Source organism: Callospermophilus lateralis, chromosome 3, assembly GCF_048772815.1.
Source record: "Callospermophilus lateralis isolate mCalLat2 chromosome 3, mCalLat2.hap1, whole genome shotgun sequence".
Taxonomy (NCBI): domain Eukaryota; kingdom Metazoa; phylum Chordata; class Mammalia; order Rodentia; family Sciuridae; genus Callospermophilus; species Callospermophilus lateralis.
The window spans coordinates 32668531-32728103 of NC_135307.1; the positions used below are offsets into that span (position 1 = coordinate 32668531).

At 42.4% G+C, this 59573-nt stretch overlaps 1 protein-coding gene across 1 annotated transcript; it reads right to left on the reverse strand.

Annotated features, from left to right (window-relative positions):
• Positions 1-2383: 2383 nt before the first annotated feature.
• Ttc9 (tetratricopeptide repeat domain 9) lies at positions 2384-33263 on the reverse strand. The gene is made up of 3 exons (XM_076848123.2): positions 32676-33263; positions 5806-5988; positions 2384-3507 (listed from the first exon to the last, which is right to left on the reverse strand). Exons 1-3 carry the CDS (start codon positions 33079-33081, stop codon positions 3428-3430), a joined length of 669 nt encoding a protein of 222 aa, XP_076704238.1. The 5' UTR covers positions 33082-33263; the 3' UTR covers positions 2384-3427.
• Positions 33264-59573: the final 26310 nt, after the last annotated feature.

A 59573-nucleotide genomic window follows, 5' to 3' on the forward strand; every position in this document is an offset into this window, starting at 1 on the left:
TGAGTCCAATAAGCTACCACTGTGTGTGATAAAAGTATACATGTATGTTCAAAAATGTGTATCTCTGAAAGGATATTCAAGAAATTAGAGGCAAACTAGATGTTGGCAGACAGGGAAGGAAGAGTTACTTTCGACTATAGAGCTTTTTGTACTTTTTGAATTTTGTTTCTCTATATGTATTACCTATTCTAAAATATAAATATGCATTTTGAAAAGTAAGTTATTAAAGATTATATACAGTGTGATCCAGTATTTTTCATAAAAAACAAAACAAACAAAAAAACCTGTGCCTGTGTGTGTGCATACATTTATACCAAAAAGAACAAAAGATATAGTTCTTGGGTGGTAGAGTTATGAGTTGAATTTTGTCATTTTTTTTTCTTTTTATTGTTCCCCCTAAATTTTCTACAATACACGTGTGAGACTTTCATAATTAAACAAAAAGTATAATTTTTTTTCCTCAAAAAAGTCTATCACAAAAGTCCAGGCAGAAGATGATGATGCAGGTCAGACCCATGATTAGTGCTCTGTCTATAGAGTTCAACAGTGACATCCGAAAAGTGTGTAATTAAACCACAGTCCCTGTTTTTAAGAGGGGTGGAGAGAAGGAAACTGAAGAGTTAATAAGGTTAAATGAACCTGATTTTGATTAACAGCTCTCTGTTGGACAAATGCATCGAAAATTCAGTCCTACCACCCTAAACATCAACCAATCACCCAGGCAGCTTTTTTCGGGGGGTGGGCATGGGGGTGGGGGATTGTTCAAGTTTGGGTCACAGTGAATGGAGTTCCACTAAGCATATGTATCTAAGTCAACAGACATGCCAATGGCTTATACACTTGTGTGAGCTTCTGAGAGGTCGTCCTCACCTAGTTCTGGTTTCTAAGTGTTCTCTTTGGGATGGTAACCATCTTGTTCCTATCTGTCCAGTCCTGTCCTAATGCACACATTTAGGCAAGACTTCTTTCCTACCTCCATGTTGGAAATAGTTACTCAGAGACCTTTCAGATGCATGAAGAATAAAGAAAGACCCTGCCAATTTGAACTGGTTCTGCAGGCCACCTCTGACCTCATCTTTATCCTTCATCTTCTAACAAACAGTTAGCCAACTCATGAACTTTCCCAAGTTGAAGGCTTGGGAAAGGGGGAGCTTTGTGCGTATGCTGATGCTCAGCCTGAGGGTAGTTTTGGGTTGGGGTCATATTGAAGCCATTTTGGAGGAAAAGGGATAGAGAGAAGGATGTGATAGGGGTGGGGGAACAGGAGCAGAAAATGTGGCAGCTAGAATGGCTTTTTCTTCTCCTCTTCTCCAGAGGGTGAGCTACAGGTAAGCAATTGTGGACCCCTGGATATTTCTAGCACCTTCCACAGCTCCCTTTTGAAAGTCTTTGGGGAGCTATGTGAATATAACCTGTGTTGCTGGCTTTTGGGCCCCTGGGCAGTGATTGGATCTTGCAGTGACAGAGCCTCTGCTTAAATAAATAACCCATAATTAACTTTGCATTTCCCCTTTGTCTGTACCTATAATTGTAATCCTTTCCCAGTGCTGGGGATGGGGTGGGGATGCAGGGTGGGTTACTTAGATACGTGCTGGCTTCATCAGTAAGTAGAATGGACACTATATGAAAAAACTGTTGGATCTCAGCTGTCTTTGCTGGTCTGTCACTGCTCTGACCTCTAGGGATTCTGATCACTGATCTTTTTCTGCCTTGGGTAAAAACAAGAGGGGGCCCATGTACCACTACTGACATGGCGAAATAATTTCAACCTAATGCTTATTGTCCAGGTCTGAAACAGTTGTAACGCCCTAACATACTATGTACAGAGTCAACTAAGTATAGGATAATTATTAGCTAGAGCTCTCAGTCAGATCTGGTTCAAATCCTAGCCTTTGTCCCTTAAGGCCATGCAACCTTAGGGTAGTTAATTTTCTGTTTTTCAGTTTTCTTATCCATCACATGGGAATAGTATCTCACAGAATAACTGTATGAAAGAAATGAGATTGTCTGTGTAAGATCTGAGGATAGTGCATTTAATAAATCCTAACTATTCACATTATTGCGTCAGTATATATCTTAATTTTGTACAATAGTATCTCACTAATCACACGAAAAATACACCAAAGTGCTCTGAAAACATTGAAGCATCGTATAAATCAAAGGTGTCATTGGTAGTAATCTCATACGCATTTCTCAACTCTTCCAATCTCCTTGAAGACTGGGACCATATCCTGTGTCCCAGGGCATATTGCACTACAATGAGCAAAACAGCAAGCCCTCAGTCAATGTTTCTTGTTTGACTGAAACAACATGGCATAGCATAAAGAGCAGGGGTACCAGGAGACTAGGCTGGGATAAAGTTATTTTAAGGCAGGAGAGTCAGTCTGCAGTTATAATTTATTCATTCAACAAATATTTGCTGAGCACATTTTATGTGTTAGATATGGAGTCCAGATCATTTCATCAAAAAGAGGCCGTCCAGGTTCCCACGGAAGCCAGGCCCCAGGGCAGTCTCCATGATCCCAGCCCACTCTGTAAAGCACAAAGGCCGCAGTCAATGTGGCATAGGGCTTGGGACAGATGGCTCTGCACTTTGGGGGAAGCCCATCCGGCCCAGTTGTAAGCAGCTCTGAGGGAGGCCTGGGGGAGGAGGTGAGGGAGGGAGGGAGTGGATCCCCACAGGGTGACAGGAACCACGCCTGAAAACTTGTTTTTATTTACACTTAAGGAGTCCACAGTGGGATCCCCCAGCCTACACAATGCTCTTTCCCTTACCCATCATCTGTCCCTCCCCTGTCACCAACATGCTCTGCCCTTGTGCTGTCCCAGCTGCCGACTGGCTGGGAGTTGGGGGAATGGTATGTGTGGTCACCAGAGGGCACTGGGCGTGGGCCTCAATGGCATGTGAATCCTGGCAGAGAGAAGGAAGCACAAGCCAAGCCAAGTGACAGGGAGGGTGGCAGGGGCTAAGGTGACAGGGGGCTGGGGGGCGGGGGTCCAGTTACAAGTCCAGTCTTTAATGTTGGCTCCGCCTGTGCTTCTGGTGGTTTGCTTCAGCCCTAGATTTGTCACAGTTGCCTTAAGGTGTCCTGGTCCATCAGGAGGACATAGCAGGTTCCAGACCGTGGGCTCCATGCCTGCTGCCTTCCCTGCATTCTCAGCCTGTGAGACTCCCCCCCAGCAGACGTTAGGCCCCTCTCAGTCGCTGACCTGCCAGTGAAGAGGAGTCTGGGCAGCCCACCAGATTCCAAATGTGCATCTCACCTTCTTTTCACACTGGGCGCAGACAGAGTTGAGGAACAATGGGAGGAAGAAGGGGAGCTGGAAGAAGTGGGGGTAAAGGGACAGAATCTAGGGTGGGGCTCTCCACCAGTGGGTGCCTGGAAGTCTCCAGTCAGGCGTGGGTGTCTCTGGAGAGGCTTGGTAGTTACATGGCTTCTTTCTCCCTCTGGGAGCATCTGCTGAGCTTCATCTCTGTCAGCTGGATATACCGAATCACGTTGGTGTCTGCGAGGAGACAAACATACCTGAGGGGACAGCCAGGAGGGCACAACTGCAGCTACACCGAATAGGGCAAAGCTGGGCCTGCAATTCAGGGACAGGGCAGGTGACTCACTCAGCCAAGGTCCCTTGGCCTTCCCATGGTGGTGCCTGAGAGGGGAACCAGATGTTGGCCTTCTCTTTCACTACCTCTCCTTGCAAATGTGGACAGCTCGCTGTGACCCCAAGGGGACAGGCAGGAGGGAGAGGAGAGGAGAATTTCTCTTCCATTTCTATGCAGCAAACATCCCAGTCCCTCTCAAATCAGCGGAGATTAACCTTAGATAAATTACCAACTCCTTGGAACCTAATGTCTCACTTGCAAGAAAGAACCTTCATTTTTGAATGCCTGCTTTGTGCTGCTTTTGCTTGCTAGTTCATTTATCACTGGATTTTTATTTTTTTCCCAGGCCTGGGGATCAATGCAGGGCCTTGCACAAGCTAGGCAAGCACTCTACCACTGACCTACACCCTCAGTCCTTTTTAAAAATTGTATTTTGAGACAAGGTCTCGCTGAGTTACCCAGGCTGGCCTCAAACTCATGATCCTCCTGCCTCAGCCTCTGGAGTAGCTGGAATACAGGCATGTGCCTCTGGGCCCAGCCTGTGCCAGTTTTAAACATTCATTTTCTCATTTAATCATCACTACACTTCTGCAAAGAATTTTATCCTCATCCTCACTGGGACTGGGAAGACTGGGACCTGGAGAGATCAAGTAAGATACCTAAGGAGACGCATAATAAATGGTGTGCCTAATTCCAAAGCCTGGCTCTCCTATGGAATAGAATACTATTCTCATGCTATGTGTGGTGGTGCACATCTGTAATTCCAGCAGGTTGGGAGGCTGAGGCAGGAGGATTGCAAGTTCAAAGCCAGCCTCAGCAAAAGTGAGTTCCTAAGTAACCAAGTGAGACCTGTCTCTAAATAAAATATAAAATAGGGCTGGGGATGTGCTTAGTGGCCAAGTGGCCCTGAGTTCAATCCCTGGTACCTGCTCACCAAAAAAAAAAAAAAAAAAAGAATATTATCCTCACAAAGTTGACATGAGGACCAAGATAGATAAGTCTGAAAATGCTTAATACAATGATCAATAAATATTAGTTGAATGTGCTTTTTTTTTTTTAACTTGAAGAGTTTATAATGACTTTGTTTCACTTAGTTTTGTCTTTATAAGTCAGACAACCACCTTTCCACATCTGGGACATTTCCCCTCAATTCCAGTCCTCAAATTAGTGAGCAGGCCGTGACATGGAACAACTGCTTAGCTCTGCATACATCAGAGCAAAATAGTTACAGGGTTACCAGGATATCTATATCCAGAAATAGAAATGAATACTGTATCATGCTCGAAAGTGCCAGGCAGCATCCAGAACAATACTGGCACAGAGTAGGTGCTCAAGAAAATTCTCGAGCCCAGTTCTCAGTTCTCAGGTTGCTAACAGTATAGTTGCTAGAACACAATTTATATACAGAAGACAAACCAATATCACATAAAAATAAAGAGGTGTTCTTAGAAAAGTATTTATATGGACATTTGCAAACAGATCCTGAGGTTCTTAAAGACTTCATGGAAGGAGGATTGCATTAAAAAAATAGTACTATATGTTAATAATCAAGTCAAAGAAATCGTTTGACTATTACCTCCTCAGAGAGGCTCTTTCTGATCACCTGGCTGAAAATAGCACTTCTTTTTCCCTGCTTTAGTTTCTTCAGAGCATTTGCCACTACTAAAAACTCTATCATCTATTTGTCCATTCGCAAACTGTCCATCTTTCTCCACTCGAATGGGAATTCCTTGAGCCACGACTACCCTCCTGCTAGAATAGTTGCTGGCCCACTGTATGCTCTCTATAAATGTCTGTGAAATGAGGGAGTGAATGAATGATCGGGTGAGCTAATGTACATGATCTCCATGAATGGTAGAGGTCACACTCACTTGCCAACCAGGGGTAGGGAGCATGTCTTCTCATCTCCGTTCCCAGGACCCACCACAAATGGGGGTCTGTGGTCAGAATCTGACATTCTGAGTTGGACATGGCGAAACATTCTGCAGTCTATTTGGAGAGAGAGGTGCCCCTGCTCCCTGGAACCCAGACCCCAGGTGAATGCACAGCTGTGTGCTCTCCTCGTTCCAGATCTTACCATTCACCTGACCCCTGATTTGCATCTCTGTCCCCACCAGGCCCTGGCTAGCCTGGGTGCTGCAATGAGAAGACCCCAGGAGCTGCCAGAGGGGACTGATGGAAAGCGGTAACCGCTGCCTTACCTGTTGGTTGTCGGGTTCTTGCTTCCTTCAGGTAGTAGAGTGCTTTGTCATAGTCCCCAAGGTGGTAGAAGGCCACTCCAGACCGGTAGAGGGCCTTGAAGTTCTCCCCTTCCTTCTTCAGCACTTTGAGGCAGTACTCCTTGACTCGCTCGTAGTTGACCAGCTCAGCCTGGAGCAGGCAGGCTGTGGAGGAAGGGAGAAGAGAGGGGACGTGCCATCAACATGACAGCAGCAGTCTGTGGGTCTGTCCTCAGTTCCTTCTCTCCAGAGGAGGTTAGATGCACTGGGCTTTCCACTGGGGGTTAAGCCCTCAACAGGACTTCTAATCATCCTGGGTTGCGGGACCAGTTTCATCAGCAACAAGCTATGTGACCTTGAGCCAGTGATAGAGCCTTGCATCAGGAGCTGAGGGATGCCTCTCCTCTCCTAAAAGACATGTTGGAGTCCTGACCCTCCATACTTGACAATGTGACCTTTTTTTGGGAAATAAGGTCTTTCTAGAGATAATCAAGATAAGGGGCAATCATTAGGGTAGACCCAAATCCAATATGACTGGTGTCCTTATAAAAGCAGAAATCTGGACACTGAGACAGACACACACAGAGGAAAGACAATATTAAGAACCAAAGGTAGAAGACAGCCACCCTCAAGCCAAGGAATACCTGAGGTTACCAGAAGCTAAGAGGCATGGGACAGATTCTACCACAATCCTTTGAAAGAACCAACCCACCAACACCATGATTGTGGACTCTTAGCCCCCAGGACCGACAGTACAATATATTTTTGTTACTTTGTGCTACCTGGTTTGTGGGACTTGTTGGAGCAGCCCTAGGAATAAGCTACTGTAGGCAATAAAAATAGTAATAATAACAACCACAGCTAATATTTGGTGAATGTTTACTTTCTGCCACTTCTTACCTGATGGAATCCGCAGAACACTATGCTGTAGGTACTACCATTATTTCCATTTAAAAGGAAGCTGAGGCTCAGAAAGCTGGAGAAATTTCCCAAGGGCACACAGTGTGAAAGAGGCGAGGATGAGATTAAACCTAGGCTTTTTGGCTTCAGAGCCTAAGTTCTTCCTTATAGAGTTGTTAGGGGATTACATAAAACCAGGACCATAAAGTATATGTAGCACAGGGCTTGGCACAAAATGAGCACTCAGTTATTGGTTAATATTACTATAATTCTGCCTTGGACATCCCCCAAGGGAAGTCTTTATTTTTCCCTTTATCACTTATTTGTCTCTGCAGTGCCAGGGAGCAGGGACCATCTGCTGGACTAGCGGCTAGCTCCTGCAAGGTGAGCCACAGGGATGGGTCCAAGGTGAGGATGTCCCTGGAGGGGGACTGAACAACCTTGGAGAGTGTTTGAAATTTTGGGCCCTAGATACGTCACTCTGGCCCTGCTGAGCCACCTCCGCCTCCCTTAGATCACTCATATATTTAGTAGCACTGACTAAGGGGAAAGACGCGTGCTATACACTTTGGAGATGCCTAACTGTGCTGGGTACCAAGTGGACAAAGAGGGCACTTTCTACTTTTTCAAAATAAATTTTAAAAAGAGACATTAGGAACAAAACTGTTACTTCCCCCAAGACCTGACTGGGCAGGGAGTAGGGCGAGGGCAGATGCTGATGCCAGTTTCCTTCTCTGAACTCAATGAGAAAAAGCATCCTTAGGGTAGAGGCAAGGCTGATTTTTCTCTTATGGGGTCTAACTGCAGTTGTGGCAGTTCCTTAAATAACTTCCCAGGTGTCAGAATCACCAAGCTTATTTTTAAGAAAGTGGACCTTTCCTTGAACATTTTGTGAAAACAAAAACCACGATAAACCCTCCTTTGGCAGGAGGAGGAGGAGGAGGAGGAGGAGGGAAACCGCACCAACTCTCAAGTTACAGGTAGGAGAACCAGGAAGGGAAAGAGAATCAGCTGAGATCTAGAAACTGACCTGTCCGGTTTCACAGGCTGCAGAGCAGAAAGCCAAACCAGTCAACTCCAGAAGCAGCAGGGTGCTCAGCCCCAGGGTCTGCGGGAGCATCAGGGCTCTTTCACCCGAAGCTGATGCCACAAACTCCCCTTCGTGCTCTCCCAGCAGTGGGGGCCACCCTCCTCCCCAGCCCCATGGTGTTGGAGCTCTGCAGATAGGGAGGGGGTTCTGTAGAGAGGTTCCCGGGTGTGAACACCACGGACTGCTACCTGTGCCAGACTTGGCTCCAACATCTGCTCCCAGAGCCAAAGGATTTCCTGTGTGCAGCCTCCCCCTGCCCTGATATCCCCTCGGACCAGGCCCAGCAGCCTCTTCCGGTCCAGCCCTCTATCTCCAAACACACGCTTCTGTTTGATGACCTGGTCCATGTAGGAAACAGACCTTTGTTTCTTTTAAAAACCAGTTTGGGAATGTCTAAGAGTGGGGGAAGGAAGCAGAGAGGGCTCAAAATGGGAAAGTCTTTTCCCTCCACTGGCCCCCAAGGGCTGACGGGAACCCTAGCAATCCATTCCTGGGATTTGTTTGTTGAAAATGTTTCCGATACCCTGGGGAAACCCGTGGGAAAATCGGGATGCCTGGCTGTGGCCAGGGTTCACGCGTGGTTGGAGGCAGGGCTAGGATGGTTTTCAGGGTGTGGGGCCCTTGCTGATACCACAGGCCCGGCCCAGCAAGACCAAGAAATGGTCCAGAGAAAGGCTGGGCTGGGAGGCAGAATCCAGATAAGAGGCCATGGCGCCAGGTAAGGGCTCTTAAGAGGGTGTGGGTGTGGAGGAGGGAGAGACAGTCTAGTCTCAGCCCTACCTACAGGTGACATGGGGGGCACCTTGGCTTTGGGTGGGGAGCTGTTGGTAGATATAACGAGTCCATGGGCTAGGGAAGATGGGGGGGTGTTCCTAGGCACATTTGAGAGGTGAGGGACATAAGAAGAAGTTGGCAGACTGCCTCCAGATTCTTCCAACCTCATCCCTGAGGCCATTGACCAGTGCCTAGTTGTAGAGGGCTCTCAAAATAAGTGGCATTGTCCCTCAGCATGTCCTCCTCACAGTGATCAATCCCATACCCAGTGCTGGAGCTGGAGCTCAGTATTTCACATACTCTATGCCTTTGAATCTTCACAACTCCATGAAACGGGTTCTATTTTTGTGTTTCTTTCATAGATGATAAAATGGAGTTCCAGAGAAATTCAGCAACTTGCTGAAGGTCACCCAGCTGGAGGGTGGTGGAGTTATCATATCAGCCCATTTCTGTCAGTCTCTCCGGATTGTGCATTTGACCACTGGGGTGTCTGTGGCCTGCATTTGGGACCCCTGGAAACCCGCATAACCCCTGGGGAGAAAGAAAGGTCATCTGTGCTCTACCATCCTCAGTGTCCTCAGGCTAACAGGAAAAAAGGATGCCTAACTGTGCTGGGTACCAACTCGACAGTAGGATCAGATGATGACCAACCGCCTGCTCTGTCCTCTGGGACCGATAGACTGGTGGGGAAGGCAGACGTTACATTATCTCAAATGTTCACCTGGGAGCTAAGTGCTGTGAAGGAGAGGGACATAGTAGAAGCACACCGAGAGGGGAAGGGCCCTCGGCTTTATCTAAAGCATCAGGGGAGGTCTTCTTGGAGGAAGTGGTATTTCAACTGATTTAAAGATTGCTTCTCAATCTTTGCACTGTTTGGGGCTGGATCATCTTTTGTGATGGGAGGATGATTTGGGCATTGAAGGTGTTGGCCAGCCTCCTTGGTCTCTCACTAGATGCCAGTTATGACAACCAAGTGTCTCCAGACATTGCCAGGTATCCCCTGGGGAGGTAAAATCGCCCATTTGAGAATCACAAGCCTAGGTGAAATGGACAAAGGAGAGAAAGAGGAGAGAGCAGGAGAGACAGCACCAACATGGCCTAATAGAGGAACTCGGAGAAGCTACACCAGGCTGCAGCAGAGAGCCAGAGGGGAAGGATGAGAGAAGGCGGAGCTGGAAAAGCAAGAAACCAGGACACTCAGACACTTCCCGTCCAAGCTGGGGATCTGGGACTTTCTCCTAAGGCAAGGGTGGATGAGGATGAAGATGCCTGGGTAACCCAAATGGAGGCCAAGAGGAATGGATGGACCTAAGTGGCATTCTGGAGCAGAGCTGGCCAGTGCTAGAGAAGCCCCGACTCACTCCCCCTCTGCGGCACACATTTGCAAAGTCAGGGCCCTTTTTTTCTTGTCATTTTGGATTTTCTGACAAACAAGAAGAGTCCTTCCACGTAACATGGTTGCAACCTGGTGTCTATTTCTGAAATGAGGCCTCTATCCTCGGCTGTATAGCACGGACCAATCTTTTAGAGTCCTGGACTGGAAAGAGAGGACCTGCATTCTTTTTTGTTGTTATTCTTTTTAGTGATACACGATAGTAGAATGTATTTTGGCAAACTATACGTACAAAGAATATGATTTATTCTACTAGGATCCCACTATTTGTGTGTCTGTGTGTGTGTGTCTGTGTGTGTGTGTGTGTGTGAGTGGTGCTGGGGATTGAACCGAGGGCCTTGGGCCTGTGAGGCAAGCGCTCTACCAACTGAGCTATGTCCCCAGCCCAGGATCCCACTCTTGTGGTTGTATGTGATGCAGAGTTATCCTGGTCATATATTCAAATATAAGGCTAGGAAAGTTATGTCCAATTAATTCTACTATCTTTCCTCTTCCCCTTCCCTTCATTTCCCTTTGTCTAATCCAATGGATTTCTATTATTCCCCTCCCCAACCTCCCTTGTTTGGGGTTAGCCAAAGGACTTAAAAACAGCACACTATAGTGATGCATCCACGTCAATGATTATATGAGCTTGACTCACAATAGTCAAGAACCCAGGTGTCCTTCAACAGATGAATGGGTAAAGGAAATGTGGTACATATATACAATGGAATATTACGTATCCATAAAGAAGAAAGAGCTGGATTCTCGCTTGCACCTTTGCCACTAGCCAACATTACTCAAAACACTTTCCCTTTCTGAGCCTTAATTTCCTGTTGGCAAAACGAGGAGCCTACACTTCACTAAACAATCTCTTCCATCCCTTTAGATCCAACAGCTTATAAATACAAGCATCTTCCACTTAACCTAAGAACACAGTTGTTTCAAAAGGAATTCCACTCTCTTTGTCAGTTAAGGTGTCACATTGTCAGTTGGAGTGACATCAGAACTGGGAAGACAGTGGTCCAGAGGGCTTCTGTGAGACCATTCCCTTCCTGCTCGGTGGATTTTTTTTTTTAGCCCAGAGCTTGGATGAGGATCTGATGTGGTCCTTCAAGGGAAGGCTCTCGAGCAAAATTTTTCCGGAAGGAAATTGGTGGAATTGGTGAGGCAGCTCCTGAGTCAACCGGAGAGTGAGCTTGTTTCTGGGAACAGGAGAGCAAACTTGGTCGGAATTTTGAATTCATATCTGGATTCAAAGATGCAGTCACGTGGTGAGTTACAGGGCAGGAGATAAGCCTGCAGTGCACGTGTCACAATAACCTTGGCTCCCAGATGACCATCTCTGGAAGCACTTTTGAAAAAAAAAAAGGCTATTCATCTTCTGGTCTCTGGGTCTGAATAAATGCTGTGACCCGCAAGTCATGGAGAAGGAAGACAAAACTCCATCCACGCTTGGGAAGAAATGTGAGAAGGGACACAGCCTTCCTTGAGACTGGTGGCGATGGTGGCAACTTACAAGAGAAAGGTGAATTTGGAGGGCCAGAACTGGGGGCTGTCAATGTCTAACCACTATTCTCCCCCCAGGGAGATTCTTCCTTTACTCCCAATTTGGGTGGTTGGGGTGTGATTATGTGAAAAGAGCTTGCAGGCTTTCTTAGCCCCACAGAGGGATCTGTGGTCATAAAAAGTCAGCCACACACAGAGACAGGGAAGGGCTTTCGTTCAGAATTCTCCAAAACAAGCGCACTAAGACCTCCGGCTACAGCCTCTTAGGTTCTCCTCACCCTGGCACCTGTTTTGTTTTTGTTTTTTTCCTGGTACATGCAGGGCAGAGTGACTGCCCGGGCAGAATGCCACCCCCTGGCATGAGATGAAGGGAATCCAGATGAGAGGAAGAACAAGTTCATGGAGTCACCGGCTTTCTTCTTAGGGCTGACTCACTCACTCTAATTTGCCTTTACCTGCTCAAGAGAGGGAAGCAGGGGCTGGACGGGAAGGAAGGAGGGGCCCACCTAGGGCTGGGAGGGAGGTGGAGGAACCTACTCTTCAGGGCCGTCTTGCTACTCTGGGTCCACTTTGTGTCCTCCCCAAAGTGCATTGGAGTCCTGACCCTGAGCATCTGAGAATGTGACCTTTTGCGGGGAGATGGGGTCTCTACAGAGATAACCAAGTGAAAAGGAAGTCATCAGAGTAGGTCCTAATCCAATATGACTGGTGTCCTTTTGATAAAGAAATTTGGCCACAGAGACAGACCTGCCCAGAGGAGAGGTGACACACAGGGATGTCTGGGGCTTGATTATCAGGCACTCAGAGAGAACCATGGGACCTGTTCTTCTTCACAGCTCTCAGAAGGAACTAGTCCTGCTGACCCCCTGACTTGGGACTCTCACCTTCCAGAATTGTGAGAGAGTTCCTGTTATTTCAAGCCACTCAGTTCGTGTTTGTTGTTAGAGTCGCCTTAGGAAATGAATACACCTTGCTGGTCATTCTGGGAGGCAGGCCTAGGAAGTGGCCATTCTACTTCCCAAGTTTGTCAAGTGACTTGAGTTCTGGTCAAATTTATTTATTTCAATGAGAGCAATGGCACAGCCATAAAGGGGAAGAAGACTGGGATCGGGACAGAGAGACGTTCGGAATATTTAACACCTGGAACAGATTGCAACCAAACCAAGTAGGCACACGGTACTTTGCCAGCTCTGGGGTGCCCTGGCTGGAGATCAGGCCTGGGTTGGAATGCAAGCTCCGCCACCTACCAGCACAGGCCCTGGGGCATGTTGCTTAATCTCCCTGGGTCTCGTTCTTCCTGTGTCCCATGAAGGTAATAATACCTACGTGGTGGCAGCTCTTGTGATGATGAAATGAGATGATCAATGCATGTTATACGCCTTCCCAGTGCTAACACAAAAAACTGATTCTCATAAATACTGGTTCTTGAGGAAGACACTTATTAACTGGTTTACTCAGCCATCTGCACATGAATTAGAGGAAATTTCCATCTTGAGTTCTATACACAATGTATGATGTGAACACCAAGTCATGGCTGACTTATGGCAAATTTTCTAAAATAGGTCAGATATAGGTCAGATATGGGTCACAATTTCTCCTTTCCATGAAAATGCTGATTTTCTCTTCCGCATACACAAAACCCTTGCATTCCCAGTTCTGTGATTTCTTATTTTTGTTTCCTGGTCTAGATGTACATGAACACTTACTTGCTGTAAATGCTTCTCAAATCTAGGTTTGATGCTTGGTTTTACTTTCAGTTTTTCCTTCCAATGCTGCATTTTCCATACTGGGCTGGGTAAATGCAGAGAACATTACAAACGCAGCTTGGAAGTAAGTCAGAAAGAGGGGCTAGGGGCTGGGGGCTGGGCTTATTTTCTTCTCTTACAGATTAGCCCCTGAGTCAACCCCCACCCCTCACACCTCTAAACTGCAGACACTATTGCTGTCTGCCCTAGGCCCGTCCTTCTCCATAAATGGATTCTGCAGTCAAGTCTCACTGACAGATTTATGGGTGGGGTGGGGTGGGGAAAGGACCAAAAGTCTCTGGCTCTCCTGGAGTCCTAACAATTCAGGAGAGCTAGGAGCTCTGAAAGTCAGATGTAGCAGGAAAAAAAAAAAAATAATAATATGACTAGGCCTTTTCCTGACTCTGTAGGGCACAAGAGAGCCTATGAGGGGAAGAGGGAGGTATTTTTAGCAGAGAAGTTGACAGGCTGGTGTAGGTGCCTCAGAGCGAGTTGACTAAAGATAATGTCCCCAGCCCAGCACTTCACCTGTGTTCCTAGGTTAAAACACCTCACCTCTCAGGATCTCAGTGTGGAAAGGTTAAAAAAAAAAAAAAAAGTAATAATGGTCGCCATCTGCGTTTTCCTTCATGGCATGTTGGAAGGATGAAAAAAAAAAATTCAGTGTGTTGCATCAGCACCAGATCCTCACATCTGGAGAACCCCCAGATGAGGGAGTTTCTCCTCAGGTCACCATGGCGTGGCTGTACAACAGGGAGTTTCCAGGCTCCACCTGCAGAGGCACATATTCTGAAGGGCTCAGGTGAAGCTTAGTAATCCACACTTGGTAAGTCCTCAGGGGCTCCTGCAGGTGGGCGGCTCACCTACATCCTAGAGCTTGAGGTATGTGTTTCTTAGGAGCCACCCAGCTGGCTAGAACTGGAGAGTCCAGCCCAGTCACTGCGATGAACCCACAGGGGTCCCAAGTCACATGGCCAAGTCCTAAAACTAGAAAATCCACACATCCAGGCAAACAAACCTTCTCAGTCTCTCCGTTTGTGGACATTTTGGATATTTCTCTTCTTAGTGGTCTGAGATTTCTCACTGTGGGACAGGGGCTCAGTTCAGGGGGATGGGGTAGGGGGAGAAGGATGAGCCGTCCATGGTACGCTCAGGAGAATCTAGGCCTACACCAGTGGGCGGTGTCCGTCCTCTCTCCCAGAAAGGTAAGAGGAGTAAGAGCAGGGAATCTGTTCTAAGCTCAGATGGACAAGCCCTATTCTAAGCACCAACTCATTTAACCCTGACATGAACTTACAAGGGAGGTTCTGGTATTTTGTCCATTTTTTTTTTTTTAGATGGATGAAAGAGGCCCAAGGAATTTGGGTCACTTGCCCAAGATCACAAAACTAATAAGTGTCAACGTTAGGATTGAAGGTAAGCCACCTGACACCTAGGATTATGCTCTCAGTGCTGAGAAATTCTGCTCTCCTAGATTGCCACGGTCATTAACTCCATTCCTGCATGAGACATCCCTCAGGCACTGGTCCTGCTTGTTGGGAGACTCAAGTGTGGTCTCCTAATGGTGACACACTGTACTCACTCTACATGTAAATACTTCTCATCTGCAAGCTTCCTAACAACCCTCCAGGACCTTCTACCCCACTCCTTCTCTGTATCCCATACAGAAAAGCAACAAACCAGTAAACAAAACCAAGTGTGGAGTTTCCACCGCTACTGGATCTTTCTTTCACGTTCTAAAACCACCAGCCTCTCCAATTCCACTGAGAGGCTACCGTTATACATTAGAGCTGCGAGGACACGTTTCTGGTTTCTTCCTGAAACAACCCCTACCTTACCTGGTGGCTTGCAAAACTAACTCCCAAATGATTATTTTTTTTTTTTACTCAAAATTTTTATTGAGATAATTAAAGATTCACATACAGTTGTAAGAAATAATACAGAGATTTCCTTACACTTTATCCAGTTTCCTCAATGGTAACCTCTTGTAAAAAAAAGATAATGCAGCATCCTGATCATGATCCAATCCATAGATCTCATTCAAATTTCCCTTTGTTTTATTAGTACTTATTTGTATACATATGATCAGTTATATACAATTTTATGAGTAGTTGCCTTTCTCTACCTCCAAAGTCAAGTTACAGAAGAGTTTCATTGCTCTAAGAATCCCTCCAGTTATCTTATAACTACCTGACCCACCACCTCCTCTTTAACCCTTGATAATGGCTAACCTGCTCTTCTGCACTTCTAAATGTTTGTAATTTTAAAATAATACACATGGAACCATATAGTATGAAATCTTTGGGGATTGTCTTTATCATTCAGCATAATTTCCTTGAGATTCATCCAAGTTGTTCACTTATCAGTGGTTCTTTTTATTGCTGAGTAGTATTCCATTAGCATGGATGTGCCACAGTTTGTTTAACCATTTACTTGTTGAAGGACATCTAGGCTGTTTCAAACTTTATGAATTATGAATAAATTATAAATATTCATAATTATAAATTATCATGAATAGAGCTGATAGGAACAGTCATTTGTAGCTTTTATTTTCATAGCAAAAATGCCCAAGAATACATAAAGGAAAGGAAACAAAAACCAAGTAAACAAAAATGCAGGAACTGAGTTAATGTCCATAGTATCCTAGGAGAGCAATTATGAAGGAAAACATTCAGTCTCTCACCATAAAGTTAGTTTTAGTTTGCTTGTATATGCTCTTGATCAAGATCAGGGAATTTCCCTCTATTTCTATTTTTTTTTTAATTCATGGGAATTGTAGCACACTCTTGACAAATGGTAAGGCTTTTGTAGAACATTTTGGGGACTCTCTTTCTAATAAAGCCATATCCACAGGCGTAATCATCAAGTGGGCCCTTCCTGTTTTAAAAAAGTAATTTTTCATAGTTGCATTCTCCAATCAGGAGATGCCCATCTTTGCAGATATTTATGAAGTGTCTTCTTCACAGACACAAACCCACATAAATACAGTTATTTCCTACTAGACAAAGGCACCATAAATATACATGGGAAAGAAGTCTTTTCAACAAATGGTGCTGGAAACTGGAAATACATATGCAACAAAATGAAATTAGACCTGTATCTCTCACCCTGCACAAAATTCAATTCTTAAGTGGATCAAGGACCTAGGCATTAGACCAGAGACCCCGCGCCAACTGGAAGAAAAAGTAAGCCCAACTCTCCATCATGTCGGCTTAGGAACTGACTTCCTCAGCAAGACTCCTAAAGCACAAGAAGTAAAATCAAGAATGAATAAATAAGATGGAATCAAACTAAAAAATTTCTTCATGGCAAAGGAAACAATCAAGAATGTGGAGAGAGAGCCCAAAGAATGGGAGAAAATCTTTGCACCTCAGATAGAGCATTAATCTCCAGGATATACCAAGAACTCAAAAAACTTAACACCAAAACAACAAGAAAACCCCCCAAATAACCCAGTCAACAAATGGAATAAGGAACTGAACAGACACATCACAGAAGAAATACAATTAATCAACAAATACATGAAGGAATGTTCAATATTTATAGCAATTAAAGAAATGAAAATTAAAACTGTACTGATATTTGATCTCACTCCAGTCAGAATGGCAATTATCAAGAATACAAGTAACAGTAAATATTGGTGAGGACGTGGGGAAAAAGGCACACTCATACACTATAGTAAGACAGCAAATTGGTGCAATCACTCTGGAAAGCAGTGTGGAGATTACTCAGAAAACTTGGAATAGAACCACCATTTGACCCAGCTATCCCACTCCTTGACATATATCCAAAGACCTTAAAATTAGCATACTATAGTGACGCAGCCACATCTATGTTTACAGCAGCACAATAGCTAAGCTATGGAACCAACCTAAGTGCCCTTCAACAGATGAATGGATAAAGAAAATGTGGTATATGTACACAATGGAATATTACTCAGCCATAAAGAAGAATGAAATTATGGCATCTGCAGGTAAATCAATAGAACTGGAAACTATCATGCTAAGTGAAATAAGCCAATCCCAAAAATCTAAAGGCTGAATGTTCTCTCTGATATGAGGATGCTGACTCACAATAGGTTGGGGAAGGAGTGAGGATTCATCCGGTTAGATAGGGGAAAGTGGGGAGAAGGTAGGGGGATGGGAATGGGAATGGGAAAGACAGTAGAGTAAATAGGATATAACTTTCTTATGTTCATATAGAAATACACGACCAGTGTCACTCCACATAATGTATAATCACAAAAATGGGAAGTTATACTCCATGTATGTCTGATATGCCAAAATATATTCTACTGTTATGTATAACTAAAAAGAGCAAATAAAAATTCTTTGCTCTTCCAGACAAGCAAATCTAGGGTATCTTTAAATCCATACCCAGGACCTATTGTAGTGATCATGCTGAGTAGGTAACAATACCTGACATAGGTAGTGTTTTACAACTAACTTGACTTTCACAGAAGCTCTAAGAAGTAGGTATTATTAGTCTGTTTCCAGAAGCTGAGACTTAGGAAGCTAAGTGACTTGCATTCTCAACTTGTAGAGAGCGAGCCAGGGTTATTTAACTTCAAGTCACTCCAACAGAGGAAATGCAAAGGGCGGAAACCTTGACTTGCTGGTGTCTAACACACTGCCAAACGTTACTTTTGTTTTCTTTGCTTTAGCAACGCCGTCTTTGGGACTCACTCCTTCCACCATTACCAGGCTGTTCTTTGTTTTCCCACCTTCTGAACCCTTCACATGGATGCCGCAGCAATGAAGTCCCTACCAGAGCATGAGCTTCCCTCTCACCATCATTCCATGATTCTGGTCAATGCTGTCAGTCAACTCAGTCAATCAAGATTCACTCTCAGCCGAGCACAGTGGTGCCGGCCTGTAATCCCAGCGGCTTGGGAGGCTGAGGCAGGAGAATCGCGAGTTCAAAGCCGGCCTCAGTGACAGCGAGGCACTAAGCAACTCAGTGAGACCCTGACTCTAAATGAAACACCGAATTGGGTTGGGGATGTGGCTCAGTGGATAAGCATCCCTGGGTTCAATCCCTGCTACCGGGGGGGGGGGGGGGGGGGGGAATGATTCACTCTCCATGGCCTGTGCCCAGGATTTCACAAGGAAAATGGAAAACATTCAAACATAGTGATATCTTCAAGGAGTTTCTATTCTTATCCACTCTCGGCTGGTGAGTACAGTCAGCCCTCCATGTCTGCAGGTTCTGTACCCATGGATTCTGCCAACCCTGAATCAAACATATTCAGGGGAAAAGAACTACTTTTGTATTGAACATGTTCATACTTTTCTCTTGTCATTGTTCCTTTAATAATACAGTGTAACAACTCTTTGCTGTGTATTAGGTCTCATAAGTAGTCTACAGATGATTTAAAGTATAGAAGTGTGTGTGTAGATTTTATGCAAATATCATTTTATAAAAAGAACGTGGGCATCCACAGATTTTGGTACCTGCTGGAGAAACTGGAGCCAATTCTCTGTGGATCCTCAGAGATGACCGTAGAACTGTTAAAGTCGAGGGTGAAGAAGCAAGGGTGGAAAGACAGTCTAAATACAATCCTAGAAGCCAAAGGCACATATTGAGAGTCCTTCAAGGGCCATTAGAATCTGCTCAAGTTGCTGCAATGTCAAAGCCTGAGGTTGACTTGTGTCTTTGGTGTCAGTCATGTGACACTGTTCCAGGGGGTGCCTGGTTGCTCTGGCAGCACAATTAGAAGTTATCCCATCTTTGGCTCCTAACTTTCACTCTTGATCTTGGAGTGATGGAGGAGGAGCCATGGGGATAAGGACAGGAGTCCTGTTTTCTGGAGTCTTTATTAATATCCCTTCTGGGGTTTGGAAGTGGAACTTCCCAGAGCTCAGTTAGGCCATTTGGAATGTGATAAGGATCAAAGAACCAGAAATATTCAGAAGAAAACTGTGCCCAATATTATCTTTTTCTTGTCAACTCTGGCCAAGATCATGTCTTGCCCATTATTAGAAATGCGGAGCCAGGAATGAGGGGAATCTCAGAAGTCAAAGTGATATCCTGTTTCTTTTTTTTTGTTTGTTTTTGGACATCAAAGAATTCTTCCTCCATTTTGATCACCTCTCCTACTCATCCTCAGGGACCCTGGTGACACATCTCTTGTTCCTATTGCCTCTCCCGGCTCCTTCTATCATGTCATCAGATATGTTTTGGGGATAAGTTAGTTGTAGGTGTTCCTGTGAAGAGAAGAAAGAGCTACCCGTGCCCCTCTGCGGCAGCCCCATGTGTAGCAGAGTGTCAGAAATCACCTAAGTGTCCATCAGTGACTGCTGAGGTAAATAGTGGGACACTGATGTAACGGAACACAGAAGAACCACGACAATCACACTGCCCAAAATTAACTACACTGAAAAATGTTTTCTATGGAAAATATCGCCACAGAAAATGAAGGGTGTCAAAGTTTGTACAGTACAACCTGAATGGTGTGTGTGTGTGTGTGTGTGTGTGTGTGTGTGTGTGTGTGTGTCTTCTGTCTGTCTCAGGAAGAAGAATTTGTAATAGCTGGAATCAGAGTTCCTCCTATGGAAGAAATCATATTTTTCAAGGAGAACACTCTGCTCAGTTGCTTCAGGTGGGCACGGTGAAGCTTAGAGGTCACTAGTGGCAAATTAGGTAGATACGAAAAATAGTGAAGATTGCTCTGCATGAGGAAGGAGAGGAATTTGGGAGTGGGGAAACCTGAGAAGCAGAGAGGGGGGGCGGGAGGAGAAAAAGGGTCAATAGCCTGGCAGGTAGCAGGAACCTGACAGAAAAGGTAAGTGGCTGAAAAGAAATTCCTGGTTGTCTGATGACCTGAGGAGTTTTAGGAATAAGAATTTCCACTACCTGAACCCCTGGAGGAACTCTACAGCCTGGCGTGGGGGTGACCATGGAATGCGAAATGAGGTGACAGCGATGTCCTCGGTTGACTCTCAGGTACAGTGAGCCTGGGTGACGACCTGTCACACCTTATCCCCACTCCTGCCTTCTCCCTCTGTCTATCATGTCAAGATCAAGAGTGAGAGTTAGGAGATGTACAGGGGATAACTTCTAAGTATGCTGCCATGGCAACCAGGCAGGCGCCTTCTGTGTTGAACAGTGTCACATGACAGGAGGCAGAGACCTGAACCAACCTCAGGCTTTGGCAGTATACCTCCCTTGAACGGATCCCAACACCCTTTAAGGACTATCAATAAATGCCTTTAGTTTCTCGGATTTTAGATTAGCCTTTTTCATCCATCGTTTTGACAGTTAACCAGTCACCACTAGGATCCACATAGGATTGGCTCCAGTATCTCCAGTAGATCCCCAAATCTGTGGATGCTCAAGTTCTTTATATAAAATGGCATAGTATTTGCATAAAGCCACATATAGCCTTCTCCACATTTTAAATCCTACAAGGGTGGAGGGGTGAAAAGGAGGCCAGGAGACGGTCCCCAAAGTGTCCTCAGTCTATGGGAGACAAATCTCTTCTCTCCTGAATAAACTGGAGAAAGGTAAACCTTGAAGTGGACCGGCTGATGCTTTTCATATCAAGGTTCACACACACACACACACACACACACACACACACACATGAAAACTGGGAGCAAATAAACCAAAACAGGTAAGAGTTGTCACCTTGGGGTAGTAGACGACAAGGGAGTTTTAATTATCCTGTTTTTCTTTTTTTTGTGGTGCTGGGGATTGAACCCAGGGCCTTGCGCATGTGAGGCAGGCACTCTACTAACTGAGCTAGATCCCCAGGCCTTTCGTTTCCTACTTTCAATGACTCCTACACTTACGACATTCTGGCGTTGCGGATGTCACTCGGCATGCATGCCGCCACTGAGCTGCAGCCCCAGACCTAAATGACAATGTTTTACTTTTGTGACTGGAAATTATAAAGAACCTCACTGGGTTTAAGGGGCAGGAGAAGAGGTAGGAAAGACAATTCTGAAGAGTCTGAAGTCAGACAACACACTGCCTGAGCATGGGACACCGCTCTGGGGACATCTGGGATCATGAGAGGACTGGGGACATGTAGGTGGAGGAGTACCCGTTTGGGGGCTCAAGGGACATTAACCGCGGTCTCACTCCCAGGAGGCCTGGTGAAGCCAGGACTTTCTCAGGGAGCTGGCACCAGTGGGCAGGCAGTCCAGGCACACACGAGGTGCCAGCCTCATGACTGCCCCCCAGGCCTCTGCCTTCCTCCATTCCCCTTCCTTCCTGTCCACTTTCTTGCTTTCTGGCGAAGCTCCCCTGGGGACCCAGCTGATCCCTGACTCTCCGCTCTCAGACTCGAATCAGATCTCACTTGTGAGAGAACCTGAAGCCCCTCCCTGCTGGTTCAGTTCAAAGAAAGGGACAGGAAACATCCTGGGGCAGAGTACAGAAAAGTGACTGAAAACAGGCACAGTCACGGAGACTCGCAGGCTGGAGACAACCCCTACCTGGAGCCTGGCAGTTACTAAATGCTTCCTGGACTGACCTGAATCCTGAAAAGATGGAAGGGGACACAGGCCCCTGAGGGCAGGTTCTGTCAGAGCCTATCTGCTTCAGAGGGAGCCTCATTCCCTCAGCCTCCCTGGCCCAGAAGGAAATGACCACACCAAAGGCCTTTGGATCACACCGGGCACACCTCCCAACTCACTTAAGGAGATGCAGCTTCCCTGATCCCTCTTTCCTGCCTCATCCATTTGCTCACTTGCTTCCCATGTTCCCCACAGCCTCAACTACTGGGTCCTTTCTTCTTTCCTGGCCGTATACTGTTCTCTGTCTTCACACATATTAATAGCCAGATTTATACACAGTCATCATTTACTGAGCATCTGTTATGTGCCTGGCACTGTGCTAGCCATATGAGCCTTTATCATTTAATTTAATCACCACTACAATCCTGGGGGTGGGGGTGTATCTCATGCTCTAATGGACACAGAAGCTGATAGAGATTTGGACCTGTCCCAGATCAACGGAGAAATGGGTGGAGAAGCCAGGAGTCAAATGCAGATCCTCTCACACAAAGTAAAGACCATTTTCCATTATGACACATGGCCCCTCGGGTTTCCTGGGACATAGGTGTGCTGCTCATCTTTTCCTCTGTGTTCTGCCTCTTCCTGCCTGTCCCCATGGGGGCACATGGGGATACAGCCCTTCCTGCAGAACTGTCAGAGTCGACCCACAACCAGGAAGTGCAGGTCCATTAGAGAAAGAAGCTCAGTTCTGACTTGCTGTGTGCAACATGCCCAGGATCACAAACTTGAACACTCACATCTGGCTCAGACTCCCCAGGATTCCCAGGTCACTCTCTGAGATAGTATAATTTAGCTGGCACCTGTTCCCCAAAAGGCTTGCCCCAGCTTGTCTGTTTCTTAAAAGCTTGTTTTCCTTTCCTTGCCACCAGGACTTCCTGGCCTAATATAGCCAACATTGCCAGGTTTCTGATGCTGAATGACAACTTGTCAGAAGAAGGTCTGAATTTTTAAATAATGTGGAATTTCTAAATAGAGCAGCAATGGGTAATATTTGGGGTCATCCATTTAGATTCCAGGGCTCAGATAGCAATTTGTATCAATTTCAGCCCCTTCCCACAGAAACCTCATGCTGAATCCACATCACTGGAGGTTGTGAGGTCCCTATTTTGGTTTATGCCCCAAATTTGCAAGGGTGGGGTTGGAAATCTCAGTTGATGTCTTTTAATTGTTGTTTGTCAGCATATGAGCAAAACTGGCGTAAAAGAGAGCTTGTGTTTTCTTTCTCTCCCGAAATCTGGCTGTTTCCTAAGAGAAAGGCCAACTTGGGGAGAAAGGTTAGCAGTCTTTCAGAATCCTAGATGGTTCAATGCTTCTGAAAGGGGACTTGGAGAACATGGGATCCAGCTCCCAGTGTTGACCCATGGGGAAGATGAAGCTCAGAGAGATGGGACTTGCTGAGCTACAGGGCAGTTTGGCAACAGAACCTGGACTAAAGCTCTGGCCTCCACTCTGCATTTTGAGATGAACAGGGGGTTAGGTTTGGGCTGTGGGGAGCTGTGGCAGGTGTCCAGTGAAGATCCCTGCATCAGTGAGCTTCTTTCTGGGTGACCTGGCTATTCCTTCTGAGCCACCTGTAGGCAAATCTCCATAATACAGGGGCTGATGCAAGGGATGGACTCTCATACCATCCTTTCCCAAACACTAGAGACCCATTGTTCATGTTCAGGACCAGTTTATAGCACAGGCTCTGACTCAACTCTCTACCCTGCCCCACCAGGAGATTCAAATTGTTGCTAATATGCAATGGAGTCGAGAGGGGGCATCCCCCTATTCCACGGGGTACCATGCTCCTGGGATCTAGCTCTGAATGTGGATTGGGGTGTGGAAAAGGGCATGAGTCCTTTTATGAGTCCTGGGATTACTTTGTTTGACATCTTTGATGTTATTGACAAGGATAGTCAAGACTTAGGTAAGAGTAGCAGAATAGCAGCAAAAACTGCATTTATTAGTTAGATTTTCTTCAAATAAATAAAAATAAAGCAAAAGCACTCATAATTTCTCTACACAGATAACCCATGTCCATCACTTCTATTAAAAAGTCATATGGAATATAGCGAGAAAAGTCAAACATGACAGAAAGATTTAAAATAAAAAGATAAAGTCTCACTGCAATTCTTTGTCTAGCTTCGTTTTTCAAAGGTAACCTATTAACTGCTTCCCTAGTATGATTCAGATAATCTTCTCTAATGTAAATACTGTAATAGTATATATATATATATATATATATATATATATATATATATATTCTCTTTTTAAATTTTATATAAAGGAAGTCAGATCAAACACTGTTCTACCCTCTGCCTTTTTAAGTTCTCTTAGTTTTTGGAGACTGGTCTCTATAAGCACACATAGAACTACTCCATTCTATGTAATGTTGTAAGGGCCACAGCGTTCAGCAAAGAATAAGATGGAGAATTTATCTTTTAAGAGCTGGAAAGGACCTTGGAGATCTTGGAATCCAACCCTGCGCTTTTATAAATCAGAAATCCATGACCCAAGAGGTAAAATTCTTAGGCCAGAGATGCATAGCAAGTCAGAGACAGAATTTATCGTCCAGGTCCCTTTACACTAAGCCATACTTCTGATGTGTTCTTAAAGAATGGGATGTTTGAAGAGAATGGGAGACATTTCCACCTTCAAAGAATGCATCCCTTGCATTTCCTCAGGGGTGCCTTGGTTAATGCTGAAATGAATGCCTACTCGTCACACTTCCACTTAGATGTCTCAAGCCCTCCTAATTGGAATCCACACATTCGGGAGCAAGGGGGGATGGGAAGAGATAAAGTGCAGGGGGTGGGGTGGAGGGCTTCTGCAGTTTCTATGCCCATTAAGTGTCTGATTCATGGGCTCCTCCTTCTTCTTTATCCACACAAATTCAGGTCACCTTTTTAGTGACAGGGCAGGAGCTAGGGACATCATGACCTGTTTCCAGAATGCAGGACACTTCCACCCAGGATGGCCATAAACTGGGAATCCTAACCCACAAGGCACAAGTACAGTACAGGGATGTTTAATCTCCAGAAGAAATGATTAGAGGATGGGCAAGGAAGCTGTCCTCAAAATGTCAAGGCTTGTCCTTGTAACAGGAAGGAGATGTATTCCGTGTTACTTCCAAGGGAGAATATGGATCAAGAGAAATTTCAAGGAGGAAAATTTTAGTTCCTAAGAAAGGAGCTGTAGGGTGAGTGGCTAAAATTGCAGGTTTTAGAATTATAGACCTAGCAGGTAAGAAACCCCAGTTTGTCACAGGGTACTATGTGACCATGGGCAAATGATTTAACTGTTCCAAGATTGAGGGTTTTTTTTTTAATTAGTGATTTTTTTTTCAAATATTTATTATAGGTGGACACATATCTTTATTTTTATGTGGTGCTGAGGATCAAACCCAGGGCCTCATGCGTGCTAGGCAAGTGCTCTACCACTGAGCCACAATCCCAGCCCTAAGATTGAGTTTTCTCTTACAAAGATATAAGAGAAGAAGATGAACTGAAATTATAAATATGCAAGTTCACTGAAGGCAGGGACCTTGCCCATCATTTTCACTGGTCTCTATCCAGCCCCCAAACCTAGGACCTAGTAGGTGTTCAACAAATATTAGTGGAATGATTGATTTATTGGCTCCTGAACATGAGATAGATGCTGGAATAGGCATTTTCATTCATTGTAAACACATTGGTGAAATATCCGTTATGCGCCAGCTCATCGTGGTAGTCTTCTCTGTCGTTACTGTTACTTTTATTATGCTTAGGGTTATTGTTTTGACAATGGTGGTTGTCAAATGAACATTTATTAGGTGTTAGGTGGTGGTGAGTACCCCTATTATCAGAATTGCCTAGCTCATGATGGATGACAAGCTGGCAATGTTGACAAGGAAATTCATGCACCTGCTTAAGATTTGGGGTTATACCCAGATCTTCCATCACAATTTTGACTTTCATAACTCTTGAGATACTAATTAACACCACGTTGTACTTTTGTTCTTTCCATATAGAAAAGACATGAAAGGGAAGCAGTGGTGTCACAAGGTTCCTCTGGGTAAACCCTATATGAGTTTGGGATGCTCTTTTTAAAGTCCTGAAGGCAGACAGCAGAAGGGAAGGTCCATTTGGATCTATTCCAACCTGGGACTTTTCTAGATCAAGTCAACTCTTCTTGACTCTTAAAATCCTGCTTTCTTTAAAAAACAAAACAACAAAACAAAGCTGGGAACTGTTGGTTTTGTGTCCTACTGAAGATAGCCTCATTTTGATGCTGACATGAAACTTCACATGTAAACAGAGACGGGTAATGACCTTTACACTGCTAATGTGCGATGTCAAGGCAGTTCAATCTCACCGGGAAGGTTCAACTGCTTTAATCTTCTGTAGTATTATTTTTGGTCTTTTTATGTCTGCTCCCACCCACTGTTTGTGCTAGAGCACGTGTTTGCTGCTCAGTGGTTGGGACTGAGCCACACTAATCATTTTGGGTGAAATGGAAAACTCTGTTCCAAACTTGGACATCTGACATCCCAGATGGAATTGGGAATCCTCTAGTAGGTTGTTGGAAATCCGTTGTTTTCACCCTAGCTGTCTGTAGTAGGCACAGACGGGTGATGAAAGAGAATAGCCGGAAGGAGAGAACTTGTATCTGGAGGTCACTCTAAACCTGGGAAGCTCTAGGAGCAGCTCTATGCTTCTCCACATCTTGATCATTCTCTCTGTCTGCATTTCAGCCAAATCTTTATCTTGGATGGGTTGCTCTTGGTTATTTTGGCTGTAGGGAGTCTGATTTTGAGGTGTCCTAAAGAGTTTCTGGATAAAAGCCACTTAACTTGTTGCCATTGGAGGTGGACTAAGAAATTTCAGAAACTCAGCCAAAGTCTAAATTCAAAATATCCTTCCTAGTACCTTCCCTGAAAGCATTCTTCAAGTTTTGACTCTCACATCTTACCTTGGAGGATCGTCTTAGAAGCTACACTTACAGGGTCCTTAAGATTTATTGGCCAAGATACTATCCAAAAAACTGTCCTGGATCAACAACGTTGGGCCAAACTCTCTCTTCCAAGTGGCAGGATCCCAGCTGAGCATTTTAGCAAGAGCCCCTCTTTTTCCCCTTCCTTTGGCCAGTCCTGACCCCAAAAACTTATCTTCCAGCTACAAGGTTACTGCTTGTCTCTAGCTTTGACCTCCTTTCCATTGATTAGTTTGTGCATTTGTGTTTTGTTTTTGTTTTTTGGTACCAGGGATTGAACTTAGGGACACTAGACCACTAAGCCACATCTCCAGCCCTATTTTGAATTTAGAATCAGGGTCTCACTGAGTTGCTTAGTGCCTTGCTGTTGCTGAGGCTGGCTTTGAACTCGCGATTCTCCTGTCTCAGCCTCTGGAGCTGCTGGGATTACAGGCGTGCACCACTGCACCAGGCCTAGTTTGTACATTTGTAATTCATCTAATTCCTATGCTTGATTCTCTGGTTCTGTACCAGTTTTTGTTGAGTACCCCTTGTTTTTAGAAATCTGCCTCAGAGTCTGTATCTGATTTTTGTTTACTTTGGATGGGTACATTTATTCACGTTCTGGTACCCCACTGAGGGCTGGCTTCATTAGTGGGCCACAGATGCAGCTGTATAGGGTCTCATACTCAGAAGAGCTCTCTACTGTTTAATGTACTTCTGTTGCCTTCTTTAAGTCGTTAATAGTTTTATCACTGAACTTGTGTTTTGTATGTGAAATGTTATGGAACAGTGAAACATGGGCATGAGCAGAGGAAATAGATGTGACTATAGCCCCATCCAAGTATGCATTTACAATGCCCCATGAACACAGAATTCCGGCAGACTCATGACACATGAGTGTTCAAGACTCAGTGTAAGTACAAGATAAAGGTATTACATCTATAACAAGGAAATAAACATGCTGACAGTCCCAAGAGGCCCCAGTCTTCCATTAAATCAGAAATTACGGGCTGGGGTTGTGGCTTAGTGGTAGAGCGCTCGCCTATCTCATGAGAGATAGATCCTCAGCACCACATAAAAATAAATAAATGAAGGTATTGTGTCCAACTAAAAAATAAATATTAAAAAAAATCAGAAATTCCTTCAAATTCAGAAAGAAACTGAAGTGTCCTAAGAAACAAATGCCCAAGGAACCCCACCATATCTTTCCCAATTTATGTTACTTCTCTTACTAGTTAACCACTTATGCTAAAAATGTCAACACAAAAGGAAAGGGTAAGATGATCCCCTAGCTCCTTTTCCTTCCCTTGCTCATCAGAAAGTGTGCATATAAAATATGCCCATAGAAGAATAGACGAACTCTAGATAGGGCAGAAGGGAGTGGAAGGGAGGGGGAAGGGGTTAGCAATGATGGTGGAATGTGATAGACATTATTATCCAAAGTACATGTATGAAGACACAAATTGGTGTGAACATGCTTTTTATACAGAGTTATGAAAAATTGTGTTCTATATGTGTAATAAGAATTGTGATGCATTTCGCTATCATGTATTTTAAAAAAATAAAAAATAAAAGCAATTAAAAAAATAAAAAAATATGCCCATAAAGTAGGCACACAAAGAAGATAAATTTTAAAAAAGTTAATTGGGTGTGGCATTTCCACTGTCCTAGTAAGAATAAATTACTTATGCATGTATGAGCTATAAAATATGAATTGTGTACTTTTTATGATTCTGCATACAAGTGTTCTTATATTTTCCTTTAAAACTGGCATGCACAAAACACAAATAAATAGTAAAATTGATGCCAATAATTTAAAAATTTAATTGTCTTTACTGGTAGTGATATTAAATAGCAAATAAAAAATAGATGAGAGAGAAAAACCATGAAAGAAAGGAAAAAGTCTTATCTTTTGGGACTTTCAATGACATGGTTTCTCTGCCTATTGAACAAGGGGTCTCATGTTTTCATTTTGCCCTGCACCCTGCAAATTCTGTGATTTGCTCTGATGATAGGGCCGTGCTTCAAGATCTGTCTATGAAGCCTTTTTTCAGAAGGTACCATCCCAGGCCTTTTCATACCGTGGATTTCTTTCAAGGCCCTGTCATACCCCTGTCCTGGGGCTTCAGTTGAGACCAAGAGATATTTTCTACTCCTTTGGTAAAATAAACAAGCAAACAAAAATCTCTCAGATATAGCTCTAAATAGATTTTTTTTTTTTTTAAAAAAAAAAGGAAGGTAGAACAAAGAGGTAGGGGCTTTTCAAGGTCACAAGGCATGCCAGGGATAGAGGCCCAAGTCCCAGCCTTTAGTTTCAGTGTCATGCTCTGTTGGCATCGGTCTCCACTGCTGGCATTTGAGTCTTGAACATCACTGGAGGATACCAACAAAGTCATTATGCATTATCTCCCTTTGATCAGACCCCAGATGGGGCCACCACAGGAACAGATGTGCAGCAAAAGGCTTTGCCCTTCAAGGGGTTCCAAGGCCCCAGAGGAATCCTGTTTCTAGTTCAAGGTCAACAAGAGTCATTCAACAGGCCAATACATGCTTCCTCTGTGGCCTTGGTAAGGACAGATCCCTAAGTCTCTCCAGACAGATCAGAATATCTTTTCTAATAATCATATCAGAATCATTTGGAATTCTGAAGGAACAGAATGGTCCCCATCTCTTTCCTTGAGGTTATTCTTAAAAATAAGACATACAAAATCACATTCAGGGGCCTTGCACAACTAGCTGGATTCCTCCCAACCAAACAAAATCCAAGCTAGAGCAGACCATGACCTGGGGCATTTTGAAAACTGTCTGCAGTTTCTGACAGTCCCCTCAGGCCAACCAAAGGGGTTTCTATGCTAACATCTCTAAGCACATTCTAGCTGTCCCCTTGCTATTCCTTTGGAGGTTTCCAGGCAGTGTACAAGGGTTCACTGAATTTAAATTTCCTCCAGAAGCCTCATGCTACCTCTTGTTTGGAGGACAGATGCCCTTAGCAACATAGCCTAATTCTTTAGGTACTTCTGGGCTAGTTGGAGTTCCTTCCAAACCCTAAGCCTCTCCCTCTATCCATGGCTTTGTGTGGAAGGAGGACAGAACCTTTAGAAAATAGCTTCAGTGTGCTCCCACCTGGAGCTCATTGGGCTGTTCAGCTGGCATCATAGGCCTGATGGAAGGATCAGATTCCTTTCTGCCAAAATGAGCCTGCAGTTGCTGGTCCCCTTCCTTTTAGCAGGCACACAGGGGAAAAGATATCTCATGGGCCAGGCTGCACTGTTCCGGCTCTAACAACAGTGATCATCTTTCCTTCCTTTCTATCCAATAATAACTGTAAACACACATTTAAAATTTTTAGGTTGCCATCTAAAACTAGGAAAATATTTTAATGAGATGTGAAAATGCTTCTAACATAAGTGGGATTAAAAGCAGGATACATGATGGTACATACAGGAGAGCCTCAGCTTTGTAAACAATTTTACATTTATGTGCAGAAAAAAAAATACAGGAAGGAAATACACCACAGTGGATTTCTCTGGGTGGTAAGATCAGAAGTAATTTTGTATTCACTTCTTTAAACTTTTTGGTATTTTCTAAAAGGAAACACATGTTGTAAGTATTACTTACAAGGAAGGATACTTTGCTATTAGCTGGGACTTCTGAGATAGTGGTAATCAATTTGATGCATCACCCCAAGGAAAACAACATCAGACTTCTATCCTCCCCAAAGTCACTTTTCTGCAGAACCTTCCTCCCAATGGCTTAAATTTCTACACAGTATACAGATTTTGCTCATCTCCTAAAGATTAAAAACTCAAAAAGTGATTCTTCTGTGAAACATGACAACATTTGGAAGTGTGTAGCCCTATCAGAACCTTGAATTCAAGGCACTGCAGTTCTTTCTCCTGGGTACCAGGGCTGAGAGCTCCCAAAGAAATTTTGAAGTGTAGAGCTTAGCAGCTCACCTGAGACTGGGCTCATGGAAGACAAGGGCCCAGAGAATACTGACATTGTGACGACAAGAGAATTGCCTATGAAGTGAAAGGGCTCTGGAGTCTTAGGGTTTTCTAGGCAAACCTGATGATCATGTATTTCTTTTAGATTACAAAGATTTAAAAAGTCTATGTGTGTAGGGTACCTAATAGTGCATACAATAAATTATTAACAATAATAAGTGGTGGACACTGAAGAAGACTTATGGGCACCAGAGAAAGCAGTAAATGGGGAAATCTGCTACCGCTGCTTTCCATTCTCTCACCACTGAATTTCCCCAAAGTGTGTGGCGGTGGGGATGGAAGTGGAGGAGCTGTCCAGATCTCAGTCCAGGCCTGCTGGGCTGGCCTGACCAAGGACATATTTTTGGTTTCACCATAGAAATGTAACCACTGGCTGGTAAACAAAAATATGGGGTGAAGGGTGGTTCTACAATGTTCTGGATAACACTGAATATAAAGTTCCATTACCACTTTGAAATCACTGCATTAGTGATCCAGAGCACCTCTCCCTCTACCTGCAGCTGCTCTGCCCTTTAACTACTTATCAGGCAGCAGGAAATGTGCCAGAGACTTATGGGAAATAAAAGGAGTCAAACTGTATCTTGTAATGGATCGAAAAATTCCATCTTTGCTGTGTTATCCTTTGATGCTATTATTAGTGGTATGCTATCAGTGTCACCATTTCTACAACAGTTGCTACAGATTACTGTTGCTATTCATCCTTTAAATTTGTTAACTACTTGACACTGTGCTTCCTTGGACTGGGTTTTACCTGATTAAAGATGATACTGTGCACGGCATTATGGGAAGGCAGAGGTAAATGAGTACTAGAAACTGCAAAGGGAACACAGCAGGTCTGCACTTGGGAACCAAGCGGACTTAGCAGTTGTTTATTTTCATCTCCCTTGTGCCTGGCACATCCACCATCCCAGCCACATCCAGTCACATTACACCTATATACCTTATTCTAACAGTCCCTAGCTAGTTTAGGCAACTTTAAGGGTTAGGAACTAGGAGAAATGGGCCTTTATTTAGTCAGGGAAGCTTGACCATGTTAAAATCCTACCAAAGTGGGTAGGAGGAGAAGAGAGAGCACTTCAAATATAAGGCTGTTGCCACTTCCAACAACTCTCATCTTACAGAAGGCCTTGGGAAGATCCAGAGTCTTTGTTGTTGTTGTTGTTTTGTTTTGTTTGTTTGTTTTTGTTTTTGTTTTAGGGACTTAGAATTTTCTGTGCCTAAATTAAATTTTGTAAATGGCTGACTTTGACCTCATCCCCAAAGTGAACTCTGGATGTACATCTATTCTTAGCCCAGAAGAGAATGCAGCAAAGCTTAAGACCAAACGTGAACTGGGTTCCCTTTGAGACTTCTGTCTTCACCTGGCAACCCGGAGCTCCAGCGGAGCTCAGAAAGAAGAAAGTGGCATTTTGGAATCCATTTTGCTCAAGATTGGAAAGGCATTGTGTCAAACTCCCCCTTGCTACAGGGGTCAAAGAATTTGCAAAAGAACCTTACTCAAAGGGATGCAGTTAGTTGGGGTTGGAGGGTATGGCCAACTTTGGAGCCAATGATACCTGAGGACAGTGGACAGGTGCGTGGGCCCGTCCTTAGGACCCACCCAAAAGAAAACGCTCGGTTAGCAGCGGCTGCAGGGCCCCACCTAGGGCGCCGCTTCTGCATTTTGGACCCAAGTCCACTGGTAAGCAGTAGCAGCCGTCGCCAGGCCAGTTAAGTCGCCTTCTGTTGGTCCAGCCATTTCAATGGGAGATTTGCGATATATGCAAAGAAAAGGACGTGAGCTGTCTAAGGCCTTTGAGAGGCATCATCTTGAAAGTCACACTTTTTCCAAAGCGCCTCCCTCCCAGGTTCCTTCCTTCCCAGAGCGGCACGGTCACAGCCCCAGAGGCTGCACCGCGGGAGCGCCGCAGCGGTCCGGACGCCGGAGGGACAGGGACGGGGAACCGGGCCTCAGACCCCGAGGGCAGCAGGAGGGGCCGGGGGCGCGGCGCGGCTCACCTGCCAAGCTGTTGTAGCAGTCGATCTCGATGGCTTCCACCGTCTTGCTCTGCTCCTCGGAGAGGCGGCCAGGCTTGGGGGCCCCGGCCGGGGAGGCTGCGCGCGAGTCCCGCTCCCGTTCCCCGGGGGGCGGCAGCAGCCCCTTCAGCTCCAGCAACGCCCGGTGGTATTTGCCGATGGCTTCGCGGAATTTCTTGTCCTTGTAGCACTGCGCCCCTTGGCTCTTGAACTCGTGCGCGCGCCGGATGAGCTCGGCGGGCTCGGCCGCCGCCCCAGCCTGGCCCCGCGCGGGGGCTCCTCCGCTGCCTCCCGGGACGCACACGGGCGGCGACGGCCGCTGCCCCTCGCCGGCCGCGGGCGGGCTCGGGTTCCCCTTGGCCCCGGCCGCCGAGCCCTTCCTCTCCATTCGGCCGCCGCCCGAGCAAGCCGCGATCCGCCCGCCGCCGCCGCGCCCTCCCGGGTTTAAAAGCGGCGGGCGCCGGCCCCGCGCCTCTCAGGCTTCCCAGCGGCCGTGACACCCTGCGGCGGTCTGTCGCCCCGCACTCCCATTCTCCCCGTCAGCTGCGGGAGGCTGCTCTCTCCTCCCCCTCGGATGGCTCCCCTCCCTCCCTCCCTCCCTCCCCCACTCGCGCCGCCCTCCCGCCCTCTTCCCCGCCCTCCTCCCCTCCGCAACCTGCCGCGGGTGGCGACCCGGCCCTCGCCCGCTCCGGGGTTATCGGTTTGGGGGACCCGCGGGCTTGATTTGGGGTGGCGGTGATTGCCACTGACCCGGAAGAAGCTTGGCTTGCTCCAAGGAGGGGAGAATTAATGACAAAGACGGCCCGGCTCCTTCCCATTCAATCCAGTCCTCGGAGGCGCGCCTAGTCTGAAAGAGAGGAATGGGGGAAGGGTGGGGTGTGTGTGTGTGTGTGTGTGTGTGTGTGTGTAGGAGGGCAGCAACGAGATGCATGCATAGATTTCTTAAAAACTCAAAAGATGAAGATGCAGCGGTGAGCAAGAGAAGTAGGCACCAACATAGCTTCTTGGTTTTTTTGTTTTGTTTTGTTGGGGCTTTTTTTTTTTTTTTCTTTTTCTTTCGGCAGTAAGGCATTAATATCTTAAGGGTGCAGGGTTTCCTTTTTCGTGGATCCTGGTTGTCGCTGAGGTGTGTCTCCAGGGCGGCCCGAACACGGTGTGCACGTCTGCGTGTGGGGCGTTGTACTCCGGGAGACTGTGAGTGCGCAGCCGTGCAGACGAATCACAGACACCAGAGACGGAAACACCTGTTACTGTGGGTCCTCGGGCTTGGCGGGTTTGCGGTTCCAGTTTCCATTACTAGACAGTTCCGTGCCCTTCCTTAGGAGGCTCACTTCCTTCCTTCATTTTTTTTCAGTCGACCCCAAGTGTCAGCTGTCTGTTGGGGATTGGGACAGGCAGACGGAGATAAGCAGGTGACTCCCCTGCCCACAAGCAACCCCCAGCCAACCACCCATCACCGCTCCAGGTAGATTGGAAAGTGTCACTGGGAAGGAACAAGACAGTACTGTGCAGTCCTGAGGCGGCTTCCTGAGTAGAGAAGGATCCGGAGGCTTTAGGGACAAAATAACATTGAAGGCCTTGAAAGTCGAGTAGGAGTTGGGCAAAAGAAAATAGAAGAGAGTGACATATCAGCCAGAGGGAGGAAATCCCAGACGAATCATGAGGTCTGAAGTCTCAGGTGTATTTAGAACACAGTGGTGTTTGATTTTGTGGCTTAAGTACTGGGAAATTGTTCTGATGAATTATGGAAACTTTAATTTAATCAATTTTTAATCTAGCTCTTTTGCAGTACTGGGGATTGAACCTAGGGCCTCACTCATGCTGGGCAAAGCACTCTATCACTGAGCTACGTTCCCATCCCGACTGGAGGCTTTTGGATGAAGAATTTGGATTAGATTTTGTAGGGAGTGAAGAAGACAGGCATATTTTAAGTGCCCTTCCCTCCTTGGGGATACCAGTTCAGGGGTGGAGTGTTGATTAACCTACATGAGGCCCTGGGTTCCATCCCCAGAAACACACACACACACACACACACACACACATTTCTTAAAAATTGACATAATTTCTTATAAGGAAAAAAATTAGGACAAAATTTTGAATATAAAGAGAGTTAAGAGCATAGATTCTGGGGCCAGATTGCTTGAATAAAGTCCCAGATATGCTGCTTACTACTGGTGTGATCTTAGGCAAGTCTCTGTGACTTGGTGTTCAAAATGGAGATAATGATGGCACAATTTCACAAGGTCATTATGAGGACTAAATCAATAATTATAGATGAAGTGCTTAATACAGTGCTCGGCACAAATTAACCACTCCATATGAAGTATTTATATTTTTTATTTCAGTGTTATCTTCATTAGTAACATCTGATTAGACATAAAAAACTGGCTACATACATTATGGCACAGACATACAAGGAAATATTATACAACCATTAAAATGACACTTTAGGGGTTAGGGGGGTAGCTTAGTGGTAGAGCTACCACTTGCTTAGCATGAATGAGGCCCTGTGTGTAATCTCCAGCACCAAACAACAATAAAAACAACAACAGCTACAACTACCAAAAAATATAAATAAATAAATAAACTTTAAAAGAATATTCAATCACATATAATATATAGTTTTAAAAGTCAGGAACAAATTACATGTATTTTCTCATACCACTGATGTTTGTTAAAAGAATACTGTAGAAATACAGGCACATAATAAACAATTGGTAGAAATCATATCAAAGTATTAATAAAGAATGCATCTATGTGACAATGTACAACTTGGGGTGCAGATCTGGGAATCATCCTGTGATAACCAAGAAGGGCTTGAAACCTATTACCAATTTACTTTTTTGGAAAGGTGGAACTAACTTGTGCTTCTACTAGTAATGTACAGGTTTGCAGCATTCTTACCAATATAAAGGATGAACCTGTTAAAAATATTTTCTAATTTGATAAATAAAAACATATATCAGATTAACTGGAATTATCTTTTCAGGTGAATATTTTTCACAAGTGTAGTTGCTGTTTTTAAAAAATTGAAGGCTTTTGGTTGGATACATTCTTTTTTTTTTTTTTTTTTTTCTTTTTGGTACTAGGCTTTGAACTCAGGGGCACTCAACCACTGAGCCACATCTCCAGCCCTATTTTGTAGTTTATTTAGAGACAGGGTCTCACTGAGTTGCTTAGGGCCTTGCTAAGTTGCTAAGGCTGGCTTTGAACTTGCAATCCTCCTGCCTCAGCCTCCCAAGCTGCTGGGATTACAGGCATGTACCACCACACCCGGCTGGACACACTCTTAAGGTACTAAATTATACCTTATGTTTTCTGAGTACCTAACTTTTCTGAGTGCTTTAATGTCTTCAATCTCACTTGATCCTCACATTAGCCTCAGAGAGGGAAATGATTCTCTTCTCACTGAGCCAACCTATGGTTCAGTGTTTAAGAAGCTTTGGACTCAGGCAGGTGTGGGCTGGAATTCTATCTTTACTATTTCCTGGACAAGTAATTCAACTTTAGACAACCTCAAATTTCTGCACTTATTAAGTGGGGGGTGGTGCTTGCCTTATAGGGTGGTTGCCAAGCACCTTGTGAGTGTTCAACAGTGGTAATTTTGTTGCTGGTTAAATCCTGTCATCATTGGATCCCATATGTTGTGGCAGAACTCCAGTTAATCCATAAATATTTGCCAAGTGATCTATCAGGTTGAGCAGAGAGAAGAAATTGGGGTTGGGTGCTCTGAATCTTCATTATTACCAGTGTGCAAAGTTCCTCAGGTAGAAAGGGACACAGAGGACAATTGTTGGATGAACTCCAGGCCTAGGATTTGGTACTGTCAGAAATAAGACATGCATTGGGTTACCAGGACCGGATGGTCACCATCATTAAAGGTGAGACAATTATCGATGTGCTACAATTGCTTCCCCTTCCAGCCCCATGTCCTGGCTCAGTGGTACAGTATCCCATTCTAAGAGTTTTACTTTGAGGGCAGAGCTGCAAGAGACAGGTAACCCACGTGGTACAACACTATGTAAAAAGCAGACTCAACACAAGAGCTTAGTACTAGCTCACATAAAAGAGAATGCGAATGAAGAAGGAGGGAAATATTATGGGCGGGAGGATGGAGTGAGAGGAGAATTACTATGCCCATCTGTCCTACTCAGCAGAGCTCCGTGTGCATCTGAAAATGTTTTATTTGCTTGTTTTTAGTACACTTCTGTCTCTGTCTGAGCCACTGACTGTTAAGTGTGTTATAGCTTCTCAAAAATGATCTCTTCCCTTCAAATGGAAGTAAATATGCGTCAGTGAGAATTTCTCAAACCTTCTTTCATTATCTATTGACCATATGCAGAGCACTAATTTAGGACATGATCAAAGATCCAAATGACAGAAAACCTGAGCATGTGTTTAGGAGTCAGAAATTCGGTGCTTCTCAGACTTCAACAGATGTATGAATTGCCTTGAGATCTTATTAAAAAATGAAGTTCTCTAATTCCATTGGTGTAGGCTGGAGTCCTGTATTTCTAAGAAGCTACCAGGCAAGGCTGATCCTGTTGGTCCATGGTGCCTGTTAGGAGGAGCTAGTGTTGGAGGAAAGGAAACTCTGCATCTCCTATTCTCTCCAAGTTTTTACCTTTTCCCACAGAGCAGTACCAATCCCTGTTGAGCTTTCTCTTCTATTTCGTGTATCAGAAATAGGTAAGGTGAGTCAGGGCCTCTTCTTAGAATCTGACCTCTTGTTTTCTTTTCCCTAAACACATAGCCGGGCAGACTTTTATTGTTTTCATTTCTTTCTTTTGTATTCTTCTTATTTTCTTTCTTTTTTACCCCCTGGTACTGGGGATCGAACCCAGGGGTGCTCTACCACTGAGGTACACACCCAGCCCTTTTTATTTTTCATTTTGAGACAAGGTCTCACTGATTTGTTCAGGCTGGTCTCACTCCCTCCAGTAGCTGGGATTAGAGATGTGCACCACCATGCATGACTGAATTTCTTGTCTAATGTGGCAGTACCCAGGGTGAGATGATTTTGGTGTGTCACAGGGAGGGAAAGACCCTTGAAGACTTTGCTTCCTAGACCTCTGCACTCTCAATAAATTGAGCATTTATTCAGATGAATGCAAAAATGGTATTTGATCTCTCATCTTAGTGACCCTTGAATGTGCTGCTTCCTCATGAACCTCTTTCACAGAGGTGAAAGAGGATTGAGTCCCAGCAGGTTTCTAAGAGTCATGGTCATTGAGTCCCATGTCATCAAAACCTCTTCCTTAATTCCTAACAGGTAAGCTCTGACTCATGGCAATGCATCCTATGGACGGTCACACAACTCCTGGAATAGCTTCTCCCTGAGGAGGTATGCTGGTAGATGTTTTAGAGAAGACTGGGTGGGACTATTTTGAAGGAAAGAACTGTGTGGTAAGTAAGCAACAGAAAGCATAATGCTCCTGCTGGATTTAGGGGTTTAAAGCATTGTATCTGTCCTGACTCTTGATCTCCTTTCTGTTTCTTGGAATCTCTGACTCTTATACTGCCCACCCCTCTTAGGAGACTAAAGCCCCTTTTATTTCCAGATTCACTCAGCAGCTTGCATACCTCCTAACCAGATGGCTGATGCTGCTTTGTCTCTTCCTTTAGCTCCCTTTCTTGAGCATATGTGACACATGTATTTCAATTTCTTTTATACCATCAGAGCTTTTCAGGCTTGGTCACAGCCTAGCCAAATCAAAACTATCTTGGAGATGGTTTTCTAATGGCACTGAACTTCATGATTTACCTGAGAAAATTGAAGCATTCTCATCATCCATTTTTATTCACATTTAATCTTCAAATATCTCTCTGTGGAAAAGAGGGATACATAGATGTAGTCATTATGAGCTTCATATTTTAATCCATCCCATCTCCCTCCATCACCCCAACAACAAACTCTATAATTACAAAGCACCTCCAGCCTGGCCTTGTTTAGAAAATAAAGTCTCTGTGCTTCTCCGTACTCACTCTTACCACGCCAGCCTCCTCACTGCCAGTGTCAATTATACTCACATTTGGGGGCTAGTTATTTGGATCTGCTAGCACCCCTTCCTTGGGGCTCACTTCCTTCCCCTCTTCCACGTGATCTGGAACTGTCAGTCACGGTGTCTGCTCACTCCCTGCACCCCTGCCATCTCCCACTTGCTAGTACATATTCCAGGGTCAGACCAATTCTGTTACTCCCTCTTCCTGCATCATAATGATTGGTTTGAGGTGGGGGTAGGGTGGGGGGCAACACAAACCGACTAGAAACAGTTTTCCCTGAGATTTATACACAGACATTGAGAGAGAGTTTATTTTTCCAGCTAGGTCATTAAGTTGGGAGGCTTTGAGGTTGGGACTATCTGTGGTCATCTTGCTCAGTGCTTGGAGAAGGACTAACTGAAAAAAAAGTAAATACAATAGAGCAAAAAAAGGTGAGGGAGTGAGATGAAATCTTAGAGTAGGTTTGACTTGCATTTCTCTAATTGCTAGAGATGTTGAACATTTTTTCGTGTGTTTGTTGATTGATTGTTTATCACCTTCTTAGAAGTGTCTGTTCAGTTCCTTGGTCCATTTAATGATTGGTTTATTCATTATTTTGGTTTTTAGCTTTTTGAATTCTTTATATATGCTAAGAGATTAGTGCTCTATCTGATGTGCGTGTGGTAAAAATTTGCTCCCAAGCTGTAGGCTCTCTGTTCACCTCACTGATTGTTTCTTTTGCTGAGAAGAAGCTTTTTAGTTTGAATCCATCCCATTTATTAATTATTGATTTTAATTTTTGTGCTATAGAAGTCTTATTAAGGAAGTAGGGGCCTAATCCGATATGATGGAGATTTGGGCCTACTTTTTCTTCTATTAAATGCAGGGTCTCTGGTTTAATTTCTAGGTCCTTGATCCACTTTGAGTTGAATTTTGTGCATGGTGAGAGATTGGGGTTTAATTTGATTTTGTTGCATATGGATTTCCAGTTTTCCCAGCACCATTTGTTGAAGATGCTATCCTTTCTCCAGTGCATGTTTTTGGCGCCTTTGTCTAATATAAGATAATTGTAATTTTGTGGGTTAGTCTCTGTGTGTCCTCTATTCTGTACCCTTGGTCTACCAGTCTGTTTTGGTGCCAATACCATGCTATTTTTGTTACTACTGCTCTGTAGTATAGCTTAAGGTCTAGTATAGTCATGCCATCTGCTTCACTCCAGTCATACTGGCAATTATTAAGAATACAAACAACAATAAGTGTTGGCAAGGATGTGGGAGGAAAAGGCACACTCAAACATTGCTGGTGGGACTGCAAAATGGTGCAGCCAATATGGAAAGCAGTATGGAGATTCCTTGGAAAACTGGGAATGGAATCACCATTTGACCCAGCTATTCCTCTCCTTGGACTATATCCAAAGGACTTAAAAACAGGGTATTACAGAGATACAGCCACGTGGATGAGTATAGCAGCACAATTCACAATAGCTAAACTGTGGAACCAACCTAGATGCCTGTCAGTAGATGAATGGATAAAGAAAATGTGGTACATATACACAATGGAATATTACTCAGCAATAAAAGAGAATAAAATCATGACATCTGGAGGTAAATGGATGGAGTTGGAGAATATAATGCTAAGTATTTAAGCCAATCCCCCCAAAAAATGCCAAATATTCTCTCTGATATAAGGAGGCTGATTCATAGTGGGGTTGGGAGGGGGAAGCAACATCTTCATCTTGATTCCTCACCATAGGTTCCTGACTGTCTTCACAACATGGTACCTGGTTTCCTGCAGAGTAAGATCTCAGAGCTCCAAAATCCTACAACCCAGTATTAGAACTGACATATCATCACTTCTGATGAATCGTATTGGTCATGCAGACCAACCTGAGTAAAAGTTGGTAGGAGACTCCACAGACTGTGAGTACCAGAAGGTGGGGAATAGTGGTGGGCATCATAGGGGCTGGCTATTTTAAGAGAGCAGTAGGCATTATATTTTTCATTATACCTAGCCATATAGTAGAACTTCAGAGAGCATTTTTATAATATCAAATGAAAAATAAAAAGAGATAAATTGACCAATGATCACAATAATATATAAAATATGCATTTTTATTACAAAAGTCAGATGAAATTCGGGGCATTGAAAGGAATTTGGAACACAATACTCTTGGGGTTTCTTGTTTTTCTGTAAATTTAACTTCTCATTTTAAAAATTGAACAATATTATTAATGCATTTTTAAGATGTTAAAAAATTACTGGATCCTTGCAATTTTTTTTGAAGGCACTCTGATAATATGAAGTTTCCATAGGATTGTTCTGTCAATTACCACATATGTTTTCTTGGTTTTTAATCTTTTGAGGGAAGGAACTTCAGACTGCATTGACAATATTGTTTATGACAGAATTTGATGGTAGTGGCATATGAATAGTTTATGATTTATTTAATGAAATGATTTGGGGCATTGTTCCTGCCTATGTGGTCTCAAATCTAGTTTTTTAGCCTTCTGTGATTCTGTGACTTACCCCATACCCCTACCTTTTTTGCAGTATTTCACTTACTTACATTGGCATCCCTTTGGAAATATTTTTGTGTAATGGATTCTGAAGGTGCTACATCAGGAAAAGTGGAACAAACTTAGGATTAAAAGGAATTTATGGTTAATTTATGTAGGTTATTTTTTATTTGGTCTTAAAATACACAAAGCAAAATTTACCATCTTTTTTTTTTTTATGGGGTGTTATCGGGGATTGAACTCAAGGGCACTTTACCACTGAACCACACCCCCAGCCCTTTTTTGTATTTTTTTTTAGAGACAGGGTCTCACTGAACTGTTCAGCACCTGGCTTTTGCTGAGGCTGGCTTTGAACTCAAAATCCTTCTGCCTCATCCTTTTGAGCTGCTGGGATTACAGGTATGCACCACTGCGCCCAGCAAAATTTACCATCTTAAAACCTCTTTTAAGTGTACAATTCACTGGCATTAGGTACATTCACATCATTATGAAACCATCAACACTGCCAATCCCCAGAACTCTTTCCATCTTACAAAATTGAAACTCTGTACCCATTAAACATTAACTCCATCTTCCCCTAACACCTGAAGCCTTAAAAAAAAAGTATGGTAAAGAAAGCATAACAAGCTTATTCTCAGTAAAAGAAATAATCAGTGAGTGAAGAGAGAGCCTACAGAATGGGAGCAAATCTTTACCACAAGCACATCAGATAAAGCACTAATCTCTAGGATATATAAAGCACTCAAAAACCTTAACACCAAAACAAAACAAAACAAAACAAACAACAACAAATAACCCAATCAATAAATTGGCCAAGGAACGGAACAGTCATTTCTCAGAAGAGGATATACAATCAATCAAAAAACATATGAAAAAATGTTCAGCATCTATAGGAATTAGAAAAATGCAAATCAAAACTACTCTAAGATTTCATCTCACTCCAGTCAGAATGGCAGCTATTAAGAATACAACAGTTACTATTATGGTATTATGTAAAAATATGGATGTGTAACCGATGTGATTCTGCAATCTTTGTAATGTCTTGAATAACCAATAAAAAAATAAAATTGAAGTTAAAAAAAAAAAAAAAAAGAATACAGTCAACAATAAGAGTTGGCGAGGATGTGGGGAAAAGGCACTCTCCTACATTGCTAGTGGGACTGCAAAATGGTGCAGCCAATCTGGAAAGCAGTATGGAGATTTCTTGAAAAACTTGGAATGGCATCACCATTTGACCCAGCTATCCCTCTCCTCAGTTATACCCAAAGGACTTAAAAACAGCCTACTACAGGGACACAGCCACATCAATGTTTGTAGTAGCACAATTCACAATAACTAAATTATGGAGCCAACCTAGATACCCTTCAGTAGAAGAATGGATAGGGAAACTTTGGTATATTCAGACAACAGAACATTACTCAGCATTAAAAGAGAATAAAATCATGGCATTTTCAGGTAAATGGATGAAGTTGGAGAATAAAAAACCAAAGGCTGAATGTTTTCTTTGATATGAGGATGCTGACCCATACTGATGATGGGGCGGGGCGGAGCATGGGAGGAATGGGGGAACTTTAAATAGGGCAAAGGGGAAGGAGGGGAAAGGAAGGGACAAGGGGGTAGGAATGATGGTGGAATGAGTTAGACATCATTACCCTAAGTATGTGTAGGAAGACATGAATGGTGTGAAAATACTTTATGTATAATCAGTGACTTAAAAAATCGTGCTCTTTATGTATAATATGAAATGAATTGCACTCTGCCATCATGTATAATAAATTAGAATCAATAATTTAAGTAAAAAATTTGAAAAAAAGTATAACATGAAATTTACCTTATTAACCATTTTTAAGTGCACAGCTCACTACTATTAAGTATATTCACATTATTGTGAAACAGATCTCCAGAATTTTTTTGCAAATGTGAACTTCTATACCCATTAAAAACAACTCCCCTCTCCCCACCCCCACCATCCCCTGGAAACCACCATTTTACTTTCTGTTTTTATTCAAATTTGACTAGTCTAGATACTTCATATAATAGAATCATACAGTAACTATTTCTCTTTCTTTTTTTTTGTGATTGGCTTGTTTGATTTAATAAAATGTCCTTAAGTTTCATCCACTTTGCTAGAAGTGACAGGATTTCCTTCCTTTTAACAGCTGAATACTATTCTGTTGTATGTATATACCATATTTTGCATCTCCATTCATTTCTGCACGAACACTTGTTTTGCTTCTACCTCTTAGGTACTATGAACATGGGTGTACCAATACCTCTTTGAAACCCCGCTTTCAATTCTGTAGGGTACATACCCAGAACTGGAGGTGCTGGATCACACGGTAGTTCTATTTTTAATTTATAGAGGAAACTCCACATTGTTTTTCATTGTGCTTGCACCATTTTACAATCCCACCAATAGTGTACAAGTGCTCCAGTTTCTCCACATTCTTTCCAATATTTGTTATTTTGTTTTGATAATAGACTTCTTAATGGGTGTGAGGTTGTATCTCATTGAGGTTTTGATTGACATTTCTCTGATGATTTAGTGATGTTGAGCATCTCTTTGTGTGTGTGTGTGTGGGGGGGGGTCACTCAGGGGCACTCAACCACTGAGCCACATCCCCAGCCTTATTTTGTATTTTACTTAGTGATGGGGTCTCACTGAGTTGCTTAGCCCCTCACTTTTGCTGAAGCTGGCTTTGAACTTGTGATCCTCCTGTCTCATGCATACACCACTGCATCCAGCTTGAGCATCTCTTCATATGATTGTTGGCCATTTATACAGGACCCTTGGAAAAATATCTGTTCAAGTTCTTTGCTCATTTTTTTTGTTTGTTTTATTTGCTTCAGATTTATTCCATTGGTTTATTTGTCTATCTAATGGTATGCCAGGGCCATACCATTTTGGCTACTGTAGCTTTATAATAGCTTAAACATAACTTTGTAGTAGTTTGAAATCAGAAATAGTGAGTTCTCTGCTATTGTTATTTTAAAAGATTGCTCTGGGGCTGGGGTTGTAGCTCAGTGGTAGAGCACTTGCCTAGCATGCGTGGGGCACTGGATTTGATTCTTAGCCCCCACATAAATAAATAAAATAAAAGTCCACTGACAATTTAAAATATATATTTTTTTAAAAAAATACTATTCTGGTATTTTCAAGGTCCCTTGAGTTTCCATATGAATTCTAGGATGAATTTTTCTATTTCTGAAAAAAGAAACTATTGGGATTTTGATGGAGTTTGCACTGAATCTGTGCATTCCTTTGGATGGTATGACCATCTGAGTCTTCAGATTCATGAATAAGGAATGTGTTTCTATTTATTAATATCCTTAATTTCCCTCTGCAATGGTTTGTAATTATCAGTGTACAAGTCTTTTCTCTCCTTGGTTCACTTTATTTCTATGTACTGTTTTTGATACAATTATAAATGGCACTGTTTTCTTCACTATTTTTTATTGTACATCTATTATTAGTATACAGAAATACAACTGGTTTTTGTGTATTGATTATCAGTGTAATACACAACACCCCCCACTATCCACCACTTTATTTTAATGCAGTATCTTACATTGATTTATTTTTATATGCTAAATTACCCTTACATTTCAGAAATGAATCCCACTTATTCATGATATATCATTGTTTTAATGTGCTGTTGAATTCAATTTGACATTATTTAGTCAAGGAATTTGATAAGAATTTAGTCTCTAATTTTCTTTTCTGATAGTCTTTGTTTGACTTTGGTCTCAAGGTACTGATAGTCTCATAGAATGAGATTGGAGATGTTCTCTGATTTTCAATTTTTTTGTAAGAGTTTCAGGAGGATTTTTGTTAATTCTTCAAGTGTTTGGTAGAATTCCATAGTGAGGCTGTCTGGTCCTGGTCTTTTTTTTTTTTTTTTTTGTTAGGAGGGTTTTGATTACTGATTCGATCTCCTTTTTCATTATTGGTCTTTCATATTCTTTATTAATGCCTGACTCAGTCTTGATATATTGTGCCGCAGTCTCTGGCTGGGCACAAATCACGAGTCTCCACACAGCTTGTAGATTCAAACAGCAATTCTTTATTCCCGAACTCACACCGGTCGTCTACAAACACGCTCTGGGGGAATCCACGTTCTCTGCCCAAATCCTCTTCTCTCAAATCCACTACTCTGCCAAAATCCACTCCGCAAGGGCTTCTGTCTCCCAAAATATACTGTCTGACCCTAAGCACTCAAGAGGAACTCAGCAGCAGGATACGCCCTATTCTAAAGGGGGAACACCCTAATCTCCTATTATGCTAAACTGCCCTATTCTAAAGGGGGAACACCCTAAACACGGATCCTGCCCTGGTCCTTGAGCAAGGTCACCTTTCAGAAGTCCTTCCACTAGACAGCATGGGAGTAAGCTGGCAAGGAATTTGTCATACCTACTTGGCTGATGGCTCCCAGCAATATTGGATTTTTAGGGATTATCCATTCCTCTTGGTTATCTGATTTGTTGGCATATAATTGTTCACACATTATCTTATCATCATTTTCATCTCTGTAGCACTGCTTGAAATGTTTTCCCTTTTATTTTTTATGATAGCTATTTGAGTCTTTTATCTTTTTTTCTTAATATAGCTAAAGATTTGTCAATTTTGTTGATTAAAACAAACAAACAAACAACTTTTGCTGGGTGAATAGCTCTGGAGACTGAGGAAGGAGGATTCTGAGTGTCAAAGTCAGCTTCAGCAACTCAACAAGGCCCTAAGCAACTCAGTAAGACCCTGTCTCTAAATAAAATATAAAAAGCCTGGGATGTGGCTCAGTGGTTAAGCGCGCCCATGGGTTCAATCCCTGGTACCAAAACAAACAAACAAACAACAACCACAACAATAAAAACACCCTTTCATTGATTTTTAAAATTTTCTTTTCTCTATTTCATTTATCTCTAATCATAATTATTTTTTTCTTTGATAACTTTGAGTTTATTCTTCCTTTTGTAGTTTCTCTCTCTCTTGTTCCTTTTACTTATTTGTTTGTTTGTTTCAGTACTGGAGATCAAACTCTTTTCTGGCTTTGTGAGATGTAAAGTTAGATTGTTGATTCCAGATATTTATTCTTTTTTAATGTGTGCATTTACAGCTATTGCGGCTCCCTTAACACTGTTTTCACCACATCCCATAAGTTTTGGTATGTTCTATTTTTATTTTCACTTTTCTCAAGTTAATATCTAGTTTCCTTGATGACTCTTTGACATATTGGTTATTTAATTTCCACATATTTGTGCTTTGACCTGTTATCTTTGTGCTGTTGATTTGTAGTTTCATTCCATTATTATTGAAAAGATATTCAATGCTTTTTAATTTGTTCAAACTTTTTTCTGTGGCCTATTATGCAATTTGTCCTGGAAATATCCTATGTGTGCTGAGAAGAGCCTATATTCTGATGTGGGACACAGTGTTCTGGGTGGGGTTCAATTGATCTAAGGTCCTACTCAAGTCCTTTATTTCCTTACTGATTTTTTTTTTGGGGGGGGCCTCTGGTTGTACTATCCAGTAGGAGAGTCGAGTGCTGAAAGTTTCTGACTACCATTGTGTTGTTGTCTACTTCTCATTTTAATTCTATCAAGTTTTTCCTCTGTAAATTTAGGAGAGTTGATGTTTGGCGCATGAACTGGTGCATATAACTATTACGTTGTATTGGTGAGTTGACCAACTGAAATTATGAGCGGTTATGAATTAAAATGGAATCTTACAATTTTTTGATGTGTCTGTCCTTGCAACAGTAACACAAAGAAGATATCCACAGGACATACATAAAAGGAAATGAGAGGGAATCAGAACCAAAGAAATCAGTGAAACTCAGAGGAAGACAGTAAAGGAGGACAGAATGGACCCAAATCTACAAGACAGAGAGAAAACAATAAACTATTGTATCATTATATAGTATTCTTTTTGTCTCTTGTGACGATTTTGATTTAAAGCTTATTTTCTGTGATTTTAGTATAGCCCCATAATCCCTGAACTCTTTTGGTAATTGTTTTTATAGAATACCTTTAATGTCTTTTCTATCTTTTCACCTTCAGCACATGTATATCCTTAGATCTAACTTAAGTCTCTCATAGAGCATATGGCTGGATCCTGTTTTTTTTTTTTAAGTCTATTCAGCCAATCTGTGTCTTTTGGTAGGAGTGATTAATCCATTTATCTTAAAGTCAACATCGACAGGGAAGGACTTACAATTTCCATTTTGTTCATTGTTTCCTACATGTCTTGTATCCATTTTTGTCCCTTCTTATCCCTTTCTTATTTTTTTTAAATTTTCTTCTGTGTTTCATTCATTATTTTTGTTGGTGGTATGTTCTGATTTCTTTTTCACATCTTTTTATATATATTCCATTGCAACAAAACATCAGGAAGTTTTAGGATTCCATTTTAAATTTATAACGGCTGGGGTTGTAGCTCAGTGATAGAGTACTTGCCTCGCAGGTGTGAGGCCCTGGGTTCAATCCTCAGCACCACATAAAAATAAATAACAAATAAATAAAGACATTTTAAAAAATTTATAAGGGTTCATAACTTCAGCTGCACACAAGAAAATACTACATCTTTGCAGTTCTACCCTCCCCAGATGTTACTGATATTACAAATTACATATTTATGCATTGTATATGTATTAACATAGTTTTGTATTTGGTCTTTAATATTCTATACAGAAAATCACAATAACGTATGTTTCTGTATCTGTCTAGGTATTTACCTTTATCAGAGAACTTTATACTTTAATATGGCTTTGTGTTGCTGCCTATTGGCCTTTTCATTCAACTTGAAGGACTCCCTTTAGCTTTTCTTGTAGGCAGGTCTACTGGTAACAACTTCCCTCTGTTTTTGTTTCCCTGAAAAGTCTTAATCAATCAATCAATCAATCTCCCCCTCCCCCCGACTTTCCTCCCATCCCTTGCCTCTGGGATCAAACCCAGGTCCTCATGTATGCTAAGCAAGCACTCTACCAATGAGCTATACTCCAGCCCCTTTCCTTCATTTTGGAAAGAAAGTTGTGCTGGATACTGTATTTTTTTTTTTATTTTTTAGGAGTGAAACAGGGTTTATCTTTATAGATCTTGACATTAACAAAAAGTGTAATAATGGAAAAATATAAACAACTTTGTGCTCAGAAATTTAACAAATGAAATTAAATGGGCCATTTCTTTGAAAATTACAAATTGTAAAAGCCAAGCCAGGTGGAGCGTTAACTGAAATAAGTTTATAATCATTAAGTAAATAGAAATATTAGTTTAAAATCTACCCCCAATGAAGTATCTAGGCCAAATGATTTTCTTTTGAATTTGACCCATTGATTAGAAAACAATTAACAACTTTACACAATCTTTTCTCAATAATAAAAAAACTCCCTAACTGATTTTAAAGATTATAATTATCTGTTTGGCAAAACCCACAAAAGACAAAACAAAGATAAAAATGACATTTAAGTATTTCGCTTGAACTTACTTAAAAAAAAAAAGTTTCAACAAAACATTATCCATTGGTATATAAAGAGTATTTTTTATTGAGATTTTTTTCCTTTCAATACTTTGGACATGTTATGCTACTCCCTTTAAACCTGTAGTTTCTATTGAGAAATTTTTCACTGCTTATCATATAGAAGCTCCTTTTTGTGTGACATTGCTATTCTCTTGGTGCTTTCAAGATATCTTCTTTGTCTTTAACTTTAGATGTTTGGTTGCAATGTGTTTTGTTGTGATACTCTTTGAATTTTTCCAAGTTGGAATTCTTTCAGCTTCTTATATCTCTATATTCATTTTTTCCCTTTCAGACTTAGGAAGGTATAAGCCATTATTTCTTCAAATAAGCTTACTTTCCCTTTTGTCTTTATTCTAGGATTCCCATAATGAGAACATTAGTCTATTTGATGGTGTTCTGTAAGTCCATTAGGCTCTCTCTACTTTTCCTCATCCTTTTTGGTTTGTGCTCCTCTGACTTAATTACTTCAAATGACCCGTAATCAAGTTTGTTCATTATTTCTTCTGCCTGATAAGTCTGCTGTTAGATTTCTGTAATATTTTTTTTTCAGTTTAGTTATTACATTTTTAAGCTCCAGAATATCCGTTTGGTTCTGTTTTAAAATATAGTTTCTGTTTCTTTGTTGATATCATTTTGTCCATGCATCATTTTTCTACTTCCATTTAGCTGCCTATGTATTTTCTCTTTAAATCACTGAACATCTTTTTAACAGTTATTTTAAATCCTTTTCCAGGCAGCTCATAGATTGCATTTCTTTAGGATTGTTTTCTGGAATTTTATTTTGATCCTTTGATTGTGTTATATTTCCCTGTTTCTTTGTATATCTTGTAATCTTTTGCTGATGTTGGGGAATTTCAAAAAGCAGCCAACTTTCCTAGTCTTTGGCTTCATGAAGCAGAAGACCTTCACCAGTTATCCCTCTTGTAGGTTCAAGAATCTCTCAAATCTTTTCTGTCATCTTGTTCCTCTTGGTGTCATGTAGCAGAGCCTCCTGGTTGTTCACCTTTATTTTTAGTGGCTTACAGTCTCTTTCCTGGTCCTGTAAGCACTCCAAGTCAGATGATGCAGCAACTAGTCCTTTGGGTGGCCCCCAGGTAAGCCAGAACATTTAACGCATGGTCCACTCTTTTGTTTCCATGCTTGGGGGAGGATCCCTGATGTAAGGGGTTTCTTCCGCATTGCTTAGTGCTGTGCCACATTTAGAAAAGGTCAAGATGGATGTGCCAATTGCTGCAAAATTTCTGCTCTTTTACTGGAATCCTGTTTTGGATTCACAATGACCTGAAGTGCTGTATCTTCTCAACCAGTTGCTAGAGTTCTTGGAGGTATTCTCCTCTATACATTGTTAACTTGATATCTCTGTGGGGAAATGAAGACCTGCATCTTCTTATTCCATTTATTCATTTGCTGACATCACTGTCTCCTCCTAGAGCCTTTTAGCTAATTCTTTTGGATTTGAGTCCCTAACTTGGATAACATGGTACCTTTGGTGATATGATGATGGTATTGGGAAACCAAGGGACGGATGGGTCATTTCAGACACAGCAGGAGAGACCTTTCTTGGATAAGAAAGGTCTCTCCTGCTTATCTTATAGATATTTCTATCTGCCTCAAATCACATTCTTTTTTTTTTTCTTCTTTCTTTTTGTGGTGCTGGGGATAGAACCCAGGGCCTTGTGCATGCATGGTAAACATTCTACCAACTGACCATATCCCCAGCCCTGAAGTCACATTCTTGATGAGGACAAATGTTGGGACTGTGTGAGGTCACTTGGTTGCCCAGTGATAATAATGGAATGTGGGCTTGTACTCAGGGCATTCCTGAAGATGGCCGTATTTTCTTTCCCTTCTCTCGTATCAAGATTTCTTCAGATCAGCAAAATTATATATGCATTCCTGCAGATTCTCGTACTTCTGCAACAGTCTGTTCACCAGTCAAGTTAATCATCCATTATTTGTTTTCTTTCCTTACATTTGGCCTAAATCCTCCTACATTTAGGTTGCTGAGGCTTTGTTGATAACCTGAGACCATGGTGTGAGTCTGAAAGAGAGATATTTGAGAACAATGGTAGGTAGGACAAAAAGAAAGAATTATTATGATCACACAGCTTTGTTTTCACTTAAATCTCTTAAATGTAACAAATAATCGTATATAGGAATGTAAATTACCTGACCTGTTAAAGATCAAGAGTCCAGGGTTCTCTGAACTTTTAGAATAAAAAAAAAAAAGTTCAGGCTTCCTAATGGGGATAAAGGAGGCTACCAAAGGTATTAATATTAAGAGGAAAAATATGTGAAAGCACATAGTATACTGCATAGAGAAAATTTATTAAGAACTTTGCTTCATTCTTTGCCTCTTTCCTTATCCTCTCCTTCTAATCTTCATTTACTTTCTCTTTTTCAAAGTTGCAACTAAGTTGAACTGCAGTCCATAGATTTGCTCTGTCTTCATCAAGTCCTTTCTGTGCTGAGTCAAAGAGTTACTCAATTGTTTTGAGCTGATATTATGTAATTGCCAAAGCAGTAACATTATCAAGCAACCTTGGCATGGAGGAGAAGAGAAGGAAGCTTTGAAACAGGGTTCACACTCAGAAAGGATAGACCTGAATGGGGAAAAGCTTTGCAAGAGCAACTTAAAGTTATTGTGGGGACTGAGGCCTGAGACAGCTAGGGGGCACATACAAAAAAAAAAAAAAAAAAAGCAGATAAGTGTTAATGTTCAAGTACAGCTTATTAGCTTGGAGAATTTGTTTGAAATTTTTTCATTTTGATTTACTGTGATTGCCTTCTTTACCAATCCAGTTAAAAAAAAAAGAAAGAAAAAAAAAGAAAAGAAAAAACCAGAAGAGGTGAAGCAATGTTTGTTGGTGGTTATTATTTAGTTAAAATTGAAAGAGAGGTTTAACACCAAATTAGATGGGCACTTTAGTGCTCTCTAAAGGTGGGGGAGGCTGGCACATAGATGAGTTTGATGTTAGAGGTAGCCTCTAGAACTTAAACTCAAATTTAATATATTTTTAATTGATTGGGGTCAACCTGACTTATGTTTAGGCAAGGGCTCACCACTATTCTAGACGAGGCTGGGCTCTTTCCTAGAAAAATGCTAAATTTTTGCAGTGATGAATTAGGATTAGAATGGTGGAAAGGTTGTGGGACTATTATGTGTGTGTGGCAGTTACAAAGAAAGAAAGGGTTTCAACATTAGTTCATTAGAACACTTAAAAAGCCAGATTTTATTTGTTTCCAAACAACGTGATCTTCATCGCCACCCTCATTAAGTCAATTCTCCCAAATGCAGCCCTGTGTAGGGATTACTATGAGGTCTCTTAGTGACACAGTGACCTACCTGGGATGAGACAGATCTAGAAGAGCTCCTCAGATAGGATTTGCCTCCTCATAAATGCCAGGCTTGTGAGGTCCTCATTTGGCAAGGAAGACTAGGTAGCCAGAATCGAATATTAAATTGACTCAAACCCATGGTAGGGCAATAAGAAATATTCGTCAAACCTATTTATTTTCTTATCATTGACTCAGCCCAGATGTTTCACTGTGTGCTCGATGGCTGCTAGAGCTCTGAAGTTTATGTATGGAATTCATGGATTTTTCTTAGATTTTTTCCATCTATGCTGGGTGTGGTGGTGCATGCCTATAATCCCAGCGGCTTAGGAGAAACACAGAGTTCAAAGCTGAAGCAAAACCAGGCGCTAAGCAACTCAGTGAGACCCTGTCTCTAAATAAAATACAAAATAGGGCTGGGGATATGGCTCAGTGGTTAAGTGCCCCTGAGTTCAATCCCTGGTACTCCCTACCCCCCCCCAAAAAAAAAAGATTTATCCATCCAGTTGACATCTTCAATTGAATATTCCACTGGCATTTCAGTGAAACACACCTAAATGAAACACAACTATTCTACCTGCTTCCCTAAACCAGTCTTTATACTTCAATAAATCATTCAATCATTCACCCAACTGCAAGGGTAGATATATATAATTATCCCTCTTCTCACCCCATGCTTTTCCTTTTTTTTTTTTGGAACCAGGGATTGAACCCAGGGGTGCTTAACCACTGAGCCACAACCCCAGCCCTTTCCCTTTTTTATATTTTCATTTACAGATAGGGTCTCACTAAGTTGCTCAGGGCCTCACTAAATTGCTGAGGTTGGCTTTGAAATCTCAATCCTCCTTGCCTCAGCCTCCAGAGCCACCTGGATAATAGGCATGTGCCCCCGCACCAGGCTTCACCCTGTGCTTTACAAGTTTCTATCAATTCCATCTTCTAAATATCTATCATTGTAGTTCATTACTTTTGACTCTGACACTTACTTACCATAGTTTAGGCTTTGTGGGCTTCGACTTTGGTAATAACTTTCTCAGTTCAAATCTGACCTTATCACTTGCCTCCTCAAAAGTCTTTCTTTAGTGCCCTCTGCTCTCAATTCCTCCTTGTAGTTTACCATGATCCCACCCCTAATTTATGCTCCAATGTCCTCTCTTCAGTCTTCTTATCTATCCTATGCTCTGGCTACTCTGGATAATGTTCACTTTCCTGTTCTCTTATGCCTGCTGAGGATCGAACCCGGGCCGCACACATGCCACATCCCCAGCCCCGAGACCATTTGTATCTTATTCACTGTTATTTCTCTATCCTCTAGTGCAATGGTTAGCAGAGGAGATTACATTGTAAATATTTTTTGAAGAATGAAAGAATGAATACAAATACAGAAATTTCAATTTGGAGTGCAGTTCTTTTAAGACTAAATCAGCCATGCTTGATGGTGTCAATTTGTTTATAGTTTGGACTTATAGTTTGGACCCAAAGGCTCTCATGTTAAAGATTTCTTCCTCAGAGTATCACTACTGGGACTTTGTGGAGACTTTAAGAGGCGGGGCCTAAAAAGAGGAAGTTAGGTCCCTGGGGAAATACTCATGAAGGTTATGCTGGGATCTTAGCTCCTTCCTACTGTGCTCTTCCTGGCTATCATGAGCTTGCTCCACCATGTATTATTGCTATGATGTTCTATCTAGGTCCAAAAGCAACAGGGCCAAATGACCATGGACTTAAACCTCCAAAACTTTGATCCCAAATAAATCTTTCCTCTTTTTAAATTGATTATCTCAGGTATTTTATGACAGTAATGGAAGGCTGGTTAACATAAAAGATGTAATCAGAAACTGAAAGATCTTGATTTGAATTTCTTACAAATCTGTAATTGGAAGCATGACACGTCCATCCTATGCTTGGTCCGGTGCACATAACCTGGGGCAAAGAAAGCAATCCAAATGCTTGATTCGGGGGTCTTGAAACGTTAGCTAGAACCGCAGTTTGATATGTGAAAAGTGTTTATCCCTTACACATTCAAAACCTATAGTCACCCGTTTTCTTATGGAAATATTTAGAAATTACATTTGACACACTACGTTCACATTGAATAAGCAACAAAAATGTATTGAGCACCTACTATCTGTTTTACCCTGCTCTGGACATCAGACAAATATCTTGCCTTGAGGAGCCTTTGTTCTTGAGGCTTACTTATGCTCAGACGGATCAAATCTACTTGAATGCCTCGTTGCTCATCATATATAACACGTATAGAAAAGATCTCATTAAACTTGTAGGTTTTGATCAACATGTGGGTTCCTGGACAGTGGGTTTGCTTATAACCTGGAAAATGGAAAATTCTTCATGTATCTGTGACACTTGTGTAGGCTCTGAAGGGACCACAATTAAACTGACAAAGAATCTCTAGGAAATTCCCCCCACACCTTTTTTTTTTTTGTCTTTTCCCCCATTCCTTATGTGTTTGTCACCTTTCTGTTACTATAACAAACATCTGAAATATTCACCTTATAAAGAAAAGGTTTCTTGGGGGCTGGGATTGTGGTTCAATGGAGAGTACTTGTCTCATGTGAGTGAGGCACAGGGTTCAATCCTCGGCACCACATAAAAATAAGCAAATAAAATAAAGGTATTGAGTCCATTTCCAACTAAAAAAAAAAAAAAAAAAAAAAACCAGTTTCCTTTGGATTGAAGTGTTAGAGGTTACAGTCCGTGATCAGTTGGTCCATTGCTTTGGGCCTCCAGGAATACAGCATGGTGAGAGCGTGTGGCAAGGCAAATCTGCTCCCCTCATGGCCAGGAAGCAAGAAAAAGAGAGACGCAGAGACCAGAGTCCAGTAATCTTCTTCAAAGGCATACCCCTGTGACCTAAAGATCTCCCACTGGACCCCACTTCTTCAAATTTCTACTGCTTCTCAACATCACCATTCTGGGGAACAAGGCTTTGGGGGGCTTTGGGGGGACAGGATTTTTTCATGAGCTTTAGTGAACTAATTTTTCATAGAGCGTTCAGAAATGTTTTTTTTTTTTTCTAAGAGGCAGAATATAAGCAGAAAAAGGAAATGTGGCTGGAAAATGGAAAGTTCAAGCCACAGAGTCAAATCTGTCTTTTAAACAAACATAATCATGGGGAGCAATGGAAAATCTCACAGAGTGCAGGTGGGAGTGTAGAACAGCTCAGTCAATTTGATAATAATTTGGTTTCTCCTCCTTTTTCTCTTCCTCCACTGGGGATTGAACCCAGGATCTTTCACATGTAAGCCAGGTGCTCCACCACTGAGCTGTGCCCCTATGCCTCCAGCCCTTTGTTTGTTTATTCTAATTAGTTATGCATGATGGTAGAATGCATTTTGACATATTATACATAAATGGAGTATAACTTCTCATTCATCTGGTTGTACATGATACAGAATTACATTGGTCATGTAATATATGTGCACATAGGACAGTAATATCTGATTCATTCTACTATCTTTCCTATTTCCATTCCCCTCCCTTCCCTTCATTCCCCTTTTTCTAATCTAAACTACTTCTTTTCTTCCCTAACCCTTCTCCCTTTATTATGAATTTGCATTTGCATGTCAGAGAAAATATTCAGCCTTTGGTTCCTTAGGACTGGCTTATTTCACTTAGCATGATAGTCTTCAGGTCCATCCATTTACTGGCAAATGCCATAATTTTGTTCTTCTTTATGGCAGAGTAATATTCCATTGTGTATGTATATTCCACATTTTCTTTATCCATTCATCTGTTGAAGGGCACCTAGGTTGTTTCCATAGCTTAGTTATTGTGAATTGAGTTACTATAAACATTGAGGTGGCTGCATCACTGTAGTATGCTGATTTTAAGTCTTTGGGGCATAAACTGAGGAGTGGGATAACTGGGCCAAGGGGTGATTCCATTCCAAGTTTTCTGAGGAATCTCCATACTGCTTTCCATACAGTTTGCACCAATTTGCAGTCCCACCAGCAATGGATGAGTATGCCTTTTCCCCTACATCCTTGCCAACACTTACTATTGCTTGTATTCTTGATAATTGCCATTCTGATTGGAGTGAGATGAAATCTCAGTGTAGTTTTAATTAGCATTTCTCTAATTAATTTTTTCACATATTTGTTAGCCATTTGTATTGCTTCTGTGAAGTGCCTGTTCAATTCCTTTGCCCATTTGTTGATTAGGTTATTTATTTATTTATTTTTGGTGTTACATTTTTTTTGAGTTTTTTTATATATCCAGGAGATTAATGCAATGGCAAAGAAGTATCTGATTAACTTATAAAGCTTGTCAAGTGTCTTAGTCCACTTTTGCTGTTATAACAAAAAAACTCCCCCACATATTGGCTAATTTATAAACAGCAGATTTATTTCCCACAGTTCTGGATGCTGAGAATTCTGAGATCAAGGCACCTCCAGATTCTGAGTCTGGGTAAAGTTTTGCTCTCTCCTTCCAAGATGATAACTTTGTTGCTGATCTACACAGAGCAAAAAGGAAGGCAAAAAGGGCCAAGACACTCTCTAAAGCCTCTTTTAAAAAGATTAATGTCCTTTTATGAGGACATTAATCTTTTTAAGAAGTCTCTGCCCTCAAATCCTAATCACCTCCTTAAGACCCCACCCCTATCATACTAGCAATTAAATTTCAACCTAAGAATTTTGGAAAACACGATTAGACCATAGCATTTTGCCCCAGGCCTCCAAAATTCATATCCTTCTCAAAACAAAACACATTTGTTTTATCCCAATGGCCCACAAATTCTTAACTCATCGGCACCAACTCAAAAATCCAAAGCCCAGAGTCTCACCTAAATCCGATGTGGGAGATACTCAGGGTACAATTCATTCTGAGGCAGATTGCTTTCCAGATATGAATCTATGTAATCAAGTAAGTTATGTACTTCCAAAATACAATATCAGGGCAGGTATAGGATAGACATTTCCATCCCAAAAGGAAGGAACAGGAAAGAAGGTATAATAGGTCCCAAGTAAATTTAAAACCCAACAAGGTAAACAACATTCAATCTTAAGACTCTGGAATAATCTTTGACTCAATGTTCTTCTCTGAGACACACAGAGTGGGGATTTGGCCCCTAAGGATCTAGGCAGCCCCATCCCGATGGCTTCACTGGGCACAGACTGCTCAGCACTTCTCAGGAGTTAGAGTCTGGGGCCTGCAGGTCTCCCAGGCTGGTATTGCATGCTGGCTCCTGTACAGATTTGGAGGTCTTGGTAATAGGCCTGTCTGCAGTTCTTCACCGGGTGATGCCTTAGTGTGGACTCCTTGTGTTGGTCCTGCTCCTGTGGCAGTTCCCCGCCCCTCCCGACCTGGGCCCAATGAGTCTACAGGATATCCTTTGAAATCTAGGTGGAGGTGACCATGTCTGCCATTCTTGCACTCTACATACCTGCAGAACTGGCACTGCATGGATGTCACCAAGTTGACAGTTTGTGCCTTCTAGAGGGGCAGCCCAAGCTACACCTGCTTAAGGAAAAGTTAAGGTGACAGAGGAGAACTTTGCCTGAATGTATGGAGAAGAAAGTTGAGGCAGCCTTCGACAGTGTGTCCTGGGATCCTATGGGTGCCCAGGGTCCCTCATTTGAATCCTACCTGTCCTTAAGGCTGAAGTTCTGGTGTTTGTGTTGACAGCCACAGATTTCTCCCAGGTACCTTCAGGGTCATTTTTTTCTATTGTCCTGATTATAGCATCTGGCTTTCTTCTATCCATATAGTCTTCTTATCAAAACAATTATTTGACCATTTTCTTCCGAACATTTTTCTTTAAAATTCTTTACAAAACTGCCAGATTGAAAATTTTCCAAATCTTTAAGTTCTTCCCTTTTGATTGTATATTCCATCTTTTATTTGTTTCTTTCTTTTTGCAATTTACTATAAGCCGTCAAAAGAAGCCGTGTACCATCCTGAGCACTTTGCTTAAAGATTTCATCGGCCAAATAGTGTATGTAGTTTAGTTTATTGCTCTTAGGTTCTGCCTTCCACAAATTGCAATGACACAAATACAATCCAGCCAAAATCTTTTCCACTTTATTACAAGGATGACCTTTCCTCCAGTTTCTAATCTTGTTCCTCATTTCCAACACCTCATAGTAAGAATGGTTCATATTTCTAACACCATTCTGATCATTACCACTTAAGAAACCTCTATAAGGATTCAGCCTTTCTGTACAGTTTTCTTCTGACCTCTCACCAGAATCATCTACAATGCTCCATTCAAGGCATATAGGCTTTTCTTAGTCTTCTCCTCTAAACTCTTCGAGCTTCTGCTCGTTACCCAGTTCCAAAGCTACTTCTACACGTTAAGGTATTTGTTATAGCAACACCCTATTTCTTAATACTAATTTATGTCTTAGGGGTATTTGTTATAGCAACAACCTATTTCTTAATACTAATTTATGTCTTAGTTCATTCTTGCTGCTGTAACAAAACACCTCAGACTGGGTAATTTATGAACGGAATTTTATTTCTCATTGTTCTGTAGGCCAGCAATTCAAAGATCAGGGCCCCAGTAGACTGCATGTCAAATAACATGACATATAGATATGTGGTACTGAAATGCACAGTGTTGGTAGTATTTGCTAACCATTCTTACACTGATGGAGGTAGCATCTTTGATGATGGCTGATGCATGTATTTTTTTTCTGAGAATATCAATATATAAGTTTGTGATACTAGTTATTTGTGATAGTGGTTGTCTAATAAAAATAATGCCATCAAAGTTCATTATGGTTCTGAGATTAAAAGGATGAATTCATCTTGGAGGTCATTTTCTGTAGTCCAATTCTTCAATCCACCGGTTCTGACCCTTGTAAAATGTTGAGTGGGTCACAAGCTGTTATGGTTTGTATATGAGATGTCCTTCAAAAGCTCCTACGTTAATGCAGGAAAATCAGAAGTAAAATGATTAGATTATGAGAGCTATAACCTAATCTGGCCATCCTAATTTGAATGGACTAACTGGCTGGTAACTAAAGGCAAGTGGGTGGTGTTTGGAGGAGGTGGGTCACTGGAGGTGTACCCTGGAAGCGTGACCCTTCCCTACAGTCTCTTCCCCTTCTCTCTCTCTACTTCCTACTCTGCTCTGAGCAGAGCAGTGCTCCTCTAGCATGCCCTTCTGCCATGATGTCCTGCCTCATCTTGGGCCCAGAGCAATGGAGTCAGCCCACCATGGACTGAACCTATGAAACCATGAGCCAAAATAAACTTTTCCTCTTCTAAATTGTTCTTATCAGGTATTTTGGTCACAGTGATGAAAAGTTGACTAACAGCTGCTGCTGTGACGAGCCACACAAATCCACCTTCCAGCATGAATGATGTTCATTGGGACAATTCTGAAAGGCCATCTCAGCACCGGATCCCCTCTTGGTATACAAAGCCATGGCTTTTAGTATTCACAGACCATTGTCAAGCCTGTATGGTAAGTCAACTCAATCCTCTGCTGAATCCTGCTTCCTTCCACTCCCTTCCCCAAGTGTCGACTCCAGGAGCACTTCCTAATAAAAGCCATGCTTGTGAACCACCTGA

Coding starts and splice junctions, on each gene's coding strand:
- Ttc9 (XM_076848123.2), bottom strand. CDS start 33,081: ATGGAGAGGAAGGGCTCGGCGGCCGGGGCCAAGGGGAACCCGAGCCCG. Junction 5,989..32,675: donor CTGCTACAACAGCTTGGCAG/GTGAGCCGCGCC, acceptor CTTCCTCCACAG/CCTGCCTGCTCCAGGCTGAG. Junction 3,508..5,805: donor AAGAACCCGACAACCAACAG/GTAAGGCAGCGG, acceptor GTCTCCTCGCAG/ACACCAACGTGATTCGGTAT.